Raw genomic sequence first — 72089 nt, forward strand, 5'->3', positions numbered from 1 at the left:
TTTGCATAGTAATGCCAAACATCGATGCAGCTCAATATGAGATCAAATCAATCACCATCCAAATGCTTCCATCATTTCATGGCTTTGATAATGAAGATCCATATAAGCATCTTGATGAGTTCCTTGAAATCTGTTCGACCATCCGGTTGAGAGGTTTTCCGGACAATGCACTCCATCTCCATCTTTTCCCATTCTCCCTAAAGGATAGGGCAAAATATTGGTTGAACTCCCTCGCTCCCAACTCTATTACTTCTTTGGCTCAATTGCAACAAGAATTTCTTAAGAAGTATTATCCGGTGAGTAAAACCAACCAAATGAGGCATTCCATTCGAAGCTTTTCTCAAGTTGATGGAGAACAACTCCACGAGACTTGGGAAAGGTTACAAGATCTTCTTCGGAAATGTCCTCATCATTTGATCCCAAAATGGCAATTAGTGCAAGCTTTCTATGCCGGCTTGACCAAAACCCATAGATTCATGGTTGATTCTTCTTGTGGTGGGATGGTCATGTCCAAGAATGCGGATGAGGCTTGGACCCTACTTGAGAATTTAAGCGAAAATTCACTTCAACATAATTCTCGTAGGGCTCCGACCTCAACCATTGCAAAGAACACCAACCCTTGTCAACCAAAATCAACAAGGGAGGAATCATCTCAAGTGGATGCCATCGCTCATAAATTCTACCAATTGATGGCACCACATCTTCCTCCTTCATTGTCTCAAAATTCGGCAAGTTCAGTTTGTGCTTCATGTACTAGTCCATTCCATCTCTCGGAAGATTGCCCCACACCGGAGCAATTTCCCAATCCCAACCAAGAGCAAGCTAATGCCATGTTCTCACGGCCCGGGAACAATCCATATTCCAACACCTACAATCCGGGTTGGCGAGATCATTCGAATTTCTCGTGGCGGCAACAAGCCCCACAAAATTCCCAATTCCAAAACCAAGGGCAGCAAAATCAGCCCTCTTCTCAACATCAAGGTAGATCATTTCAAGCCTCTTCAAGCTACCGTCCTCCTTACAATCCAAATGTTTCCAATCAACCTCCTGTGTGTCCAACTGACGAGATAGTAGCTGCAAACAAGCAAATGATGGAATCATTGAACAAACAAATCATGGATTCCAATAAGCAACTCTTGACATCTTTGCAGCCTACTCTCCAAATGGTTCACTCTCATACTCAATCCATAGCTAATCTTGAAAATCAAGTGGGCCAAATAGCTAACTCGGTGAATCAATTGCTTCAAAAGGACAAGGGCAAGCTTCCCTCTCAACCTTTTGAAAATCCTAGAGGAATACATGTGATTGATGAAACCCCTCCTTCGAGTGGGCCGACTCATGAACAAGTTCAAGCTATCACCACCCTTCGGAGTGGTAGAGTGGTTGACAATAAGGTCGATGGAGACAAAAGTGAGGAAGTTTCTCCTTTGAAAAATCCAAATCCAAGCTCTTCCAATCCACATTCTTGTCCAAATACCATTCACGGAAATCCCACACATGTCACCCCAAATGTGGAAACTACTTATAAGCCAAAAGCTCCGTTTCCTTAACGTCTTCAAGAGTCGACACATTTTGGGAACAAGAATTGTAAAATTCAAGATATGTGGGAAGTTTTCAAGCAAGTGAAGATTAACTTGCCCCTCTTGGATGCTATCAAGCAAATCCCTCCCTATGCAAAATTTCTCAAAGATTTGTGCACTCAAAAGTGCACTTCTAAAAATCATTTGCCAAAAAAGGTGAGGTTGACTGAAAATGTTAGTGCTATCATTCAGCACAGCACTCCTCCGAAGTATAAAGATCCGGGTGCCCCCACAATCTCTTGCGTCATTGGTGACAGAAAAATCGAGAGGGCCCTCCTTGACTTAGGAGCTAGTGTGAATTTAATTCCATATTCAGTCTACCTACAACTTGGTTTGGGAGATCTTAAGCCGACTTTCGTGGTTTTGCAACTTGCCGATAGACCAGTCAAGCATCCACGAGGCATTCTTGAGGATGTTATCATCAAAGTGGACAAATTCTACTTCCCGGTAGATTTTGTGGTTCTTGATACGGAACCGGTCCATGACCCAAAAAGGCACATTCCCGTGATCCTTGGTAGGCCATTTTTAGCCACGGCTAATGCATTAATTAATTGCCGAACTGGGGTGATGGACATTGCTTTTGGAAACATGCAAGTCAAACTCCACATCTTTCATGCAACTCAACATCCCTCCAATGAGGATGATTGTTTTCTTGTGGATGTCATTGATGAAGTGGTCGAAGAATCTCTCCCCTTCATTCTAAGCAAAGATCTTCTTGAAACTTGCATGTCCCATTTTGACTTCTCAAACTTTGATGTTGATCAAGCCATTCAAGAAGTCAATTCCTTGCTTGATATTAATGCTATCATGGATGTACCTCCTTGGAAAATTCCAAAAGAACCACTTCCCCAACTTTCCACTACTCCTCCGGTCCCATCATTGTTATCTCCGCCACAACTTGAGCTTAAGCCGCTCCCGGCCCATCTCAAGTATGTGTTCCTTGGTCCAAAGCAAACCCTTCCGGTCATCATTGCCTCGGATCTTCAAAAAGACCAAGAGACCAACCTTTTAGCGGTGCTCCAAGAGCATAAAGAAGCTATTGGTTGGACAGTGGCAGATTTGAAAGGAATTGACCCCTCCATTTGTATGCACCGCATTCATATGGAGGATGACGCAAAGCCTACTAGAGAGGTCCAGAGCCGGTTAAATCTAAATATGAAGGAAGTGGTCATGAAAGAGGTGATCAAATTGCTAGATGCGGGAATCATTTACCCTATCTCTGATAGCAAGTAGGTGAGCCCCACACAAGTTGTTCCCAAGAAATCTGGTCTCACCGTTGTTAAAAATTCAGCGGGTGAGCTCGTGCCACAACGGACTACCACCGGGTGGCGTGTGTGCATTGATTACCGGAAACTCAATTCGTCAACTAGGAAGGATCATTTTTCACTTCCATTCATAGATCAAATCCTAGAAAGGTTAGCCGGCCAAAGCTTCTATTGTTTTCTTGATGGTTATTCCGGCTATAACCAAGTGGCAATCGCCCCCCAAGATCAAGAGAAAAGAACATTCACATGTCCCTTTGGTACTTTTGCCTATCGACGCATGCCTTTTGGTCTATGCAATGCGCCGGCAACGTTCCAAAGGTGCATGATGTCCATATTCTCCGATATGGTTGAAAAGTTCTTGGAAGTTTTCATGGATGATTTTTTCGTATTTGGCTCCTCCTTTGACTCGTATCTCAAAAATTTATCTCTTGTGCTCCAAAGATGCAAAGTGACGAATCTCATTCTAAGTTGGGAGAAAAGCCACTTCATGGTCCAAGAAGGCATTGTTCTAGGACATGTCATTTCTAAACGGGGAATCGAGGTAGACAAGGCAAAAGTTGAGTTAATCTCTAATCTTCCTCCTCCGAATTCCGTCTGTCAAATCCGTTCTTTTCTTGGCCATGCCGAATTCTATCGTCGCTTCATCAAAGATTTTAGCAAAATCTCACGGCCCTTGTGTAATCTTTTAGCCAAGGATGTTCCGTTTAATTTTGATGACGCTTGCATGGAAGCTTTTATTAAACTTCGCACTCTCCTCTCATCCGCCCCAATCATGAAACCCCCTAATTGGTCTCTTCCCTTTGAGATCATGTGTGATGCATCCGACTATGCATTAGGGGCGGTTTTGGGCTAACGTGTGGATAAACTTCCACATGTCATTTATTATGCTAGCAAAACTCTCTGCGATGCCCAATTGAACTACACCACCACTGAAAAAGAATTGCTAGCTGTGGTGTACGCCTTGGATAAATTTCGCTCTTATCTTCTTGGCTCCAAGGTCATCGTCTTTTCGGATCATGCCGCTCTTAGGCATTTGTTAGCGAAAAAAGAGACAAAACCCCGTTTAATTTGATGGATCCTCTTACTTCAAGAGTTTGACATTGAAATCCGGGACAAAAAAGGGACCGACAATGTTGTCGCCGATCATCTCTCTCGCTTACTTAATGAGAAATCTTCAGAATTCACAGCCATCCGTGATTCCTTTCCGGATGTGCAACTTCTTCAAGTTTCACATTCTACTCTTCCATGGTTTGCGGATATTGTCAATTATCTTGCGGTTGGCAAAATTCCAGCTCATTGGTCCAAATAAGAGAGGGACCGGTTTTTCTCCCCAGTCAAGCATTTCTTTTGGGAAGATCCGGAACTATTCAAGTATTGCCCGAACCAAATCATCCGGTGATGTATTCCTGAAACCGAGGCCACAAGCATTCTAAATTTTTGCCATACTCTTGCTTGTGGAGGCCATTTCAGTGCCAAAAAGACCGCTAACAAAGTTCTTCAAAGCGGATTCTTTTGGCCTACCTTGTTTCGGGATGCATACAATTTTTGTAAATCGTGTGAATGATGTCAAAAACTTGGATCCATGTCCCGAAGAGACATGATGCCCCTCACCAACATTTTAATTGTTGAAATTTTTGATGTGTGGGGGATTGACTTCATGGGACCATTTCCATCTTCTTATGGCTATGAGTACATCCTTGTAGCGGTGGATTATGTGTCTAAATGGGTTGAAGCCGAGGCTACCAAAACCGATGGTCATAAAGTCGTGATCCAATTCATTCAGTCTCATATCTTTAGTCATTTTGGTACGCCCCGAGCAATCATTAATGATGGCAGATCTCATTTTTGAAATCGTTATCTCAAATCCGTCCTTGCTAAGTATTCCGTCATTCATAAGGTTGCTACACCTTACCACCCTCAAACGAGTGGTCAAGTAGAGATTTCTAACCGGGAAATTAAGCACATTTTGGAAAAAACGGTTAGACCGGACCGCAAAGATTGGTCATTAAGGCTAAACGATGCGCTTTGGGCTTACCGGATAGCTTATAAGACACCCATTGGCATGTCACCATATCGACTTGTCTTTGGCAAAGCATGTCATCTCCCGGTAGAATTAGAGCACCGTGCTTATTGGGCCATAAAAAGGTTAAATTTTGATCTCAAACAAGCCGGCTCTAATCGTGCATTGCAATTAAATGAACTTGAGGAATTGCGTAATGACGTGTATGAAAGCGCAAAAATCTACAAGGCAAAGACTAAAGCTTTTCATGACAAACACATCGTCAAGAAGTCTTTTGCCCCCGGACAAAAGGTTTGGCTTTTCAATTCCCGCTTGAAACTCTTTCCCGGTAAACTCTGGTCAAGATGGGATGGTCCATACATTGTCACTACTGTCTTTCCTCATGGAGTAATTGAACTTCATGATCCTGCAAAAGGATCACTCTTTAAGGTTAATGGCCAACGGCTTAAGCCTTGCATTGATGGCACAATCCCAACTCGAAAAGTTGAGGAAGTCCTTTTGACGGACCCAATTTATGAGGATTAGTGCCAACTCTAACTTCGTCTAACTATCGACATTAAATTTAGCAAAGCAAGGGAAGAAATTCTTTCGATGTTCCAAGCTTCCCTACCTTCTCAAATTGCTCGTGCCTTGAAATTTTCTAGGAAATGGTTTCGAAAAGCCAAAAATTTGATTTTTCTGAAATGGTCTTCAGTTGTGTTTCGCAATTTTAGACTGGCCTCTTAGACCTTCTCAGCTCTAATTTTCATTCCCGGAAATTTCCATCGCTTTCGAGCAATTTCGTAGGATCTTTCGACATGGCACTCACATGCATAGCCTCTCATCTTCAATGCATTGTTGAAATGTTCTTAATCTCATCCATGCATTGAAGAGATGTTCCAAAGCTTGAAAATTTTCTCAAAATTTCCTATGCATTGGATTGGAATGAATTTGCAAAGTTTAAAATTTTTCTCCAGAAATTTAATTCATCCATGCTCTGTGTGATGTTGTAAAAGTTGGAAATTTTTCCATGCAATTTACATTCATGCATGCATCATTAAAGAAAAAAATTTCCATGAAAAAAAAAAAAAAATTCCATGAGAAATTTCCATGAAAAATTTTCATTTTCCATGGCAAATTTCAATTTTCCATCCTTGCATTCGAATGAAATGATGGCGCACAGTTTAAAATTTTGTTGCAATGCATGGTTAATGAAAGCATCATGGCCGCAAATTTTAACCTCCAAAGTTTTCATTTTAATGCATGCATGCATTCAACTTCCATCAAGGTCCATGAGTTCATGCATTCTTTCATGAGTTCATGCATGCATTCCTTCCATCCATGCAATTACCATCCATCCATGCAGGCTCATCCATGCACTCATCTACCATCCATGCAAGTCCATCCTTGCAAGCTTCAATCCATGGATGGATGGTTCCATGCACTCATCTTCCATCCCTGCAAGCTCATCGATGGTTCCATGGTTTCAAGATCAAGCTCAAGCACAACCTCTTTTAAACCACAACATTCTGAGCCTACTGACCCACTTTCAAGCACTCAAACTCCAATTTGGAGTGCTCGAGCTTCCTTGCATTTTTCCCCGAACTCTCTGGCTTCATTTCGAGCAATCTAAACTCCAATTTGGAGTGCTCGACCTTGCTTGAAGTTTTAACCCCAAAGCTGCTGAGGCTACTGTCCCATCTTCGAGCACTCTACTTCCATGCTTAGAGTGCTCGACCACGTCTCTCAACCCATGCTCTTCTCTCTCTCAACCCCAGCATGCATCAACCCCTCTCCAACTCACCTTCCTCCTTGCTCAAATCAACTTACAACCCACACAACTCCTCTCGGCCACCTTCACTTCCCTCTCATCCCACCATGCAAACCCACGATCTCCATGCATGCAGCAAGCTCCTCAAACCATGCAAACCCACATCCTGCATGCACCTTCAACCACCTCCAAACCTCTCTCTCTCTCGGCAACTTCAAGCTCCATCAACCTACCAACCATAAACCATGCACCATGCACCATGAATCACCATACATGACACATCAACACCACCACCCTCTCGGCAAACTTCCCTCACCAACTCTCTATCTCTCCACCTCACAACCAACAGCACACAAACCAAATCCCACCATCCTTTTAACCCTCACAATACACACCTCCTCTGCATCTCACAACCAACCCACTTCCTCACTCATGCATGCCCATCAACCATGCATGACCATACAAACCCCTTCACTCTCACCACCCAACTTTCTTCCTCTCTCTCTCTTAACCCAAGCAACCTAACCACACACCATGCATGCATGCGACCATGCAGGTGCCACCACAAACCAATCTCGGCTACCACAAACTTCACCCTCTCGGTATTTTGCATGCACCATCAACTTCCACCACCTCAACCCACAAACTAACCTCTCGGCAACCCCTCATCATCCTCAACCATGCATGCCTTCCACGGCCATCTTCCTAACACAATCCCAACCATTCACATCAACACCATGCATGCCACCATCTTGCTTTCGGCATCTCCAACACAACACCATACCCAACCCCTCCTCAACCATGCATACACCCAAGCACACCATCATCAAACCAACCCACTCCATGCCACCCCTCACCTCAACACAAACACACCGCAGCCAACCATACCTCTCACAACCCTATCCAACCATCTTCCCTCATCTCCCCCATCCAACACCACCTTGCATGTAACTCATCCACACCAACCCAAACCAAACCATCTCTGCTGGTTTCTAGAGCACTCAAAGCCAAGCTCTCTCACCCAAGCCAACCGAGCCCACTGCCCCATTCTAGAGCACTCTAAGTCCAACTTTGAGTGCTCGAACCAAGCTTACCCCCCCCTCCTCTTTTAAAAACCAACTCACCCCAACCACAACCAACCTCTTGGCACCCAACCTTCCCTTATCTCTCACAAATCACCCCCATCACTTCACATCTCGGTTTCCCAACATCCCACCACCCTTCACACTCAACCAACGCCATACCATCATCCTCACTATCCCAAGTTCACCATCCTCTTCACCTCTAGGCAAATTCCATTCATCCCCACCACTTAATCCGACGCCCATAGGGCCTGTGGTTCTCCATTGTTAGGTGAGTTTCTTCCTTCTCTTCCTCTTTCACATTTTTGGTATAAATAGAGGATGGGCTTGCATGTAATGGAGATTTGTGATTGTTTGGGAGTAGTTATTGCAATTGCAGGGCCAAAAATTTTTGGGTTTCTTCATCCACCCCACTCATTTTCACCTTCTCTCTTTTGTGGTGCACGCCAGGTGCTCGCTGAAAGTCCTCAACCAAGTCCACCTCTCTAAATGTCTCATGTCGGTCCTTCTCGCCCTCCTAGACCCTCTGCGGGTGCCCGTGCTGTCAATCGTGAGCGACCATGTGATCCTTGGGATCGCAAACAACTCAACTACGAGCTTTCTTTTCCGCTCACGGATGCCTTTAACATTCTACCCACTACTTCGTGGGCTGTAGCCGAATTGACTAATCGGTGTCTGCAGCACATTTGAGCGCCCCTTACCAGGGTTGCCTACCCCCGTGTAGTGCGCCTCTTCTACCAGAATCTCCAATGCCCTGAAGAGCCACCCATTTCTCTCACTACATCCATTGATGGCACCACCTATGCTTTCACTATGACTGACATCATTCAGGTTTCTGGTTGCCCCATTGAGTGCCCCGATGACATTGTCAATCGTGAGAATCTCCCTTTATATGAGGAGTCGGATACATTAACTATGGAGCAGGTTGTCGCTGCCTTTGGCAATGTTGACGATCCTAATAGGCCCCGGTCTTTTATCCACAAAACTAATCTTCTAGAATGCCTCTGGTTCATTGACACTGTTTTTAAGCACAATGTCTGCCCTTTGGTGCATAGCACCGAGCGTAGGGGCCTCCTTTTGCAAGCCTTATATGCCATGGACCAAGGCCAATGGTTCTCCATCCCGGAGCTCATTTGGACCACATTTATGAAGTTTTGGCATGATGCTCATAATGCACGGGCTCCGCGAGTTGAAAATCAGAAATTGCCTTTGCCGTTTTTTATCACTTGGCTCATAAAGCACAAAGGTTTCATTGTTCCTCCCCATGAACCAAAAGGCGAAAGGATTAAAATTTTTACCAAGCGCCGGTGGATCAATGTTCTTAGCCATTCTAGTACCCCTCAGCCTGCTGCCCCCCTGTTCATCCAAGCTCCACCTCCTCCTCCTTCTGAGGATGCTTCCACGGCAGCAACCGCTGCAAGGGTAGAGCCTCCGGTCGACTCTTAGTAGGACCAGGCTTTTATCCGGGCTAACATTGCCGGTATTCATGAGCGGATGGATCGTTTTGAGAATTCTTTGTCCGCGTACACTCGGACTATGTGTGAGACTTCTTCACGTGCCGAAGAAGATCGTCGTCTTGCTGCTGAAGACCGCCGTGTCGTAGCTGAGGACCGTCGTTTGGCTTCCGCCGAACGGCGTAAGACTCAATCTCTCCTCCATTCCATCCTCGCCCATTTACCCTCTGGCCCGTAGCTTGTTGCGAGTCTGGACCTTATCTTTTTGTTTCATATGTAAATATTTCTCTTGTATCTTTTGTTTTCCTTTTGAACTTTCAGAATTTGCTATGTATAGGTTGCTCTAGTAGACATGATCTATGTACAGCTCTTTTGTAATCATGTAAACTTCTTTTTGAATGCAAATTCTCTCTTTTCTGTTAACTTTTTGTTCATTATTTTTTTTGTATTTATGCTTGTGCTACTAATGCTTTTTGTAGTTGTCTCTCTCTGTTTTTCATGATGCTCTCCAGGTTGCGCAGTCCAATTCAAGTTTGGGGGTTCTTCTCACCATGCCGTTTCCTCCCCCTGGGTATTTTTGTTCCTTTTTATACTCTTTGTCATTTTTGTCTTTAACTTACATTCATGTCCCACATTGAGGACACTGTGTCGTTCAAGTTTGGGGGTGCATAGTTTTGGTATCATATTTTTGTAAAGCAATGATAGTGTAACTTGGAACTTGTCGGAGACAAAGCATATGTTTAATACCTTGTGTATAGAAGCAATTGAGAAATTTTTGAAAATAAAGAAATTTGAATTTGAATTGATCATGCAAATACAATGTAGTCTGTATAAATGCCTCAATTAGATTCTTGCTGGATTTACACTCTTATAAGCTTCACAATGCACAGATGCACATTGGAAACTTAACTGTGAGGCATGCAACTTGATCAACCTTGACCTTGGCCTAGTTAATCTGATTCAATGAACCTGATAGATGAATATCTTTGGCATGATTTTGGACCTAAAAAAAAAAAAAAAAAAAAAAAAGAAAAAAAAAATGAGAAAGAAAGAAAATAATGACCAGTTGAAGTTCGTAGCCTTTCCAACTCGAGCTACTAAGCCCTATGGAGTGTCTCTACACTTAGCACCCTAAAGCCGTCTGGTTTGGGAGTTGTTGGCCTAACGCTTGCTACATGGGTTGGTTAGAAAGTTTAAAGGACTTAAACATTGCACGGTCATTCAAAAAAATGTGTGTAATAAACATGGTTTGTTGGAATTCGTAGCCTTTCCAACTTGAGCTATTAAGCCCTAGGAGTGTCTTTACACTTAACACCCTAAAGCCGTCTGGTTTGGGAATTGTTGGCCTAACGCTCGCTACATAGGTTGGTTAGAAAGCTTAAAGGATTTCAACACTGCACAACTATTTTATGTTTCACTTTTGAGTTATAATAAATTCTTAACAGGCAACAAAAGTTGGGTTGAAAATAAAATCATGCCTTAGGGACTTAATGTAAAGGGGAATTCATTGATTTGAAAACTTGTGCCTTGGAATTGGAAAAGAAAGTAAAAGCCGCATGTTGAGAATTCAATTCACTTTCACTGGAGTTTGAGTTATTTCCATTTAAGAGATGACAATTGAATTATTTATATGGACTATGATGTTGATGCATGCATGTTGAAATGTGTTTAGTATCAATGCTTCATATATGCAAGGTAGTCTTCCCAATGACCCCATCTCCAGCTCTTTTTCTGTTTCAAGTTATTTTTGAGCTATGTATATATCTCATTTTACCATGGATGATATTTTTGCAGTAGCATGCCCATGGTTGTCTTTTCATTAAGTGTTTTCATTCTAGTTTTGCTAAGGGACTAGCAAAATGTAAGTTTGGGGGTGTGATAAGCGCCGAATACTGTATATTCAAGCGCCCTAAATTACATTAACAAAGTCCATTAATTGATTATTTTATGTAGATTATCTCCATTTGCATGTTTTTGTACATTTTCAGGTTAAATTGCAAAAAGGAAGCAAAAATGATGCCTTGTGGAATTTTGAACAAAAAGGGTGCCAATTCTGAAATTCTGGCAGCAGTAGAATCTGACTTTTGTGGCCATTTTCGACCTAGTAAACTCAAGAACTGGACTTCCATCATAACATGAAAGATTTAGATCTCTGAATCAGATTTCCAAATCTTCAAGCGGTTCGTCATTCGGAGTTCGGAGCAGAGAGTTATGATCTTCTTAACAGAGGTGCGCAGAACTGCCTGGCAGCACTGAAGTACTGCCTTTCTCCCCATTTTCGACCAACCAGACTTGAGAATTGGGTCTTCATCAAAACATGAAGTTTTTAAAAATCTGAATCAGCTCTCCAAATCTTCAAACAGATCATCATTCGGAGTTCGGAGCACAAAGTTATGGTCATTCTTCCACAGTGGGTCAGAGATGGGCAAGAATTGCATGTTGCTCATTACACTAATTTAGAGTGCTCGAGACCACCCTTCGAGTGCTCGAAATTCTGGCAGATTGCACTCGGAAATGGCTCAATTTCAGCCACTTGCACATTGGTTTCCTCAATGCCATCTTCCCTCTTTATGAAGTGGTTGGAGGTGTTCCTTGGAGGGGAGAGAGCCTTGACTTGAGCTTGATAAGAGAGAGGGAGGACCACACAAAATGATTATCCTTCATATTCTACAAGATTAGAGGAGAGAGAAGAGAGCAAAAAAGGTGTTCTTGAAGCCTAAAGAAGGGAGCTCGAAAATGGCTTGTTCTTGTCCATCCATGCTTCTTTCTTCTTCTAGCTCACTCATGGGTAACTAAACTCCATTTAGGGAGGTGATGAAGCCTCCCCTTTTTTTCATGTTCTAGATTAGGTTCTATTTTGGGGATTATAATGTATAAACTTTGGTTTTTTCATAGTTTAAGAGCTTATTACTTCTTGTAATGAATATTCATGTTTAAATGATTGATGTGAGTTCTTTAGCTTGTCTTGATGATTCTTACATTAGTCTTATTGCTTTTATTTTCATAGTGACAATGAAGATATTAACTATGAATGGTTTTCAAGGCATGTTGATTTTGAAACTTGATATTCCATTGCTTAGGTACCTCCTTTGATGGACTATGCTTGATTCTTACCTTCATGTGCTTCATCATTTAATTGAATGTTTGATGGTCTTTTGCTTAAGTTAATGTATTTGATACTACACCCTAGTCTAGGTAGTCCAAATGTGTTGTCTTTTGATAGACCATTCTTGTTTTAATCTCATGAACTTTTTATTGGTTATGAAGCAACTATGTGTTGCTACATAATTCTTAATCATTACCTATATAGTGTTTATCCCCAATTTAGTCTTGATTTAGCATGTATTTAGGGCGTAGGTGGATTCACTTCCCTAGTTTCCCCTTTTATTATCTCTAACTCTCATTTACTAGCACTCTTGTTTTATGCACACTTCAATTACTAGCTTAGTGACAAACCAATCAACAACTCCTTATTACGCCTTATCATTCTAAAATGACTCTAGATACTTAGGTTGTCTTAAGACTAGCGCAGTCCCAGTGGTTCGACTTACCCAACCAATAGCCCTATTTTACAATGATTCATGCTATTGCGAAGGTTGATGTATAGTTGATCAACCGATCACCTACGGCCAAACATCAACAACACACTTCACAACAAGCATAACACTTCTTCACCATAACATCCACATATAATGTTCCCTTTCTGCTCAATTATCAACAAGATAGAAAATAAATGGCCACGACAAGGACCGATGCTTTGTAAGACAATAAAATAGGAATAGCCTCGACAAGGGCTCCACAATCAAATATCTCTAATAATCACATGCAAGATATTCACAATTTTGAAACTAGAACTTCGAAAAACTTACCTGAAGTCCTCTAGACTTATAATATTTTTAGTTTTCCCTCGGCAAGTCTTGAGTCCCTAGAATCTCACAAGAAAACTTAGAACACCATGTCATCAAAACCAACAAGAAAATATTCACAAGACACATATTCACAATTAAACTAAAGTTAATCTTTAAACCTCGGTTACAAAACCGTCTGCAATCCACGGCAACGGCGCCAAAAATTGATCGGGTCGATCCGATTATAATAATAATCAACCCTTTGTAATAGCACAAATCATTGTAAAATAGGGCTATTGTAGGGGTAAGTCGAACCACAAGGACTGCTAGTTTATGGCAACCACGGTCTTTAAAATCACTTTTAGTTTGATGAAGGAGGTGTAGAGTTTTGTTTGGTTTGTCACTTGGCACTTGGAGTTAAATTGCGTATAAACAATAAATTGAAGGAAATTAAAAAAAAGAGGAAAAACATGTAGAGAGGACTAGGGAAGTGAATCCGCCACCTACCTTATAAACATACTAGCTTATGATTAATTTGAGAAATAACCTAGATACATGGCAATGGTATGTGGAATTCAAGATTACCGCATTATCTTCAAGAAATTCATAGAATCAAGAATTAAGCATAATCCCTCAAAGTTCCACATGCTTGGGCTACCTAAATTAGAGTGTAGCTATGACATGCTCACTAAGTTAGGGACTATCAAACCCCTTAATAACTATGGTGATAGCATATGGAGTCAAGAATTAAGATTAATCCGTCAAAAGGAGGCCCTAAGCGATGGACTAACAAGCTCTCAAACAACATGCCATAAAACCCATTTCACAATCTCATTTCCATTATCACTATGAAAATGCAAGCCATACAATCATGAGAAATTATAATCTAAGACAAGATAATAGCTTCAACATAATCATTTATAGAGATTAAGCTCGAATATATCAAGTTTAGTGCTCTAGATTATGAAACTACCATATATATTTCATTCCCCAAATTAAAATCAAAATTAGAGCATGCTTACAAGATATGGCTTCATCACCTCCCTAGAAAGGACGTTAGTTACCCATAGGAACAAGGAATGAAGGAGTTGAGTTGCTCATCCTCTCCATTTTCGCACCTAGAGACCACCCATAATCCAAGCTCTCAAGAACAAATATTTCTCTCACTAGAAATATCCTTACAATGTGAGATCGCCCTTTACAACCTTACAAGCCTTCTATAAATCCAAGATATCTTCCCAACCACTCTAATTTCGTGGCTCACCATCCCTAGGAGATTGCAGAACCACACAATGGGTCAAAGGGGACAACTTGAGCAAAATCATGGAGTTAGTGGCCTGCACTCTGCAGATTGGTGGGCGCCCGCATGGTATCAAGGAGGCGCAGAGCTGCACACGACGGGGGCCCGCGAGGCACAGCGGGGCCCCGCATTTTCGCAATGTTTCTGCCTTGATCGGCGGGCGTCCATAGGTGCATGGCGGGCACCCGCAATGCCTCTGAGCACTACATTAAAAGAAGAGACTGATAATAATGAAGCATTATCAATCATTGATAATAAGGGAGAAGCTAAGGAATGGATACTTGATTCTACTTGTTCCTTTCAAGTGTGTCCTTATAAAGAATGGTTTGCTACCTACAAACCTGTAGGTGGTAAGGTATTTATAAGGAATAATGCCTCTTGCGATATTATGGGAATTGAAACAATTAAAATCAAGACAATAAATGGTTTGGTAAGAACCTTAACGAATGTACGCCATATTCCAAGTGTTAGAAGAAATGTGATCTCTGTGGGAGCATTGGATTCCAAAGGTTACTGGTGTGATGTGAAAAATGGATTGATGAACATTAGAAGAGGGTCACGTGTCATGCTTTTGGGAAGGAAGGTCAACAATATCTATATTCTGTTAGGAAATACTATGCTAGGTGGAGCAATTGAAAAGACGGAATGGAAGCCTGTTTCGAGATCTACTAGAATAAAGAATCAAGAACAGCAAGAGAAGGAAGAAGTCTTGACAATTGCAAGAGTACCGGCCTTTATTCCAAAAGCAAGAAGAGTTCAATTTGGTGATGCGAAAGTAGATTCCAAGTTTAATTATTTGAGCTTGGAATTTGCTAAGAATAGATGAGTATAGTGATGCAGCGAAGAACGACAAGAAGAAGAGTAATGAATTTGAGAAAAGGTGAAGATTATTAAAGTGTTTCTCAATTTCATCATAGTGATTTATTTGAGGTGGAGAAATCTTTATTCAATGTGGAGTGATCTTCATTCGAGGTGGAGCTGTAGAGGAGTGTGTGAAGACCAATTTCGAGCCAAGGTAGAGATTGTTGGGTTTGTGGCTCAAAATTGTTTACAGAAATTAATTTCCTTTTCCATTTTGGAATATTGAAATTAATTTATTTTTTTTTCCCGTTTTGGAATGTTGAAATTTGTTAAGGAAATTGTGTCCCATAAAGTTCCTATTTTAGAGTTGGGATTGATATGGTAACTCCTTCTAGGCGAGTTGGGGAATAATTGTCCAACAAGGATTTGGGTTTGAAGACTCTATAAATAGATATGGGTATGAGAAGAGTAAATTGAAAAGAGAAAAAGAGAGTTGAGATTGTGAGAGAGAGATAATAGTGTGTAATCAAGTTTTTGAAGTAAAGTTAGTCGTTCTTTGCCCGTGGACTAGGCAATTTGTCAAACCACGTAAATCTCGTTTTTATTTGTGTGTGATATTTTATCTGTTATATTTGCCAATTGTGTGTGTGAAACCCTAACAATTACAAGGCTAAAAATAAATAATGTCGTGCTATGTCGCTAGCTCCCCGTTTCAAAACCATCCATCACTTTTCAAACTGTTAACATAACCCATCCTTTGGTGACTCCGCGGCGACACGAGAGAAGGATTGGTTACTGTCCCTGACCCTTGGTACCTCCGCGGCGTCATTTGGGGCCTAGCTAGCTCAACCAGGCTAGGGTGATTTCCTTAATTCCCGCTAGGTTACATTAACGCCACGGACCTTTGGTACCTCCTCAGCGTTCGGGTTTTCACAAAACCACTTATCAAAAAAAATCTTTCCCAAAACCCCTTTTCATTTCAAAACAATTCTTTCCCATTTTTCCTTACCCAATGCTATGCATGAAATTTGTCATAAAATTATACAATTTTACTTCAACAACCTTGCATGCTTAATAAGGAAATTCACGCACAACATCTCATACTCACAATTAGTACAATTTTCAACAACATATTTAAATTAAGAACATAATCATTTAAGCATGCCTTTGTCATGTCTCTTCAACAAATCAATTATGCATACCATTTAAGCATGAAATTCACATAACTTATACAATTCAACATTAACAATTTACATGCTTAATAAAGAATTTTATACAAAACCTAGCATGCTTACACTTAGCACAATCTCAACAATCACACATCTAAATTAAAAATATAATCATTTAAGCATGTTTATATCATATTTCATCAACAATTAACATACACATCACTAAACATGAAATTTACATGGAATTATAACTCATACACATAACATCAAGACAACTTAGCATGAATTAATCACAATTTAACATGTTACACTACAAATTAAGAGAGAATAATTCACCAAGAACCAAGAAATTGTAGATTAAACACCCTTACCTGCAAGAATGAGAAAAACCCCCAAATTGAGCCCAAATTTTGAATTTCCTAGGGTTGGCCAAATGAGAAATTGCTTACATCAATGTGTAGATCTTGATGTGCTCTCCGTTTTGCCACAAATGACAGTAAAAAACTCCAAGGAATTAGAGATTAATTAAAGATTCAAGCTTTAATGTGAAAAGAAAAAAAAGGAACCAAGAATGAGAGGAAGAAGAGAGCATTACGGAAGAGAAGATGAAATGAGGCCAACATGGCCTCTTGGCCACAAATATGGTAGTGGTGGGTCCCACCACTAAAAGATTTTCTTTTTGATTTATTTTCCACCATAAAATTATATATATATGTTCCAATTATATCATGGCCACACAATTTAGCACTTAAACAATTTACTTAGGCACAAAATAATAATGCATGGTATGCAAATGACGCGAGATACAACTCTCGTACATAACAACTCTGGTAACAGGTCCCAACCGAGACTGTCCGGTCCGAAAAATGAAAAAATACAAAAATAATCACCATTGCATTTCCAAGAGTTCTAAACTCAAAGAAATGCCCTAACTGACTCTCGGACACACCCGGCATACTCCATGGTGTCCGGCACGTAAAACGAGAAAAGACAAAAATACCCTCAAAAAATTCAGAAATTCCAGAATATGAAAAATAGTAAAATTGGAAACATTACAATCTACCCTCCTTAAAGAGATTTCGTTCTCTAAATCTATCCTTCTTAAGAAGAAGGCCCACAACTACACACTTTCTTGATAAAACCTTACAAAACCCTAAGACCATGAACTCACCGACATTATTGCCTTTGACACTGGACGTCGCCAGGCAATCACGCACCACCGCCACAAAACCCAATGCGGTTACCCATCTCTCACCTCATCATAACACAAGACCCAACTAGAGCATACGCCTGACTCATAACAGACATCGGTCTACCTACACTACCACGAAAGGCTCTAAAGCCCGAAAGAAGAATGGTCACCAAACCACCAAATAAGACAACATCCAACCACAACTTATCCTTCAAATGACGCACTAAATCCCAATTTTATACATCTCTGTCAGACTAAGCGCTCGTTATCCAACATGTAACTACACGATCACATAACCGCACCAACAACTACTAATCACACTATACAACGATCACCATACTTATCAACCTCAAGATGACTACACAACGATTATCCCAACAACTGCATAAACATTAGTTACCAAATCAGTAAAACACACTATCTTGTACCCAAGACACAAATCCTCAAAACAAGATCTTCAATAATCAATGATCGTACCACAAACCTTTTATCGGACACTTGATCCTACCTAACACACCTCGTTACCCGTGACAACCACCTGAATCCACACTATCACACCGATACAATCCGTAATTCCGCACTCTCACTATTTATGACAAACTAAAACAATCATGGACCTTTAACCCGACATCGTGCTAAAGATGGACTGACTCAAAAGAAATGGTTGGCCAGGCTATTCTCATCATCGATCCGATCTCAACATAGACGTCGCTCCTGTCCTCAGGTCTAAACCTCAAACACAACCCCATACAGTTCTCAAAACAACCACGAGATCTACTCTCTAATCATTCTGTTGCTTTACATAACCTCAACAACTATATAGTCACATACCAGCTCTAAAAACCCCAATCATGCCTCAATCATACAACCTTTAACAAGCTAAAAACAATATGGCATCAAACGTCACAATCATCAATTAGCATAGGAGATCTTTAATCTTCTAAAAACACCCATACCAGATAGACAACTCCATGTCATCATTCAGTTCAATTCTTACCTCTTCAAAACACATAATACGACCGTCTCATACCCGAAACCTCAAAACCAAAGTCAACCATTCTTAGTATTCCTTAATAGAATCACACATTCACTTTCTCTAGCACAAAATTCTAAGGCAACATCGACACTTATCCTCAAGACACTGCTCGAATCAAACGCCTATAAAAACACCCGAGTACATGACACACATCAGATCACCTAATCATCCTCAAACTGCCATTCACGACACATTCCCTAGCCATCACCGTTAGTACTAAACACTGGAACATATAATCCCTATTCGTCAACTTGTGTCTCACATTCTGCCGGTCAAAACCACTCTCAGATCAAGCACTAAGAAAACCAAAGACTACACCTCCCTCCATGGAAGTGAGTCGACCCATTCAACCAAACCTTATTGGTGAACTCTAATAGCATAACAAACCACACACGGTTTAGCCCATCCGCGGACTTGCACAATTCCTAAATAAAGAGCAAGACTCATGACAACTGATGTCCTTGTTAAGACTAGAATAAATGGAAAGGGTAACGAATCCCGCTCTCACGAGTGACTAACGACTCGCACCTGAATGCTCCTTACACCCTGTCACACGTTACTTACCAATCGTTCAACCGTGGACACCCAATCTCGCCTGAGATAAAATGAACTCCCTACACACAAGGAGAAGAACCAACTGGAAACACATATCGGACTACGACCTAGATTCCAGGCAACCTCGCCACTAACGAACCGTCATATACTACTAACACGAAACCTCACATACGCTACACCGCGATACTCATGCCAACCAAACCAACCAGACAAGAGTACCAACGCCTACAACATACTAAGACTAAAAATCATCACTGCACGTTGGACACCATGTCCCATTCTACCCAGCAATCCCCAATAAGAACCTCTATACGACAATGTCATGCCAGCAAATCCTCAAGATGAAAATGAGCACAAAACTCGGAATACTCAAAGCCCAGCTATCTCCTTAAAACCACCAATGATGCAATCAATTACTACTTTCTTCCCGAATACTAGGGTCACCCTTAAACCGACTTATTCTCCAATACAAGAACCTTAAGTCCTAACACTTCCATAATCATCCTTCTCAAAATAACTGTATAAACTCCAATCCCTTGGAAACAACAACCATCCATTAACCAACCTCTCCTTCTAAAGTGACGTTAACTCGACATGAAAACACACATCACTCATGATACCCGACACCATAGTCAACAACCCGCTACAAGAATAAGAATCATGCGCGGCACGCTACAGAAACAGTCTCTAAGAAGGAAACAGATACCACACCCAAACGGTCAACCACATAAAAATAATGGACTATCATTGAAATCTAACTAGACACCCAAGTCATACATCCTAAACGACCTTCTTGATGAATTGACAGATCCCTCTGTTCCAACATTATCGTCATTACCATCACTATCCCCGTTACCCGTTAGACCAAACACCGATCAAAAGAAAACATGAATATAATGCTAGAATTAAGTGCAATTACATACCTTTGACTACGGGGGTCCCTCTGGTGACTTAACAGGAGAAACAACCAGATTGACTATACGACCCTAAGTCTCCCATCCCTGTGACTCTCCAATCTGAACACCAAACTGTGATACTGAAGGTCGAGTCGGTCCTTGCCCTGAACCTACCTCACCAATTGGAGCTCCACCTTTCTTGGGACAATCTTTCTTCCTATGATCAGGCTGACCACATTTAAAACAAACCCCAGAACTAGGCCGACTCCAAGGGCATTCTGTTTTTAGATGACCTGTCTGCTTGCATCTATAACAAATCCTCTCGACCTTAGGGGATATCTCTAGCGGTGACGTAAAAATAATGGAAAAATGAGATGAATCACCCTTTAGCATCTTTTGTACATAACTCTCGAACAACATCTCCACCTCTTTAACCTGACTCCACAAACCCCCATCTCCCTGTCTGTTCGTAACCTCCGTTCTCTCCGACTGTACCATCGACCACTGAGTCTCTATGACTACCGCACGTACAAAGTTTGTCATGGCCTCAAGCAAATTTTTAACCAAAGAATCCCAATCAAAGAGCTCGTCTTGCTTCCCACCATCATCTACCTCTCTACGTCTTTTCGGAGGCATAACACTAAAAATGATAAGAAGGGAGTCAAATACAACACAACCATGTGACCCAAACTCAAAACTTTGAAGACTCACACAACTCGAAACTGAAACACAACACTTAAGAACACACCAAACAACTCACCCCACAGAACCGTGCCCTTCCCAAGCATATACACCCATCACAAAATCGTATATAAAGCCACACACTGACCAGTTCTAAGTATACATGATGTACAACACCATCATCATAACTTAAGCCTATAATGGGTGATCAAGTCATAATTTCTTAGCATTGAAACACATAACAAAAAAACATGCTTTCACTTAACATATTCGCTTCATTTACATATACCGACATTTAGACACGTAAGCACATAGAAAATCGGCATGCTTTCAAAACTGTAAACATATAAGCATGTAATCACGTAAGCAAATAAACGAGTAAGCAAGTAAACAAGTAGGCATGCTTCTCAAACATTTAAACACTTTAACACATAATCATGCAATTCAACTTCCCCATGCAATCCCAAGTAGGCCTCTACCCGTCGTCCTAATGGTATTCGAACCATTACTCTGATACCAACTTTGTAACGACCTAAAATGATACCAGTCATAAAAAAAAAATAATAATAACATAAAAAAAAAAATTAGCATAACCTCTGCTAAAAAGGGTCCTACCACAAACTGTTAAAATGCATAAAAAAAATGTAATGGCCTCACTTGGCCTTAAACTAATCTATCTTGTCCCAATGCATAATGCAAATAATATAAAACATACCCAAAACTACAACATACATATAAAAAGAGTCTCGTTCCTCCAATTCCTTCAAAAACATGGAAGCGCCAGTCCACTACTTAGTCCTATACTCCTTTACAAGGAACATACTCTAATTACATCAATTTAACGTCAGTGAAATACAGCTGAAATCAAAAGTCCATAATTTACAACATTATACAAATTACACTAAAGTTTTGCAGAATAGTCAAATATAAATCTCCAATCCCGTCTAAACTTGTGGTGGATAGTCGTCCGCCACTTCCTTCCCGTGACCTAAAAAATGTTAAATATAAGGGGTGCGCAAATTGCTCAGTAGGTGATGCCTAAGACACACCTCTTGTGACCGCGTGAATCCAGGCAATGAATAAAAATAAAGGGAAACGGGGTCATGCTATACCGAGGAAGAATACGATACAATTGCAAGGCTAAAAATAAATAATGGCGTTCCATAAAATGCAATGTCGTGCTATGTTGCTCCCCGTTTCAAAACCATCCATCACTTTTCAAACCGTTAACATAACCCGTCCTTTGGTGACTCTGCGGCGTCATTTGGGGCCTAGCTAACTCAACCACGCTAGGGTGATCTCCCTAATTCCCTCTAGGTTACATTAATGCCATGGACCTTTGGTACCTTCTCGGTGTCCGGGTTTTCGCAAAATTACTTACCAAAAAAATTCTTTCCTAAAACCCCTTTTCATTTCAAAACAATTCTTTCCTATTTTTCCTTGCCCAATGTTATGTATGAAATGTGTCATAAAATTATACAATTCTACTTCAATAACCTTGTATGCTTAATAAGGAAATTCACACACAACATCTCATACTCACAATTAGTACAATTTTCAACAACAACATATTTAAATTAAGAACATAATCATTTAAGCATGCCTTTGTCATGTCCCTTCAACAAATCAATTATGCATACCATTTAAGCATGAAATTCACATAACTTATACAATTCAACATTAATAACTTACATGCTTAGTAAGGAAATTTATACAAAACCTAACATGTTTACACTTAGCACAATCTCAACAATCACACATGTAACGACCCACTCCACCACATGGTATGATATCGTCTGTTTTGGGCCTGAGCCCGCACGGTTTTACTTTTGGGCTTTACCCTAAAAGGTCTCATACCAATTGGAGTGACACATCTACATATAAGCATTTCACCTTTCCCTTTCCCAGGCGATGTGGGATTGTGCACCCGTAACTCGCCAGTTTGGTAGTTTGTTAGTGTTTCACACCCGCCTATGGCACACCCACCCACAGGGTCATCACAATCCACCCCCTTAGAGGCCCGACGTCCCCATCGGCACACTTCCGGTTGGGTCAAGCTCTGATACCATTTGTAATGACCCACTTCACCATATGGTATGATATTGTTTGCTTTGGGCCTGAGTCCGTACAATTTTGCTCTTGGGCTTTATCCCAAAAGGTCTCATACCAATTGAAGTGACACACCTACATATAAGCACTTCACCTTTCCATTTGCCAGGTAATGTGGGATTGTGCACCCGTAGCTTGCCAGTGTGGTAGCCTGTCACTGTCTCGCACCTGCCCATGGCACACCTGCCCACAAGGTCATCACACACATTTAAATTAAAAATATAATCATTTAAGCATGTCTATATCATATTTCATCAACAATCAACATACACATCACTAAACATGAAATTTACATGGAATTATAACTCATACACATAATACACATAACATCAAGACAACTTAGCAAGAATTAATCACAATTTAACATATTACACTACAAATTAAGAGAGAATAATTCACCAAGAACCAAGAGATTGTAGATTAAATACTCCTACCTCCAAGAATGAGAAAACCCCCAAATTGAGCCTAAATTTCAAATTTCCTAGGGTTAGCCAAATGAGAAATTGTTTACATCAATGTGTAGATCTTGATGTGCTCTCCGTTTTGCCGCAAACGGCACTAAAAAACTTCAAGGAATGAGAGATTAATTGAAGATTGAAACTTTAATGTGAAAAAGAAAAACAAAAAAAAGAAAAAGAAAAAGAAAAAAAGACCAAGAATGAGCGGAAGAAGATAGCATTACGGGAGAGAAGATGAAGTAAGTCCAAGCATGGCGTCTTGGCCGCAAATATGGTAGTGGTGGGTCCCACCATTAAAGGATTTTCTTTTTCATTTATTTTCCACCATAAAATTATATATATATGTTTCAATTATATCATGGTCACACAATTTAGCACTTAAACAATTTACTTAGGCACAAAATAGTAATGCATGGTGTGCAAATGACCCGAGACACAACTCTAATACACAACAACTCTGGTAACGGGTCACACCCGAGACTGTTTGGTCTGAAAGACCGAAAAATGCAAAAATGACCACCATTGCAATTCCAAGAGTTTTAAACTCAAAGAAATGTCCCAACTGACTTTCGGACACACCTGACACACTCCACGGTGTCCGACAAGCAAAATAAAAAAAGACAAAAATACCCTCGAAAAATTCAGAAAATTCCAGAAAATGAAAAATGGTAAATTTAGAAACATTACGAAGACATCATTTCATCAAGATATAAACAGAAATTTTCACAATCATATTGAGACTAGACACTTCAACATGCGCGAGCTCTGCATGAAAATAGAGAAAATCACAAACATCTGAAATAGTCGAATATCTTCTAAATCTAATCTCCTAAAGAATGAATAATGAAGTATAATGCACAGAACACTTCAGGGGGTAAGTAGTCTTTCCTTCCCAATCGTATGAAACCGTTGGAAAACTGAGTAATCCCATATAACATTCGACCCCTGAAAAATGGGCACAGCCATTGGCATGTTTTGGGGGCCAGACTTGCTATCAAGATTTGCTTGCTGGCACTAGAAGTATTATCAGAACTTGGTACCCTCTACAAGTGAATTCAGATTATGGTACTGAGCACAGCGTACCCTCTACAAGTGAATTCAGATTATGGTACTGAGCACAGCTCTTAGTCACGAGACGTCGACAAAATTCTCTTTTCAAACATGTCGTAAAGATGCAACAAAAACATGCCCAATTTTTCTCATCACTAAATCAAGGCATAGCACCCTCAGATATCAATAAGCAATCAGATATGCAAGTTCACCACACCACCTGTATTTCCACGCAAAAAAGGAGAGTATAATTAAGTTCTGACACTACTGCATAATCTTATACAACTAGAAAAATGGCAAGTTCTGCAACTTTTGTATTCATTTAAACATATTGAAGTCAAAATATAAGGATTACATCCATTATATGACAATTAGAGATTGTTATTGATACTACCCTTGACTCTCAATGGGATTAGTTCAGACAAACCTGAAGAAGGAAAGGAAAAACAAAACACTTTTTGACTACAAAATCCTGTGGCTCTTTATCATGTACCTCAAAACAATCATATCACCTTCTAAATTTAGTTTATTATTCTTCTTGTCTTCGTCATCATCAGCTTAACCATGTTCAACACCCAAATGTCATCAAGAAATACATCTCAATTGTCTAACCAAGATCTAGACTTTTCTTCATGGTTTCATAGACCATATATGTAATGCTTGCTGCAGGTACAACTTTCAGAAGATTTGGAAAAAGTCCTTTGTAGAAACCTCTAAAACCTTCATGCTGAAGTGTTCTCCGAAATACGTCAGCCATTCCCGTATAAGAAGTAGATGTATCAGCACGTTGAGCTTGCATTCTGGAAAGTGACGAGTAGCATTAACAACTAGCATGTACAAAGTAAAGCTAGATAATCCAAAGGAACAAGTAGAGCATAATAGTCTTATGTAGGACTTTACCTTGTTCTGATGACCTGCAATGGATAAACACACGTTGCTCCAAGCGCTCCCGAAATTGTCCCACAACCCAGTTGCACAAGAGGGCCAGGTTCTACAGAAATAAAAAAATCTTCAGAATGTGAATTTCATGATGCAGGCAAATATAAAGTAGCACTGAGCTAAAACCAAAAAAATAAATAAATAAATAATGAAACATTAATATTAAAACACAAGATAAAAGATATTATACCTCTGTCATGGAGATAATGTGTCCTTGAAAAATCTTTCAAGGTCTCATAGGCAGCAAGGTCAATGCCAGCATAAGGTATGATCCCAAGAAGAGATGGTATGAGCCCTCTATAGAAGGCCCGGGGTCCTTCGTGAACCCAAATGTCCTTTGACAATTTCCCTAACGTGGGAACCTTCCCACCTTCACCAACATAAGTCTGTAACCTAGTTTTCACAAGATCCATGGGATAGATTGCAGTTTGTGCCACCGCACCAGCCAAACCACCAGCAAGAAGTCGTCCACTCGTTCCTATATCAGCCTTGTCTTCCCCTTTAGCATCTCCAATGACATTCTTTAACATTTCATAAGTGTAAAACTTGATAGCACTTTCAGGAGCAACTTTCATAACGTTTAACCCATTGCCTCGGAAAAACCCCAAGAACCCACCTTCCTTCCATATGTTTTTAATTGCAGGACCAATACAAGCACGTGAAGTCTGAACTTGCAAAAGCACCTTAAGACGATCAAGAGGAGCAGTTGCAGTACGAGAAGCAGCACCCGCAACTGCCCCTGCAATTAAATACCTGCTTGCATTGACATGCTTACTGATGCCATGAGGAATAACAGCCTGTTCACCAATATCTACAAGGTATACCCTTTCCCAGTAATGGTATATGTTCTCAATGGTAGCCTCATGGGGATAGAGCAAAAGAAAATCTCTCCATTCTTCAAAAGTTATAATTCCATTATTATCCTTATCAACATGTTCCACAAAACTAGCCAGTTCATCATCATCAATTTCTATCCCTGCAAAAGATGAACTGCCATGGCTTATATAAGATGAAGACAACTCATGAGATGCAAATCATTGGCTGGGAAATGCTACCACTACCGCTTAAGGCATGAAAAATATATAAATATCTGCAAATTCACATAACAGGCATAAACATAGATTTTACTATATAATATAAATTCACTCCAACAGAAAACAAATCAGTAAAGGTTCATGAAGCAGTGTATCAAGACTATCATCAAGGTCTTCTCAGAATAAAATAAAATAAAATAAAATAAAAAATAAAAATAAAGACTATCATCAAGGACACTTGGAGCAACCCAACCCCATATTGAAGTCTCAAATATTCAGATTCCAGCAGAGTAATTGAGGATGACTATAGAAAATCAAAAGGGAGCACTCATTTAATCAAAAAATTCAAATAAAATGAAAACTTATTATTTGCAGGGCCCTATGCATCCAGAAAAAATCAAATACAATAACCAAATTTCACAACCAAAGTCATATGTTGATATTCAAAATAAATATAATTCAAACTTGTAAATGTTGCTATCCACGATAAAATATAATTCAAACTTGCAACATCAAATAAATTCAGGAACAATACATGGAGGAAAATGTAGAAAACAAAGCTAAAACTAAGTCTCCTTAGGAAAGCAATTGGTATAGATTGTTTGATCAAATACTTGTTATAGGATGCATGAAAGTAGACCTAGGATATTTTATCAGGTTAGACTTCCAGAAAACAACAAAGAAATGTTGATCTCTATACAATAAACATAAAATCTCACTCATCCTTGACTCTTCCTTTTATAAAGAAGAAAGAAACAAAATGTAAAAACTTATTGTTAAACAAAACATGTCTCCTGAATTTGAAAATTTTAGACTGAGACCCTCAAATTGAAATAGTCCAATATCCTGGTACATCTAGCAATCAACATAGTTGCCCCAGTGACAAGTACAACAATTATCAAATGCTCTATAAAAGTAATCTTACATTGTTCCAAAATTATAAAATTATCAACATTTAGCAAGCAGAACCAGCTACCAGACTACCAGACTTAGTCTAGGATCAAGAAGATTGCATGACCTTTTCTTTGGTTCAAACAATCATCCATCTTTGGTGTATGGCTACAGCGTCAGATTCCCACCCCCACCCATGTTTATTGAAGTACTACAGAAACCCATGTTCCATCCAAGATTTGAACCCTGAGAGTGGCTAGATCAAATTACCCTTCTTGTAAAGTTCCCCAATTCAATATCCATTGCATGCCTTCCTTGCAACTTCATTCCCCTAGTAAATGCATTATTGATTAACTGCCCCTCCTTTTTTTTTTACTTATTTAAAAAAATTCTGATATTTATCTTTGCCTGCCATTTTTTCTAATAAGCCATATACAGGAAGTATTACAAATCTGCTTTAAACACTTCTAGTGTCAAAGTGTCCACCATAGTTTAGTCAACAGAAACTAATTATCAGAAATGAAACAGACCCACAAGATTCTCCTTGATAAACTAACACAATTCGTCATTAGAACTAAAAATGTGTAAGAAGTTGATGTCTACTCCTGGTTCCCAGTCGCAGACAAGAACATGGGGCCGTATCAGGCATAATGTAACTAATCGGTTATTGCGGTCATAATTTTTTTTTTTTTTTTTTTCTCAATACTGCACATAAAAATCCAAAAAAATGTGATATGCAACTTTTTACGTCATAATCCAATAAATTTGAGTTTTTAATGAATTTTGAGATGTTCGTTAAACTGTTAAGATCATTTAACATAGCTAGTGAACTACACATGAATTCCAAGTCGTCGTCGTTAAAGAGTTAGTAAAATTTTAAAATCCAAACTATTATAATCAAAACTCAAATATATATCTATATATATATATATATATATATATATAATTGATTTATATAAAATTATATATTATGATTTATATAAAATTATCTATTATTATTTTTTGTAATACAAGTGGATTAAATTTATAGAACTTTTCAAAAAGAAAAAAAAAATGTAGAAAAAGAATAAACAAGATCTCCACGTGGAAAAAATATTATAAGAAATAATGAATTTGATGTAAGTTACAAGAAAACAAAAGTCCTGCAATTTATATAGTAATGAATTTTTTATATATTTATCTTCTAGAAAATATAATGAGCAGCTGGTAAAAAATAAAAAATAAATAAAAGAAAGAAAATGGGAAAGATAGCTGTAGACTAAAAGGGGAAAAAGAAAAAGGAGAAAAGAAAAAACAGCTGTAGCCAAAGTGACAAAATTAAGCTGTAGCTCAACGGTTACAGAAGACAAAAGGTCTCTTTGGACTTAAGAGACACCACTCTCTCTCTCTCTCTCTCTCTCTGAACAAACTCTAGCATAACCCAATTAAAAATAAATAAAAATAATGAAGAAGAAGAAATAAATAAGAGTCCATATAGTACAATAACGAAATAAGGAGGAAAACGAAAAAGAAGAAAAATAAATAAAAGCGATGCTCTCAACTCAAAACACATAAGTGCTTAAATTCATTTCATCATTCCATAAAATACAGTCACAAGCACCTCTAGAACTCATATGCAAATGAAATTAGCATAACTCCAATCAATCCCCGAATTTTCTGAACACTTCAAATAAGATTTAAAAATTGAAAAGAGAAACACAAACATGTAATAACTACAAGATAGTATATTCCTTTACAGAATTACATACCATAAAAAAATATTTCCTTTACAGAATTTACCATGAACATACAAACACGCATCAATGAACAGCGAACACCCGGGTTGCGAGCACTTCTAAAGTGGCAAAGCATCATGTTAAAGATGCACAGAACACTGTCCGTTTTCTTTCATTCAAACAAATTGATTAACCCAGCATGAGCTCCTGTTGGTTTTTAGAGCTCCATATTTCCACATAATGAATACAAAGCCCAGAGCAAGGAGGATTTTATTAGTCTAATACCTACTGTGGACCTGAATTAAACCCTCAAAGACATGGACTATTCTCTAAAATAATAAGCCAACAAGGTAACTATCAAACCTAGGCCATGTAAGGTCCAACAATGTGATTTAATAATCCAACTTAGATTCCTATGTTCACTAAAGTCTCAACTTACCTTAACTATATGTGATTAGCTTGACGGACTTATCAGCGTGTTCTTCATGTTCTTTATCTTCATCATCTTCTTTTGTTGTAAACAAACAAACTCAATACATTCTGTTCAATCTTACAACCCTAGTTTTGTTTAAGAAATTGCCAACACACGACTCTATCCCATATGTAATAAAGCTTACTAAGCCTTCACACAAGTTCGTTGTGTAAAAAAATAAATCGAAATATTTAACATACACTATATTTAGATCTGATTTATTCTACAAAGTCAAGTTAATTTTTAAATCTACAGTTTTACCTGCCATTCAATTGTTCTCTTTCTTTTTATATATCAAGTCAACATCGTAACCAGTTCTAGATTTTGAAATCATACTCAAATCAAAGCAACCAATGTTGTACTGAGAAATCCTCTGCACATTGTCCATGTTACAGAATGATTTAAACACTGATATGTGGAATGGTTGCGTGGGTGTGTGTTGGCAGGGGAGCAGGGGAGAAATGAAAAATAAAAAGGAAGTAACATCCTTCCCTTCTATAAGCTGTAGTACTGATAAAAATAAAAATAAAGGGGACGCACTTTTGGTAAAAACTATAGCAATCCCATTCGCATTCATGAAGAAATGATTATCACGGTTTATGGATGCCCCTGCTAGAAAAGGATGTCATGATATTCGTGGTAAACTTGACATTCATACGATCAGTAAAATTAATTCCGAAAAATATAATATAATAGATTTTCGAAAGGAAAGGAGAAACTAATATATAATTTTTATGACACGGGATATATATGATGGAACTACAATTATAATATAAACATCAACCTCTTATTGGATTACCTTCATTATGGATAAAATTACGAAACACATTCAAAATAAAAATCCATGGTATATCATGTATGCTATTGATGAAGATATAGATTGACTTGAACCTAAAATGGGGTATAGGTGATAATTAAAGGTTTGTCACAAGGATATAAAAAAAGTATGACTAAAACTAAATATGAGAATATAAGTCTGGTAAAATTAGAAATACAAATAAGGAGATGATGAAGATCAAGGATCGGGAGAAACCAAAAGGAAAACAGTTTTGTTAGCTAAACTCAACTGTTCATAGAGAGGAAGATTGAACATGATGCCGTTGATATAATTAGAACAGGGCTGGTTATAGATAGAAGAGTGCATCAGCCTTCAGGTATATTATATATGACTATATGAGTGTTAATTCTAAAATTCAAATGTAAAGTCTATAAAGCAGTTATAACTAACTATGGGAAAGAATGTTAAACAGTTAAAAAAACAAAATGTTTACAAAATAAGCCTAGTTGAAGTTAGGATGGCTAATATATGGATGCTACTGAAATGTGGATGTTGAGATGAAACAAAAAGAGTCTATTTATTACCATCAAAATCCAATTTCCTTTATATGTTCCAAAACTTCCAACTTTCCACTTCTTACTGTTCAAATTGCACTGCAAGAACCTATATCAAAAATATTGCAAGAATATTATTCAAGAAGATTGAAGCCTTGAAGCTAATAATTATCTGACTTGAGTAGTTAGTAGCCATATGGAGACCAAATTGAGAGACTATGGCTGCTAAACTGAAGTAGAACGAAAACCATGCGCCAATACGACAATACTATGTATTGCATTTCCTTCAAAAGTACCTAAAACTTGCAGCTTTTTCATTGGTTAGATGTTCAGAAAATATATTTTAAGCTACAGAGGGTAAACTGTATTCCATCACGCATCACCTTGAAATGACATTGATTCTTCTAAAGAGGAAGTTTACAGGTTCAAAACAACACATTTGCATAGCATGGTCAAACTATCAATCCAATTAAAGCAATTGCATCTAACATCACAAGAGTATTAGTAGAGCACATAAGGGAAATTATACCAGCCTTAACAAGCGCATCCCAAAGCTCCTCAGGCACAATGCAGCCATTGTGTTCGACATCAATGGCTTGGAAAATCCTATAAAGCTCCAGCTCCTTATCGTCCATATACCTCCTAAACTCCTGGTAATCGACCCGGCCATCCCTATTGGCATCACAAACCCTCAACAGATCCTTGGCATACTTATACTCCGCCGGAATTTGCATCGCGGAGAGACCCGCCTCAATCTGAGTATAGTCCAAGTACCCAACATTGGCAGTGTCAAAAAAATTGAAGAGACTCCGAATTCTAGTGTCCCTCTCTTCCTTAGTTTCTTGCAATGCCGAGAGAACATGGTCCATCGACACCGGACCCGCCTTCTTCACCGGATTGCAGCAGCCGGGACGCTCCCGGCGGTGGTCCTCGGCGGCCACGTTCCCAAAATTCGCGTGCTTGACGGTGGCCTGCCCTGCCCCTGACATCAAAACTCTATCAATTTCCAAGAGTTACAAGCATTGAAGACACCAAAGCCTTCCGATCTAAAAATTTTCGAACAAATACTCTTCACACCCGAATAATTATGACACCCAATGAGATATATAAACAACTTGTGCATATACATACGACCCCCATAAATCAGGCACAGAAAAGTGTGAGAAGACCCAAAAACTTGATGGGTTTCAGATAGCTTCAAGAGAGAGAAGATCCAAACAAAACTTGACCCAGATTGGTGGAGGACAATCTGGTGAAGACCTTTTTGTGGGTCAAAAAGGAGATTCAATTTTCTTCACGAAGATGTAGAAATTCGAAGCTTTTAGAGTCGTTTCATGACCTAAAAAATATCAATATTTGGGAGAAATTTGAGTAGAAGGAGACGACAATGGCCGGTTTCAGACAACGAAATGGGCGTGTGTGGCGTCAATCTGGGGAGGTGAGAATAGAAGATATTGGGCAACAAATTTGACACGTGAAATTGGGAGATGAGAGAGAGAGAGGGAGAGAGGAGAGAAAGAGAGAGTGGAGAGAGATGTGGTTGCGACATGAGAGGTATCAATGAATGATTCAAGGAAGGAGATGGAAAGAATAACATACACGTGTACGGTTGTTGATTTTTTTCTCTTTTCCTATTAGAATGCGTCACGTTTAATGGTCCACTTATGAGGATGCTATATTGGTAAAAATATCAATGGACCTACCCTGTCATATGTCACGCGAGGTTGTAATTTTTTTTTTTATTATTTTTCTTTATCTGAAAAAAAAATAAATTAAAATAAAAAAATAAGTAATTTGGTTGTTAAGTCAAGGTTTTTATTTTTATTTTTTACTTTTGGGTTTCTAAATCTCAGCATAAAAAAAAACCCTCACATGTCCCATTTTGGGCCATATAAGAACCAATGTGATTACACCTAGTTAGAAATGTGGTCAACGGAATGTTTGGCAATATACATAAGGGATTTGGATCCGTTTTGAGGTAAAAAAAAAATTTACCGAAGTTAAATTGTACCCTTTTATATTAAAAAAAAAAAATCACCATACTCTAACAATGTTAGTTATCTTTCCCTCATCTGTACCCAAAAAAGATCCTCCCTCTCTCTTTTCCCGCTTATTCCTAATATAGAATATTTGGCGTAAAAAATGAATGTTCTTTGCCATGGAATTAAGATGGACAAAAATGTGATTGGAAGACATGCAACATTTATTGGCAATAGTAATACTTGGAAAACAATATATATATATATATATATATATATATATATATATACAAGTATGGATATTGATAGTGTTAGAAAAATACAATCAAAAGCCCTATATATAGAAAAGATGAGAGACAACGTCGGTCAGGTTAAAAGAGAAATAGAGACCATCGCGACTTGTTTAAGATAAGAATAAAGACGAGAGATGGAGGATTTTTTTTTTTAAATGATGAGGAGAGATAACAACGTTAAACGTAGTTAGAGTATGATAAATTTTTCTTAATTCAAAATGGTGCAGTTTTTAAATTTTGGTAAAATTTTTTTATCTCAAAATGGTGCAATTTTCAAATTTTCTTTAAATTAGTTGACGTGGATTAATACCAGCCATAGATAAATTTTAAATGTTACGTATCAATTTGTTGCAAATTCAACTTAGAACAACTTAAAGAATATTTAACTCAGAGGATCCAAGTCCATATATAGGTGTGTCACTCTAACTGATACGAGGCTCACGACTCACTCTATCATATGCTATGGTATTGTCTATTTTGGGTCTAAGCCCACACAGTTTGCTCTTAATCGTTATCCCAAAAGGGTCTCGTACCATTTGGAGATAACACTACCACTACATATAAATATTTCACATTTCCCTAGCCAATTGAAGTGATATTATGCACTTATAATTTATTTAGTGTGGTAGCCTATCGGCGTCTAAGCACCGGCCCATTAGAGAGCTAACACATTCCAATAAGATTTATTTACTTATTTATTTTTTTTAAAGGTAGTATCACTCTTTTTATTGGAATGCTACTTATGCTACGCATGTATATGCTACGCAAGGTCACCCTTTTCTGTACTTGTGACAAGGCTGTAATTTGGTTGTGGGAATGAATGCCCGTGCTTTAAGGATTTTATGTCATGATATGTTAAATTAAAGTTCCTTTTTATTTTATTTTTGAACTCTTTGACATTTTATTTTGAAAGACATAAATATACAACTTGATTACTAGTATAATTTTAACTTGATTATAGTTGTAAGTGGTTAAGTTAAGGATTTAACTTAATAGGATTAATATAAATTCAATACATTTAAATCAAGTTTATCAGCAATGTCAACCTAAATAAATAATGTGGTAAATTAAGGAAATAGCCTAATGACAAAGACTGTACCAATGCATATAGATCGGGGGACTGCATTTACCTGATTGTGGATTATGAGGTCCAACACCACCATCATTGAAAAATAAATAAAAAAAGTGTTGAACCATGACCGGCATCATGAGTTTACATTGTAGCAAGACTCGTCGTATTACAAATCTCTCTTACCTATCAATATGTAAAAATGTCAGTAACATCATCTCATGTGATTTATTTTATCAACCACAAATTTGAAATCGTTTTTGAAATATACAAAAAGTTAAAATTTAAAAAATCAACATTCAATAAATAGAGTTCATGACTCTTGCCTGATTGAATATTTTATTTTATTTTATTTTTTGTAAGCTTAACTCCAAATTTGAATCAACATCTAACAATTTGATTGTTTTTAATACATTCATTATTCCATTTATAATTTTTTTCTTCCCTTATTAGAAAGAAAAGACGAATATGAATATAATATCTTTTTATTATAATTAAAAAGATAACAATGACAACATCCTTTTTGAGTTGAAAAATAGATTTGACACCCTGACGATGCACATAAACACTAGTTGAGAATGATATTCTTCCTTTTTTTCATTTTGCATGGTGTGATAAAATTTTTATAGATAGTTTTAAAGTAGTACCATTGAATTGATAGTGCCAAGCCAGATTTTATTGGTTTTAAAGTTTAGTTATTACAAGCAATCCGAATTGATAGGTCAACTAATTCTTTTTTTGATGGATGAAAGAATTTAATTCTTGCTTTTGTGCTTTATAACTCTTCCACTCTGCCTTCAAATTACTTGAAACTGAGTCACTAGTCAATCAATATAAGGTCCATCTGGCAAAATATATATATATATATATATATATATATATATATATATAAGGTCAATTTTGGTATGAAAAACTCTTTTCAATCAGAATTGGCTTGGTGGGATCCACATGGAATTTGTCTTTATTATTCGTCAGCCTTAAAAAAAAAAAAAAAAAAAAAAAAAAACAAGTCTTTTTAGCATTCACTTTTGTTTTTGTGATTTTTACGCAGATGTTGAAAGAGAGAGAATAGAATAATATCAAAGATTAGTCTTAAAATTCAATATAAGCAAATGATGACATAGTCTAAATTAAGGTTTTTCACTTTTTCAAATATTATGAGGTTGTCTGGATAGTCTAAGTGGATTAGTGTTTCATGTGAATTTTGACAAGTCAGACTCTGATTCTTTATATTTGTTAATCTGACATTTAATATTTTTTATTTAACTCGCAATGTGTAAATTTTACGTAGCAAGCCTAGATTAGTTGACTCGTGATCTAAATAGAATAAAATGTGAAGGTATATTATTCTTCTATCCAACGCATTTATAAGCTAAAGTATTCTCATTTCAAACTGATTAGGTGACTAAAAGAGAGCAAGAATGATCCTTCCGTTAGATTCTCAATGCATTGATGACAAAGACAATACAGTTTTAAAAATGGAAGCTTGAAAATGTTTTTATTAATGTTGAAAACAAGTTACACTAGTTAAAGATCACAACTTGGAGAACAAAGGTGCTAAGCAACTAGATTACAACTAGCTAAAATTATTGAAGTAAAGCAATGGAGCTAAAGTTGGTAAGGAATTAAAGATCTAGATAGACATGAAATATAAAAGCTATGAAGCTAAAAACTATAAAGCTAAGGAAGATAGATATTAAAGGGCGTGTGGAATAATAGTGTCAGACCCCTTTACTTGTAAGATTTGGTTAAGTATTAATGATCTAGCGTAAAAATGGGAGTTTGTCCCATATCGAATTCGGATGAAAAGTAAATGGATAAATATGCAGCACTACTTAATAACTTAAGTTTTTGAATAAATAGACAAACTTTAATCTGTTATAATTAATATCAAAACCCGACCAAGTCCTTAATCTGGTATCACGCCAAACACTTGTCTCGGAAGATGTCAGAGTCTCTACCCTAATAGATACTTAGACAGAATGACTAATAACTTAAATATTTGAATAAATAGACAAACGTAACCGGCTTTATTTTGCCATTTTGAATTTTCTTCACCAACCATGCAGAACTTTGACCCATTCCTAGGCTGTCACACTCGCACCTTCTAGGTTCTAAGAACTGAAATCATATAGGTAGGTGAAATCTTTTTACTCGCGACTCTGGTTTCTTAATTTCAAACGTGACCAGGCTGTCATTTTTGTTTTAAGCTTCCTTTGAGTTTCTAGACGTGACTGTTTGAGTCCGTGATCTTAGAATTCACATTTAGTCTTTGCTTTGACTCGGACAAAAATCTTTGTCGAGTGCCTATGACCTAAGAAGGTGTTAAATTTATCTCGACCCCAACTTGTCCAATGGTTAATCTTCACCATGCACGCCTTCAGCTTGAACCTTTTCTTGTTCACTCCTAATTCGTCTTCTTGACTTGGTTAAGAGGTTTCACTGGCCTTGCCCATGACTTCAATTTCAATCCAAAATTCCTTCTCCATCATGGTCAAAACTTCTGACCATGGTTAAAAGTAGAGGTCACAAGACTCCTGACCATGATTAGAAATTAAATTCCTTCTCAATCATGGTCGAGACTCCCGACCATGACTAAAAAATTCATGCCCTTGAACACCTTTGTTTTAAACCAATATTGATCGATAATCATGACTATAAGTTGGTCGTAGGCTCAACCTTTATCTTGGTTACGATAACCTAGGATTTTCATTCTCAATCACGTCTTTGGTTGGGAAGCCAGATTGATCTCGCCCATCATGATTAGGAATTCATTTTTACCTCTATGGTCGAAGTTCATAGCCACGACCATGGGCTGGTCTAAAATCTAGACCTCGAATGTCTCCATAAACTGATTTGCAACACTAAATGGTTTAGATTTTGTTAAAAAAAAAAAATGGTTTAGATTACTTGTTAGAATTGAAAAAAAAACACACACACACACACACACACACAGAAAAACTACAAAATAATCAGAATATCCGAATGCTTAGTTGACTACAACATTTTTGAACAAATCGAAAATAGCATACAAGACCCGAAAATGCCTTATATGTATATATAGTATTTTATTTTCCAAATAAACACTAAAAAACTCATGCAACAATAGACTTGTACAATACTTGTGTACATGTCTGTAATATATATACAAACGTATATAAGCATATCGCACAAACTGCGTCTATATACACACATTAACATGTAAAACAAATAATACATGTGCACATAAAGGTATATATATTACACACTGCATAGTCATATAAACTCGCTGTAAAAAATCTATATAACCACCCACCTACACATGAGCCAATATGAAATACATATATTCAGCTATATATTATATACACGAGTGTGTGTGACTATTGAGCATTTAAACTGCAAAAACTAGTAAATTATATTTATACTGAAAAATGAAAGCAATCCAGTAGAAAAAAATTTCATATATAAAAAATATTTCCCAATGTATAATATTTTACATCGAAACAGATGAGCGTGAAGTAAAGGGAAAATACGATTAAGCTAAACAATTTCACTAAAAGCATAATATTTGCACTAAATTGTGTGTGTGTGTGTTTAAATACTTGAGCGTGAGTCCGCAACGACCATAATGAATCAAAAAGGCCTCAGACCTCATGGATGCACAAAGTAGGCATCAATCACGACAAGTTGATATTATGATTTTGAACATCCAAAAGAAGTCAAGCAGCCTGATTAATCAGAACTAAAATCAATTTGAACATGATCCACAAAGCCCCACAAACCTTAATCCCTCCTAAGATTACCTGATTGAGGTCCATCAACCCACTTGAACTCAAGAACCATGCAGCCACATAATGCAAAACAACTCAACCAACACTTGTATAGTTCTAAGTAATGGATTCGATTCGATTATACGAATTTAGAGAAGAATATGAACTACTTATGGAGGTAATAAAAGGTTTAATTTGTTACTACAGAGATATGTAAAAAGTTTGTATATACATTACAAAATTAAACATGTTGCAACCAGCCCACATCAAATTGATTGGTAGCCTTCCTCTCGTTCACTCTTTCTTCGAAAAGCAACAGCAGCAGCTACAGCTATTGCCGCACCAAAAATTGCTATACCCCAAACAGAACGAGGTAATGTCATCTTTTCATGCTCCTGCAAGAACCAAGCAACATCAGAGGCTGTTTGTTCGATATTATTCACTCATTTCTTACCCTTCATTATAATTTATCTTCTTCTTTTTCTTTTTCTTGTTTTCGGTTCCTGGTGTATACATATTATGCTTTGGATCTATCCATTCCTATACTTGCAAATCTATCCAAATGTTATATGCTTCTGAACCCTTCAAAGTTCAATCATTATCATCTCTTCAGTTTCTAGAAAAGAGTTCTTTTTACCCTAGATTCATCAGTGCATTTGCAAGATGTTTCAAATATCATTGTGTTCGATAAAGTGTGACCAACTAAAATAATAATTATAAATGAAGGCTAAAAGAAAATCTCACTTCAACCAGAGCAGGCAGGAAAGGATTGGGCTGTGGTACTTTGTCTGCAACCAATACGTAGAACAGCCCCATAACTCCTGTGTGCCTTTTAGCACTGCTATAATTTGATTCCAGAACTAGAGTCTCCCCATCAGATATCTTGACAGAGCCGGGTTGAGGATAACAAGTGGACATTCCTACAATATAACCAGCCTCATTTCCTGCTTCTTTTCCTTCTCCATAAGTTGGTGTCGAATGGCATATTACCCGTCCATCCTAACTCAATATTAGTCAATATTCAATAATTACATGAAGACAAATATATCAAACTAAGCCCCACAAACCAAGAAATTTTACCACAACAACAACAACAACAACAAAAAAAAAAAAAAAAAAAAAATCACACACACAGACACACAAATGACACCATTCTCCACCCATGTACAACATTGAGCCTACACTCTTAGATGCGTTGAAAGGGTGGAGGACAATTAGTTACATGCTTTAGCAAAGAAATATACTCAAGGAACTCTTAATTTGTGGTACAAAAAAGGCAAACAAGTATTCATAAACAAATTAGCTTCATCTAAATCAAGGGTGCAAAGAAGCACCTTTCAAAGGAGAGAGATACATAAAAAATCTCACACAGTCATGCAGCTCCACGAGGGGTTAGCCACTTTTTCATTCTTACAATAATACTCTTTTGCGGTAAATTTTTGTGTATAAATGATCGCCATTTTGTCATGATTTTATCAAAGGTAATTAATTATTCATGATAACGAAACATTAGCCAACTTATTAGCCATGTATATTGTTGCGCACCATGTAAAGATAGGAAAAGAAAAAAACTAACAACATTTTCCATCTTCTATAATTTATATTGAGAAATTAATCAAATCATCATATCTTCATGCAGGAATGGAATATTACTCTTGCATCAAGCGTCAGACACAATCTTTGACAGGATGATTGTATATCTTTAAAAGGAAAAAAAAAAAAAAAAAATCTAATTACTGGTTCAGTTATTGAGACAGGAGATACATGTTAAAGTGTTTTTGCTGGTGAGACCTATCCTTTCATGATACATCTCAGTAGAAAAAATGACTAAGATCATCAAAGAGGGCAGCTAAGGATATCTGACCAATCTAGCTGATGAGAGTAAAATGAGTAGACGACATGGGATACAAACTGGAAATAAGGAGTTAGAAAAATCACCTCTCCATAAAGAGTAGAACCAATTCCCCCAGTATGTTGGTGTGCAACACTGTAGATGACATTACCACCAGTTGGCATAGAGAGGCTTACCCTTTTGGTGTCAATGCAACCATCATTAGCCTCATCAGTGGCAGTGCAAGCATCAACTTCATACTCCACCTATATTAAGCAAGTTCATTCGAATCATTGTCCAAAAAGATAAATAAATTAATATAAAAAGATAAAGAGACAAACTTATTATATCACTCTAACAAATATAAGCTAATATTAATTCCACTCATTGTTTTTTGAAAATGATGAATGGAATTTTCTCCTAAATCATTCTCATACAAACTAATTTAACATGTATTGGCATTGTTTTACAATTAACCAAATCTCCATGAATGCAATCAAGACCTTTGCAAAATCTAACCTTCAGTCCAAAATTCTACCATTTTTTACACTTACGTGGTACATCTAAACTATTGTACTTGCACTTAAAGAAAAAAGGAATTCAGGGCTATTATATCTGCTTTGATTCAGGAAGATCTTTTAGTGTTATAATTTCAAAAACTGAAGGCAGCATAGTTTTACAAGCCTTTATATTGATATCTAGATGCATATACTAAAACTACTTGCATATATCAAATAATTTAGACCAAAATTAATGACTTCAAGCCATAGGAGAAAAATTCACTCACCTGGCAATAATGACTTATAATTCCGTCATCTAGCTTCTTCCATATGTCAGTTACATCAAATATATATATTTTAATAGGCACAATGAAATTATCCCAGTCAACCCACTTCACTGTATATCTCATGTATAGACCTCTCTTGGCACTCTCAAAGCCTTCTCTCACCCTGCATTGTGTTTGATCATAGCAACATCTCAAGCCTCCTTTATAACCTGGCTTCAAAGGTCTACCATTTTTATCCTCTGTAACATTATAAAGATCACACCTGCATTCGGTGCATCCCAATCTATCTTCCACACCCCGCGTATCAATTGCATGGACATTCATCAACCATTTCTCCTCATATCCATCAGGAATTTCTGCCGGATTACCAGATTCTATTCCATAGGGATCTGGCACATGTGTGGCTGTTCTTCGTGTTTCAGATCCAAGGCCAAAATACTGGCTAAGACCACGATCACATACACCAGTGTTCCTTACGAAAATAAAATCAGATTGATTGAATGACTCAAACCCCATACTGTCATTGTACTTTGGAATTTCTACACTTTTACGCTGATAGTATCTCACAACAAGCCAGTGGTGGAGATAAGTTTCGTGAAGGGGAATGGGATTTCCTGCCTCATCAACGACTTCAGCATTGAAATTCTTGATGGCAATATGACCTCTTGGAAAGTCAATGTCATGGTAGAACTTGTTTGCCACTGATCCTGGTTTCAGTACAAACTTTGGAGATAGAAAGAGAGAGGATTTTACCCCATTTTCAATACTAATACGAGCTTGTGAAGTTTGAACGCTTAAACCCAATAGGAGAATTAGTAAGGAAAGCAACCAACCTCCACAACAATGTGCCATATTTTCTGTGGATGTCAAAAATTTCTGGTTAGATAACAAAATTGCTTGAACACAAGTACATAGAAATAACCCCTCACATGCGAAATTATAGAAGATCTCCTTTAAGATAAATCAATTCATTCGAATTGAGAAGCTCTACAGGAGAGGAGGACCAAAATAAATACATATATAGAAATTTTCTTTCATAATGGCAATATAAATATGTAGAAATGGCAAAATCTTGGACCGGGAAGGGTGACTATGAGGGCAATCACTTTGTACAAAAAGTGACAAAGGTAACACCCTTAGAGGGACCACAATGGATCAATAGCAAAAGATGGCACAAATAAATAAATAAATAATAAAAAACATAAAGAAGCCCATTTCCTCCTAACCAAGCAAATCTATAGGGGATGTCTAAGACCTAAGGCCAAACCAAAAAAGAAAAACAGAAAGGAAGATCATTAAAGATTTAAATACAAAATTAAATGAAAAGAAAAAGGGGAAAAAAATCCCATTTCCACATAAACAAAGCAAATCTACAGGGGATGACTAAGAACTAAGACCAAACCAAAAAAAGAAAATCAGAAAGGGAGATCCTCAAAGATTCAAATACTAATTAAATGAAGAGACTATAATATTGGTAGACCTGAAGGAGATTTCCAACTAACCGTTAACATTTAGACATACAGATAACTCACCCTTTTCAAAGAAATTGATTGACAAAAGAAAAGAACCTTATAGTAATTGGTTCTGCAATTTTGCTATAACTAAAATTTTTAGAAAGCACATGGATTATTTGCAAAACCCACAAAGCTAGAACCAAAATTTATAATAAATCATATCCATTTCTAGTGTTCTAATTCAAGCAGTTCAAGTGTAAAGCAAGGACAGTCACTGCGGGGCTTTAGGGACAGACAAATTGATATAATTATTGCATCACACTTCAATAGCTTGAACTGGGTGGATTAATTTGAATTTAATGATTAAAACAGGAATTATATAGACAACAAGAATTCAAGAAACAACACAAGAACATACCATAGAACAGATGAAACCCAAGAAAGAGAGTGATAGCAAGAACTTACTAATCCAGAATAGAAGGGACTGAACATAGGCAGATCAACAGTTTGAAAAAGTGAGTGACAAAACCCAAATAACTGTTTTAGCTTTTAGTATATAAATTTTAGCTTTTGGGATATAAATACAATCACGTGGTAGATAAAAGTCATAGTATGGGTTCCGTGTGTTTACGCGTTTCCCACGATGATGGGCGCTGCTTGCTTCAGTGGTGGAATTTTGAGACTCAGTAGAAAACGATAAAATGAAATGAAAGGAATTGAAAAAGAAGACTATGGGAAATTTCTATAAAAACAAAAAGAAAAATAGACAATGGATGAGACTAAGCCATGACGTGGTCTAAACACTCCCAAGGGTTGTGTGTGTGTTGTCACTGTTGCGGCGGATAGAACATATCTTTACCAATTGGGTGAAGTGCACAAAACACCTCTAAAATATGTTTACAGTGCATATCACATTCCTTTACGTGCAAAAAACACCCTTTAAGTTTCAATTTGGTGCATTTAGGTCCTTATGACACATTTAAAATCTAAATTGATCAAATTACCTTTATTGAATAATTTTATAAAATATATAAAAATAAATTTTTTTGTAAAAAGACCAAAAAGTACAATGCTTTACTCTTCTCATATCTTCGGCAGGGATACGAATCCTCTCCATAATCATCTCTCTCCTGCTTTGTCCAAATCTAAATCTAGGTGCTTTTTCCAAATCTAAATCAAAGGATTAATATTAAGACAGGTCTTTACTTACCTAAACTACACCATTTTTGGAACCAAACAGACCAAACAAACATTTGTACTTCTTTTCTCTCCCTCCTCCTCTTACTTTCTCTCTTTACACTCTGAAACTTTTCTTGCTGATAAACCACACCAGGAGGCAATGGTTGAGCAAAGAGGTTCAAATGGAGTTCTGAGGATTAGAATTAATCAACCCAAAATTGGGACCTTTACAATTTGGTGGAGTTGATGTGAACCAATTATTTGTTGTCATTGTTATTTAAAGAAATTTCTGAACAACTGTTTTGAGGCCGAACAAGGAAATCCACTGAAGAAGAGACTGGTCTTGGCCTGATTCAGACAACAAACTCTCTCAATCTTCCAATCCAGACACCTCCAACCTATAAGGAATTGGTAGGAGATCCACCCCCAATTCGTCCTTCAGACCACCAGCTGAGAAACACTTCGTCACAGATCCCGGACCAGTTTCCGGCGACATCGAAGTCGGCCATATTTGCTAGGGGTTGTTATCAGAAACCACCGCCACACTCGCTATGTACTCTGTAGAACCAGACCCACAACCGTCACCGGCTCTTTCGCGGCCAAACGATGAAGAAAACGTTGACATCGAAGTTGACGGGCTTGGTTTTCCTGGGTAGACAGTAGCAACTTTCGTTGGTAGGGTGTAGAGCGAGTGTGTAGAGAGAAAAAGTATGATGAGGATGAGAAGAGAGAAAAAGTATGAGGAGGATGAGAAGAGAGAAAAGAAGCACAAATGTCCGTTTGGTCCCAAAATGATGTAGTACGGATAAGTGAACTGCTTATGATGAGGATGATTGCTAATTGGTTGTGGCAGACCTCATGATTTGCATTGAAGAGGATGATTGCATTGAAGAAGATGATTGTAGGGGCATTTTGGGAAGAAAAAAAGGGCAAAATAGGTATTACAGTAATAATTTATGTTAGATTTCTGACAGAGGGGTAATTTTGCACAATTTCAAAAGATTAGGGGTATTTATTGCACACTTTTTCAAATAGGGAGTAAAAGTGCTACGAAAAGTATACTTCATGGGTGTTTTTTGCACTTTCCCCTTTACCAATTTCCTAAATTAAAATAAATTTCACTTACCTCCCCTTAAGTTCATCAATATCTCACATTGACCCTTTCATGTTTTATTATTTTACTTACCTCCCTTAAGGGTTTAGTTTATGTAACAGATTCCTTCTTTCCTGATCAATTCGATCAGGCACTCGCCATCTATTTTCATTGTTCAACTCTTTGACAACACGAAAAAACCATTGTTCAACTCTTTGACAATATGAAAAAACCAAAAGCTCTGCCCTCCCTCTCTATCACCATTTTGCCATTTTAATGTCTGAAATGACAGCAAACATTTCACGAGCAAAACAGTAAAAAAAGTCAATCAGAGGGGAAATAAGTGGGATTAAGAAATATAGAAAAGTTTATGTGGGATAATGACAAATCTCAAGAGAGATAAGTGGGGTTTTTAAAATATTGAAATTGAAACCGGATCTGTTGAGGCTTGAAACTAAACCAAATCGTATCATGAAAGACTAGTTCGGTTCAGTTCCTAACCTTGGTTTTTTTCTTTTTTGACCTTCAAAAAAATAAAAAATAAAAATCAATAGCTCATTGTCAAATATCAACCACATAGATTTGCTTATCAAAGCAAAAAAAAAAAAAAAGTTTATATAACAAATGGACAATGATGTGATTTTGAAAATACTTGCAAGCGCACGAATATATTGGAGTATAGATTTGCAAAATAAGGTCGTATCCACAGGAATTGCATTGAAAATTTAAGAAAAACTAATTTGAATCCGAATTAATTCAACTCTAACCGAGTTACTCGAAATTGATCTTGTTGAATTTCTACTAAGCATGCAACTAAATGATAGTAATTAAAGCGAAAATAAATGTGAGAAATATCAAGGTATCGGATTCCACTACCATTAAACATGCAAATGTCTAATTAACTATTTTTCAATTCCCAATCAAGAGTAGCAATTTAGAAATTAATCTAATATTTTCTCAAGATCTATCATTGTGCATACATAAAAATTATTTAATTGTTGATTTTCCTTCGCTTCAGAGTTGTAAAATCTAAGTATCTTATGTATCCAAATGAAGAAAAACATAAGATTGAAGTTTTACTTGTAGAATTTATAGAATCAAGTTTAGATTAATTAATTTTCATTCCTAACTATCAAAATTACATGATAATAATGGTGAAAAGAAATCAAATAAATAATCATGGGAGACAAAATCATAAACATTCAAAGCATGAAATAGGAATTGATAAATAGAATAACAAAAATTTATTTCATAATGGGCTTTCTTCTCAACCGTAGTTGAGAAGTTAGTTACTCATAGTGAAGGAAAATTCAAAGGAAATAAATACAATAGAACCCGAATTTCCCCAGCTTGAGAGCTTCTTCTTGTCTTATTTCCTCCCTCTTTTATCCTCTTCCTTAAAATCCCTTCTTGTCTTATTTCCTCCCTCTTTTCACCTCTTCCATAAAATCCCAACATTGCTATTTATGGAGTTGGACGAGATGATGGATAAATGAATTTGTTGGAGACTTGAAATTTGAATTCCTTTGAATTTTAAATTTTAAATTTGTAACTCCTTTTTTTATCTCCAAATCTTTTTCAATTTTATATTCAACTCATTTTCTATCTTCTTATCTCTCATTTGAACTTTTCTATCTCTTCACCTTCCTTTGAATTATTTCCATTTCTCCTATTTGAACTTTGAGACAAATTTGAATATAACCAGATTTTTTGCAATAAACCATTAAAAACTAGAATTACACAAACGCACATTTATTAAATAAAATAATTAAAGAGTAGTGAAACTCACATGGAAGACTTGCAGCGAATTGCCTAACCGAATGATTTTTAATTGGTTATTTATGCTATGTAATGATCCGAACCCAGGGGTCTAAATTGCTAATTAGGTCCTTACCCGAACCTAATGCCATCTAAGGGCAAAAGTGTCAATTACAATCTCAAAGTACCTTCAGTGCATTACTTGTAATCTATGAAGACATGCTAGGGTCATCGGATAGTTAGGAAGTGGATGAAGAAAGAACAAAAAACAAAATGGAAGCTACCAGTACTCGGTCGACGCATGAAGCACACACGTCGATCGAGATGGGACTTTCGGTCAATGTGAAGTTCTCACACGTCAACCGATAGGGACTTCAATAGTAACTTTTGCTACTGCCTAAAATTTTTCCATTGGCAAATGCTAGGTGTCGACCAAAACTGCCCAAGTTTTGGCTTTAAGTCCTGTTTGTGCATCTTAATCACTTGGCACCCTGTTTGGCTCAAATGTAAGCTTGGATAAGATATAAAACCTGCCCCAAAACATTCATTTAAGTAAGATTAAAAATGAAACGGTATCCATACATCATCCCATACATCATAGTGAACTAGATATATCATTCTTACATTAAAATGGTTCAAATTACATCAATGAATGGCTCAAAAGTCCTAAGGTGACTCGGAGATCAAAATGAGACCTCAAAAGATGGAAATTAGGTCTCAAATTTATCTCTACTCAAAATACATATAATTAGGGATCACTTGCAAACTTAACAAAAATAATACACCATTGGTTACAAGTTCCATATACGTAAAAAAGGTACACGCATACATGGTCTAATCTCTAAGTCCAACAAAAGAAGTCTTCAAGCATCAAAGATGAGGTTGAGGGCCATCCATCGCCTCCTTTTCATTTCTTGAAAAATATTAATAAAGGAATGAGCATAACGACTCAATAGAGATTGCCTAAGTGACATCTTCTCAAGCAAGGTAAGTAATACATATTTTACACAACAAGAATTGGAAATAGGATAACGGGGTCATGCTATGGATTTCACAAAACGTCATTTAACTCATCAAGTGATCATTATACTAATCTAATGAAATGTAATGCATTACGAAACCGCATACCACACACACACTCTCACATATCCACACACCCACACCGAAAACGTACTAATTAGCCGGACTTTGGGTACATCCTTTGTCTTTAGGGGAATTTGCTATCATCCCTGGTAGAGAGTACCTCCCAACTACCGTTTGGGGCCCGAGTTGTTAAATTACTTACGGGTACCTTCCGTGTCTTATTAACCAATTAGCACTGCTGTTAAAGGGATACCTCCCCAATGCCGAGTTTGAGAAAATGTGATATCCCCCAATTTCAAAACAAATGTTGATCAAGTCTTTGCCCAAAAACCAGGGGACTTCAAACAATTAATAAGAAATGAACACAGAATACAAATGAAATAAATAATAAAATAAATAGTATCGCTAAAAAGGAAAAAAAATAATTAGATAATCCTCTGATACCAATCTAAGAATAAGTCCAATAAATCGCAAATGTAATAATCCTCAAGAACACAACTCAGTAATCCGCATCATGGACCTTTAATATAAATATCCCAAAATTGAAATAATAAAGACGAATGTCTAAATCATGAATAATAAAGACATGAAGTAGAATCCTATGTCAACGATACTGGAAGAGTGATGAAAAGTAGTCTTTACTCTGCACGAGCAACCTTTAAGCCTGCCACTGACGAGGACCTGAAAAATATAACAAATGTGGGTTAGCAAGTCTATTCTACAACAACCTAAAACAGAGACCCGATGAACGATACTTCCCTAGCTAACTCATGCAATATCTACATAGTCGATACACACATACACACACACACACACACACACTAAAGACTCGCACTTGACTAAGGGCAGACTAAACTAGATAGTGCACACAAGGTGGTCATGAGTCCTCCTTCTACCAAGGCACAAACATCCCTAATAACTGATCATAAGCAATATACGCCTTAGTCTTAATCACTGATCATAAGACATCAATCTCGTATCATGGCACACCTAATAATAAATACCTAACCATATCCTAACAATGACACAACCACGTAAAGACTACCGTAACCATATTCTAACAATGGTATAACCACACATAAAATATTGTAACCATATCCTGATAATAGCACAATAAAACATCATAGCCATTCCTGACAATGGCATAAATAAACAGGGATTCAACTTAATAGCAGGTCCATCTATATCAATATAATATTAAAACCATATCTTGACAATGGTCCCACATAACAATAGAGATATATCACATATTAAATCATCTGCTTTCACAATCTTCTTTTGCTAATGCTGCAGTTTTTCAGGTATTGGACCTTGCATCTAGTACTATTTTTTATTAGAATAAGCTGTAATAAGATGTTTTTATTTGTCTTTCTAGCTCTGATTTTTTGTTCTTATTGGAAATGGTTATTTTACATTTTTTTCTCTTGCATAATAGGGTTTTGCCCCTAATATAATCATGTACTTCAATGATTTATCTTTTAATACAAAACTGACTTGAAACTAGGCTGATATAAATAAGGGGGATACTGGTGACCATGGAGTTATATATGTTGGGATTTTGGCAGAATTTCATTGGTTGAATGATACGATTATGGTGGTCAATTGTATGGCTGTGTGGATGGCTTAATGCGTAAGCTAAGGGTTTGATAAGGCAATATGCAAACTTTAAGGAAAGTAATTGATAAGGAATGAATTGCTTTGTGCCAACGACAAGTAAGGTATCCAAAAGCGGCAACTTTGGCCTATAATTTTTTTTCTTTCCTAGTTGGGACTCACACACACTGCCTTCACCGATGTTCAAACCCCTGACCTCCCTTTGAAAAGTAGTAGCCTTGTACCGTTAGCCCACAGGCCTGTTGGTAACTTTGGTCGACAAATTAGGCATAACATAAAGCAAAAGAAAAGATCCCAGTGTGATCCTATGAGGAAATCATACGGTGATCCCAGGGAGATCTCGGTGAGATCCTTCAGAGATCCCATAGAGACATTATGATCAAGAAAAGGTAGAGTCAGAATAAGTTATATTGGTTTTTTATGTGAAGAATTTTTTTTATTTGTACAATCTTCAAGAGAGATAATTGAAGTGTGTCTTTGGATAGGTTTTCTTCTTTATGTAAACCATATAATTATTGGAGCATTTTAGAGCATTTTGTGAGCTTTTCTTCGTTTGGTGGGTGACGTTTTGTTGTGAGAAGAGGGATTATTGTCTGGAAGAACCAAAATGTTCTTCAATTTGTAATCTTCTTCTATATAGTGAAACACATCATCATCGCCTGTGGACGTAACCCTATTTGTGAGGGTGAACCACATATAAATCTTGTCTTGTGGTGTGTTTCTTTTCATCTTTATTCATATCTTTATGTTATTAGGATTTGCCATCATTATGTGTATATTTGTTTGGGTCACTTCTGTCCAACAAATTAGTATCAGAACTTCCATTGTGTCCAACAAGTGGTATCAGAGCCTAGGTTGCAAACTATGGTCTTTTGGGATGGCTTCCAAATCCATGAGATATGAAGTTAAGAAATTTGATGGAAAGAATAACGTTGGGATGTGACAAGTTGAGGTGAAGGATATTCTTGTTAATGAAGATTTGATAAAAACCTTAGATGATAATCCTGATCCAACGTAGAAAGATGAATGGGAAAAGCTTTCTATCGAAGCTTATTTCACGATCCGATTGTGTTTGTCAAAAGAGATCAAGCATAATGTGATGACAGAGACATCGGAGATTTGGGAGAAGCTTAAAAAATTATATTTGGAAAATTTGTTTATAAATCAGATCAATCTCAAGAAAGAGTTCTACCATTTCAGCATAAATGAAGGTTCTATGATGCAAGACCACCTCAATGAATTTAATAGGCTTCTCTCGGAACTATTAAATATGGAGGTAAAAATGGATGACAAAGACAAAGTCTCGGTTCTCTTGGCTTCTTTTCCCATGAGGTATGATCACTTGGTGACTACTATGTTATATGGGAAGAAGACTGTAGTCTTAGATGAGGTTAAATCAACACTTTTCTCTTATGAGAATCGGAGGAAAGTGTCGGAGATTGATAGAGATGGAGAGGCCACAGTCTTAGCTACAAGGGGGAAGATAAAAAACTGAGGCTCAAATTCAAATAGCTCTAGGTCCAAATCAAGGAATTACAAGGACAAAAAATATTACTACTGTTATGAGTTAGGGCACATCATCATGAACTATCCCAAACTTAAGGCAAATAATGTGAATGGCAAAGAGAAGGTTCAAGAAATAGATTATGTGGTAGCTACTACAACGAGTGATTCAGAATATGATGATTATGTTCTCATGGTAACTTCGTGTTCAGGTTTGTCATTTAATGACAGTTGGATTCTTGATTCAGGTTGTTCTGTTCATATGTGTCCCACTATGGATTTTTTCTCCTCCTACAAAGAGGTGAAATGTGGTTCTAATTTGACGGCGGATGAAAAAGCCTTCAAAATTTTAGGAATTGGAACAATCAAGATCAAGATGCATGATAGGTTGGTGAGAATATTATCAGGTGTGTGACATGTATCGGGTCTGAAAAAGAGCCTTATTTCAGTAAATGTGCTAGACTCCAAAGGTTATAAGGTTGTAACAGAGGGTGGAGTTATGAGGGTCGTGATAGTTTCTCTTATGGTGCTACAGGGAATCAAGGTGGGAAACTTTGTTATTCTCCAAGGGAATACAGTAACATGTGGAGCTATTATGGGGTCTTTTACAGTGAGTAGAATCTGCATTTGGGTTTTAGAAAGGAGGAGTTACAGAAAAAAGTGACGATCTTAGTTCTCAAAAGGGTTGTGAAGGGCTGCACAACGTTATCAGAGAATATAATCCGTTTTCAGATGGCAATCGAAATTGCAGCAGTCCTTACAGGGAGGCAGACCCATTAGGACAGATGTGGTGGTGAGTCTGGTGACTTGTAACAATCTTGGTGGCAATAACATAGTTCATTTGAGTGCCATTAAGATGCATGGGAAACAAATAGTTGATCACATTAGAGATGCTAGGGAAAGTCAGGGACGTCCTATTTTCCACAAGGGTGAGAAGATGACTTTTCATTACCAACCAGCGGTTTGTGGGTTGTTGGCGAAAGTTGCTAGAAGAGATGTCAAATTTAGAGCTTTCGAGGGTGCTTTTGATAAGCATTTAGAGTTTGACAAAAATACTGGAGGCATGCTTGTGGTTGAGCAAGACGTGTTTGGGTTAAAGAAGGAGATCCTGAGGGTTAGGTTTGAGGAAGACTCAAACTTAACTAAAATTCTTCATTAATTTGATTTTTTCGATGCCGATGATGATGACGTTTTTTATGATTATTAATCACATTGTGGTGGAGAAAAACTCTTTGGTGTGGTACCTTATCATTCGTGTCAAGGTAGAGAAATTTTGCCTAGGTGGAGATTGTTGGGATTTTGGCAGAATTTCATTGGTTGAATGATACAATTATGGTGGTCAATTGAATGGCCGTGTGTAGGGCGGACCTAGAACTTTAGGTAGGGGCAAAGTTAAAATTTTGTAATAATTTCAGGGGGGCATTAGCAATATTTTAGGGGTATATATTGAAAAAAAGAAAAAATAGCATGGTATATTAGTAAAAAATTAAAAATTCAGGGGGGGGGGGGGGTGGGCCAATTGCCCCCCTCACATGCTGCTAGGTTCGTCCTTGGCCGTGTGGATGGCTTAATTTGCAAGCTAAGGGTTTGATAAGGCAATAATTAAACTTTAAAGAAAGTAATTGATAAGGAATGAATTGTTTTGTGCCAACAACAAGTAAGGTATCCAAAGGCGGCACCTTTGGCCTATAAATTAGGTATAACACACAGCAAAAGAAGAGATCTGTAATAACCCAGATTCGGGGGTCCGAATCGCTAACCGGGTCCTTATCCGAACCTGAGGTCATCTAAGGGCATTACTACCATTACCAACGTCAAAACACAACCAATACAACATTTCAAGTCCCCTAGGACCCCATTGCATCATTAAATACGTTGGAAATGGTTACAAAGAAAGAAGAAACAAGTAGTAGAGGAGAACAAAAACCGATCGTCCGAAGTGACCAATTCGGCTGTCCGAAGTGGCTGCTTCGGTCATCCGAAATGGTCCAACTGGTCTGCCAGTTGTGACCCTTTCACAAGGTTGGCTACTGGAATTGGCAAAAATACAACCGGTTGACCGAAATGGTCATTTTAGTCGTCTAAAATGACTTTTTGTTGCTGAAATGCTGTGAAACCTAAGGAAGAATAACGGCCTCACTTGGGGCCTTAAAATGGTTAAACTTGTCCCAATGCACGACAAAATAATACATACAATGTTCCAAATCATATACATCAATAAAACATTAGAAGTAACTCATTTCCCATCCCATCCATTCCATATAGCAACATAGATCATACATTAATTAATGGTCGTTACAAAATGATTAAGTTATAAAAATACAACTAAAGGATCATGGTTACAATTATAAGGCCATAATTTACAAGTTTAAATATCCCAATTTTAATGCTTTATAAAAGAATAGAGTCCTAAATTCAAAGGAACAAAACAGCCTTCTAAACCACCTATGCTTGTGGTGGAACGTCATCCACCATTTTCATTCCGTGTCCTGAAAATGATAAAGAAGGGGTGAGCACAACGACTTAGTAGGATGTGCCTAAGACACACCTCTTAATGACCCCGTGAATTCAAACAAAGTATAGAATAAAGCAATGCGGAATCATGCCATTTGAGAAAATACAACAACAACAACAAAAACAACAACAATAATATAGGCCATCCAACCATAAATGCAAGATGCCATGCCTATGGGATACAATGATATGCTGATGTTACTTCCCATATTCAAAACATTTTTATTTTTTCATTCCAAGCCATGAATGCAACCCGACCCATAACAGCTCTATGGCATCACGAGAGAAGGATTGGCTAACTATCCCTGCTCACAAGGTAACTCCAGGGCGTCATTTAGGGCCTAGGTAGCTCAACCACGCTAGGGTCTCTCCTTAGTTCCCTCTAGGTCGCATTAACGCCACGGACCACTAGGTAGCTACTAGGCGCCTGAGTTTTTCACAAACCATTTCAAATCTTTTCCCCAAAACAAATTTCATTTCTTTTCAAATCATTTTACCCATTTCTTGCCCAATGTCATGCATGAATGCTTCATGCTTTCAATACCATGCCAACATAAAACTTTTATACATTTCATCCAAATTCAACAATATAGCATGCTTTGACATAATAACAATCCGACACTTTAAACATACAAGGCAAAAAATAAATTTACTTAAACATGCTTCCTTACAAAAATTTCAAATAAATAATTATTCATCAACATAATTAACACGTAATCTCATATATTACATTTCACTTATACCTAACCTTAAAAACCTTAACCAAAAATCTTAATTTAAGCATGCTATATTCAAATTAAATAGATATAACTCACAAAGACCAAAGAATATGGGTATTAGGGACCCCTACCTCAAATAGAAGAACAAATCAAGAAAAACCTCCAAATTTCACAATCATCAAGGTGCTCTAAATCGGACTTTGCTCCAATCAAAATGAAGCTCTCGTCGCGCTTGTTGACTTTGCTTTCAGTGGCAAAGTCAAATTCTAAGTAGAATGGTGTAGATTTTGCTTTGAAGTGATGAAAGGAAAAAAAAAAACGAAGAAAAAAAGAGAGAGGAGAGAATGGTGTAGGAAGATGGAAGAAGCAAATGGTCAGCATGTGACCTTATGTAATGACTAAATGATTAGTGGGTCCTACTGTACACACAAATTTTGTTCTCTGCAAATAAAGACAAAATATGGGCAAAATAATACTTTATTAAAATAGAAATATTTGGAGTACAATCCTTTGTGATATCTTTTACAAAAAGAATGGTCCTCTGATTCGATCTCCTTTTTGTTGTTGGTTGGATCCAAGGGCTGCACGAGCTTGTTCTTGAATCACCGTGAAATTTGATGAAGAACGACATGTCGTTGGATGTGCTTGTTGTTGATCACCGTGGGATTTGATGAAGAACGACACGTTGTTGGATGTGCTTGATGTTCTTCGTTTTTGGGTTTAGATTGTGTCTCTGACTTCTGAGTCTCTAGATTTCTGAGTCTCTGGACTTCTGAATTCTAAATCTCTGGACTTTGAATTTGTGTACCCTTCCTCCTTCCTTCAGGCCTCTATTTATAGGCTTCTTGGATTAATAGGATGATGACACGTGTCATCTCTTGATAAGGATAAAATCATAACTGGGCCGGGCTGGTTATATTGTGATAATTATCCTTAAAAATAATTATTCCAAATCTATTTTATTAGGAATAATTACCTTTATATTTAACCATCTGGGCTGGCTAATTAAATAATTTAACTGGACCAAACTTGGGCTAATAACTTAATTAGACATTAGGCCCATATTTAATCGGTCCATTTGTCAAAACCAAAGCCCACTAAAATTTTAGTGTCTACAAATTGCCCCCACTTCGAGTCCCAAGAGTGACAGGACTTGTTTCCTTTTTTAAGTGGGACTTGAAGTATCTAACTTTCCTTTTTTTTTTTTTTTTTTTTGGCTTTCCAATCCAACTTTAGATTAGAATTTTACTTTCCAATTGATACAAATCCCTTGCCTATATATACCACCCAAGTCCTAGGGTTTGACATCAATTCTAATAGCGTCTGAAGACTTGTTAGATTGCAATCTTTGAAGCTTATGTTGGATTGTGGCATCTGCTTGAACACATAGGTATGATAGTTCTTTCTTCTTTCTTTCCTTTTATTTATTTATTTTTTTTTATTTTTATTTTTTTCACAAACTTTTTTTTACTAGTCCATAAGGACCCATTGTTCCTTCGGAATGTAACTAGTCCGTAAGGACCCATTGTTCCTTCGGAACGCAACTAGTCCGTAAGGACCCATTGTTCCTTCAGAATGCATTTAGTCCGTAAGGACCCATTGTTCCTTCAGAACGCAACTAGAGAACGACATTATAGAGAAAGGAATTACTTTGGAGGTCAAAACTTCTCTTGTTGGCTGCTTTGCACTGAAACTGCTTCACTTTGATTCTCTGTACCATCACTTGCAAGAGTGGTCTCGCATATCATCCTGTGAGCTCTCCAACCTTGGCTACAATCAGAATAATGAGATAAGATCAATTTCAAATGTTTTGATTTTACGCTCTGCACTTCATGAGCCAATAAAGGCGCCAGAACATTTTTCACTCTTGGGTCATAGGATGTGTGCTAAAGGAACTAAATGGGGAAATTCCTTCAAGATTCCTGATTTATCCTATACTGATGGATATTGGGAATGGTCAGAGAACATTATGGGTCGCCATGCTAAATTCCTTAAAGAAAAAAGACTATATGGTGCAATATTTGCTTCTTTATTCACATATGATCGCCCTGGGCCTGTTTTGAAAGCTTTCCTTGAATCTTGGTGCTCTTCTACCAACACCCTCCATTATTCAATAGGCGAATTGTCAATTTCTCTTCGTGAATTGTATGTTATAGGAGGTCTTCCTTTTTCTGGCAAATAATACGAAGAAGTTATCCCTTCTGTAAAAGAGTTATCAGATTCAGACAAAGACGGTAAACCTTTCCTTCCTCCTTACTATCGGCACTTATTTTCTACCTTCCACCATCTTTGTAAACAGCACACAATGGAGCAGGCTATGAAGATTTCTGATTGGGTAAATTTTTGGTTTAAAGGCCCGATAAAGTATGAAAAATCTAAAAGAAAAGCGTTAAAGAACAAAACCCAACGTCCCAAACAGACTCATAAGTATCCTTCTGGAGTGATCACCACCGTTCATACTTGGACTTTGCAAGTGGGTGAAGTATTCACCGGCCTTGGAATAGAACAGGGGATGAAAAGGAAAACTTATTTAGCTACCTTTGTAGCTTGTTGGTTATGCAAATTCGTTCTGCCTTCTAGCCCTGAAAATATGATTTGCCCTGGAGTTTTCAAAGTTGCCAGTATGATTGTGGATGGTGATGGGTTTTATCTTTCTGTTCCGGTCCTGGTCAACATTTACAAAGGCTTGAACGATATTGTTTCTTCCCCTACCCCATGGAATTCAATAGTGCCATTTCCCATTCACTATGTGTATGGATGGCTAGCCGAATATTTCAACACGCACTTTATTTCTCTAGAGCACAACTATGTTCCTCAAATGATACAGTTTGAAGGGGAAGGGTTAGCAAAGCACTTCGATGAATCAGAAGCCCAAAATTTGTTCAGATTTTATAAAGGTGTCAATTTATCACATTTGTCTAAAATATTCGAGCCAGAGCGACTATTTATGGATGATAACCAGCAAAAATTCTCAATCTTTGAATATTTTGCCTCCCTTCGGCCCAGTTATTTGACATTGTGCCAAGGTAACCATTTCATCATTGAGCCTTACAGTCCGCATAGGTTTAGTAGACAATATCACTTTCCTCATGATGTCCCAGGGAGGTTGAAGAGGGACATTCGTACTGGTAAATTAGAAGAAGTTATGAAACTATGGAGATTGTCCACCTGTTTCCATACTGGGCGTAAAGTATTACTTCCTTCGAGCTCCAATCTTGAGAAATTCGGGGTCACGAAAGCATATGCTGAATGGTGGGCCAAAGTCTATGTTGACCCATTTACACAGGAAGAAACTACCTCAAAGCAACCTAAACGGATGATTTCCCCACTAGAGAAACCAACTAAAATCAGGAAGGTTTTAATTAAGGGGTTGAAGTCAAACCTCCCATCTAAGCCAATGCTAAAGGCAACCATCAAATCTCATAATAATTGTGATGTCGTTGGAGGGTCCAGTAGTTATCACCAGACAGCAGGAGATGTCCCACCATTAATCAATAACCTTCGCCGTCGTCAATTATCAATGGATTCAAATGAGGATGTGAAAGCTTGTGATGAGGATCGTAACTGGAAGCATGTCACTGATAAGTTGAGACTTGATCCAGTACAGGAATGTGTTGCCACCTCTCTTGATCAATTTTTTAATAAAGTACCTAGCAGTTCACAACCTATATAGGTAATTTAAAAAAAAAAAAATTTTGTTCTTTTTTTTTTTTTTTTTACCATCACTTTCTGTTCTTAATAGACAACAGGCAACAAGGGATTTCTCGGGGAAGATGTCGTCTTTGTTGCTAACCCAACATACAGTGACGAATCTATTTATGGACCTTCTGCCTTAGCGTTGGCAACTACAATAGGAAAAGGTACGGAGGTTTCACTACAAAGAAGCAGAGCTATTCCACACTCGGATGTTTTAGGGGTTGCTAAAGTGACTAGTCAACCTATGGAGGCGGTTGAAAAGGTTGGTATAGATCATATGGCTAACGCTTACTTGCCTATAAGAGAACAGGGTCCACCCTTACATCATATTGCCCCTTCCGAAATGTCAATTTTCAATGCTGAAGAGGTCGTTCTTGATGTTCATCGCCGTGCTACTTTATTCTTTATTGATTTCATAAAAGGTATCATTCGTGATACTCCTACCGACAAAATATCATTTCGAGCACCTAAACTTCAAACACTTTATGAGGGACTTGCAAAACTCCCTGGAGACCATTCAGCTTTGAAGAGGCGAATTGACTCGTATACGAATAATGTGGCCAATTATGTTGCTACATCTTCTTCCAATGCTTGTATGATGACTTCAGACTCTCAATCCTAATGATTGGCTAGTATTGATACACTGCTCACTAATGCTAGGTCTATAGAAGATGAGGATGCTAAGCGTATACAATCGCTTTGGTCTAGTTTGAGTGAAGCCGAAGTTAAAGAAGCCAAGTTAGTGAAGGAGTTGCAACAAGTCAGGGAAGAGACTCAGGGGCTTAAAGTCCTCATATCAACATCGGATGCACAGTTATCTCAGAAGAAGGAAGTTGTCACCAAACTTTGGGAAGATCGAAAATCAGTGGAAGAAGCTAACGTCATCTTTAATAATGATCTTGAAGTAGTGAAGCAACTAGAAGAGATATTACGGCAAGAACGTGACGAAATTATAGCTATGGAATTTTAATATCGATCATCATCCTTTTTTTTTTGTTTTTTTTTGTTTTTATTTTTTATTTTTTTATTTTTTAAAAAACCCAAAACAATAAAACAACTTGATTTATTATTTCTATTTGTTTAACAAAGATGTTGTCATTGTTTATTGGTTTCGCCGTTCACAGTTTATACTCTTGCGGGCCAGGAGTATGCAAATTTTTTTTTTTTTTTTGGCTGTACACAGTTTTAGCTCATGCGGGCCAGGAGCATAGTGCAGTTGAAGCTCATACGATCAGGAGCATTGCCTTCATGGGTAATAGCGCTTCAGGAACTTGCCATTAATGGGCCCCACTCTTACTCCTTCTTCATCAATAATGAGATATGCGCCGTTAGTATAAACTTCACGAACAACATATGGTCCATCCCATTTGAATACAAATTTATTTCCCTTGTGATTCATGACAATTGGTCTACGAATAGCTAATACTAAGTCTCGAACTTGAAATGACCGAGGTCGAACTTTCTTATTGAATGCTTTAGAAAGTCGAGAACACTCTAGCTGTTGTTGAGCTTCTAATCTCTTTCCATCCAATGCTTCCAGTTCTTGAAGACGTAAGATGGCATTTTCTTCACTTGTAAGACCTTCTTGTATGGCTATCCTTAACGAAAGGATCTGTTATTCCAATGGAAGAACCGTTTCCACACCATAGACAAGAGAATACGGAGTTGCTTGAGTAGGTGTACGATGCATAGTGCTGTATGCCCAGAATGCTTTTTCCATTCGCTCATGCCAATTTCTCTTTGTCTGGTTGACTACTTTCTTCAATAACTCACAAAGAGTTTTATTGAATGCTTCCGCAAGACTATTTACAGGGGCATTGTACATGGAGGATTTACGTTCTTTGAAGCCAAACTTCTCGCAAAGGTCGGTTACCCAACTGTTTTTGAAATTTATCCCATATCAGTGATGATGTACCGAGGGACACCATATCGATAAATAATGTTAGACTTGATGAAATCAACCACTGTTTCCTTTTTCACATGTTTATAGGGTGCAGTTTCCGCCCATTTAGAAAAATAATTAGTGGCAGACAAGATATATAAGTGGCCTTTTGAAGACTTGTCTGGAGGACCAACTACATCTAATCCCCATGCATCAAATGGCCATGACGTCACAGTAGGGTGCAATGGTTCCGGTGGTTGGTGTATGAAGTTAGCATAGAATTGATAGGCTTGACACCTTTTCGCATACTCCATGCAGTCCTTGACCATGGTGGGCCAATAATAACCCATTCTTTTGACACAAAAGTGAAGCTTTGGAGAGGATTGATGGGCTCCACAAATCCCAAAATGTGCCTCCTTCATTGCATGGGTTGCCTCGTTATTTGCAAGGCAGCGAAGGAAAAGACCCTCATATGAATGTCTATACAACGTATCATTGTAATAGATGAAACGAAGTGCTCGTCTTCGTATTTCAGTCTTGTGGTGTAGGTCTTCGGGAAGATTTCCATGTTCTAGATAATCAATGATAGGGAGCCTCCAATCTTCTTCCTCTTGTGTCCAACAAGAAACCAAATTACTTTCTTCAAATTTATCTTCCAAGACTTGTGACAAGACCCATCGTTGACATACAGGAACATCAACCAGGTCCTCATCAGTTAATGCCAATGTGGTAGCTAAATTTGCCAAAGCATCTGCTATCCGATTTTCTTTCCTCAGAATGTGTTCTAGCATGATGCTATCAAACTGTTCCAACAAATGAGAGGCATAACGATGGTACGGCACTAGATCATCTTTCTTAACTTCATATTCTTTTAGAAGTTGGTTAATCACCAACTTAGAGTCTCCATATATTTCGAGATCAATGATCTTCATCTCATTTGCCATTTGAAGGCTGATGATCAGGGCTTGATATTCAGCTACATTATTTGAGCAGTTTTCAGCGAGTGCAAAAGAGTATGGAATAACATATCTTTTTGGAGAGACAAACACTACTCCTGCTCCGGCCCCGTCTGCTCGTGCTGCCTTATCGAAAAACATCATCCATGGAGGGAGGATGTCTACAAGGAAGACTTCTTCATCAGGAAAATCTTTAGAAATTTCCCAATCGGCTAGAATAGGATGGTCAACTAGGAAATCTGTCAGGACTTGTCCTTTCACTGCCTTTTGTGGCTCATAAACAATTCCAAATTCGTTGAACAAAATTGACCACCTCGCCAAGTGTCCGGAAAGGACCGGTTTAGACATGACATATTTGAGAGGATAAGTCCTTGCAACAAGATGTATTGTATGAGCCAAGAAATAATGCCTCAATTTCTTAGAGGCAAAGACAAGTGCGAGGCATATTTTTTCAATTGGAGGATAATTTCGCTCTGTTGGGGTGAGTCTGCGACTTAAGTAATACAATGTATTTTCTTTATGTTCTTCATTATTCTAAGCAAGTAAGGCACCCAACGATTCTTCTTGTGTAGCAATGTAAAGTATGAGTGGCTTTCTAGGTACAGGTGCTCCTAATACCGGAGAATTGAGAAGGTACTTTTTGATGCTATCAAAAGCATTTTGGCAAGATTGGTCCCAGATGAATGGGGCATCTTTCTTCATGAGTCGGTTAAAAGGCTGACAACGGCCAGCCAAATTTGAGATGAACCTACGAATGAACGCAAGTTGACCTTGTAAACTTCGAAGCTCGTGTAAATTCTTTGGTGGTGGCATCTTTTAAATGGCCTCCACTTTATTAGGATCAATCTCAATACCACGATGATGTACAACGTATCCCAGGAATTTCCCTGAAGTCACACCAAATGCACATTTAAGAGGATTCATCTTGAGTTGAAATTTTCGGAGGCGATTAAAAACTGTACATAGATCCTGTAAATGATTCCTTCGTTCTTTTGTCTTAACCACCAAGTCATCAATATAGCATTCAACAATTTTGTGGAGTATGTCATAGAAGATCCTTTGCATGGCGCGCTGGTATGTTGCTCCTGCATTTTTGAGTCCGAAAGGCATAACTTTGTAACAATATATGCCTTTAGGAGTGCGAAAGGCAGTTCGTTCCTCATCTTTCGGAGTCATTCTTATCTGATTGTACCCTGAGTAACAATTCATGAACGAGAGAGCTTCATGCCCTGTGGTTGCATCTACAGTGAGTTTGGGGAATGGAAGAGGAAAATCATCTTTTGGGCATGCCTCATTTAAATCACGAAAATCCACACAAATTTGAATCTGTCCATTTTTCTTCTTCATTGAAACAATGCTCGAAATCCATGTTGGATATTTGACCTCAGGAATGAACCCTACTTCAATCAATTTGTTGAGTTCTTCCTTTATCCTCAGAACTAGCTTTGGACAGAAGAAACGTTGAGACTGCTTAATCGGACGTGTCCCATGTTTGACAGCAAGATTGTGCACTGCAATTTTAGGATTAAGATCGGGCATCTCTTTGTATGTCCAAGCGAAGACATCCTTGTACTCAGACAACAATTGAAAGTAATTATTTTCTTCTGAGGGGCTTAGGAATGCACTAATGAAAACTGGTCTGGGTTAATCATCAGTCCCTAAGTTGATTTCTTTGAGTTGATCAACGGTAACCTACCCCCCATCTTATAGTGTTGGTGGAGCTTTCTCGATGTCATATGGTTGTTCAAAGTTAGGTTCCTCTTCAATAGTGATGTGGAATGAAGTAACACAAAATGATTCGCCAATGTCTTCTATTTTATCCACTTCTTTTGCTTGATTAGTGAATACAACGGTTCGCCTTCGAGCTTTTAATATAACATCATTGGTGACATCTACCTCCGTCTTACGTTTCATTCGCGAGGGCACTAGGCTCTGAACTTCACTATTATTCACCACGTCGATGTTAGTTTTCTTTGACTTTCCACTCTTGCTGCTTCTTAGCGGTGCATCATTAATAGTAGCAATTCGATTAAATACTGACTTTCAAGATTGAGGTTGTGGAGATTTTCTTCCTTGGTTATGAAAGCTCATTCTGTTAAAAACAGAGGTATGAGGCTAACTGTTGACATGAGAACTTGAGACATTTGACTTTTGGCTTGACAACCTGTTGAATACAGATGCTCGATTACATGGAGCTCCTATACGGTCGAAGAATGATTTTTGATGCATAATCTGTTTGTCTTGTTCATCTTTGACTTCTTTAAACCCAACGTAAAAAGTGTTTGACTTCTTATCCTTTTTTTTGATGTGAATTCGAAGTGACTCAGAAGGTACGAAACCGATACCAGACTTAGGTGTAATGATTTTATGCCCTTGATCTTTCAACTTCTTCTGTGTCTCATTGAGGCCATGCATTTTCTCACCGGTGACCTCTGAATTCAGTTTTCCAAGGTTTGCAGGATTTGTAAAATCATATTCCGACTTAGCCATGAGTTGGTATGCTTTAGGATCGAATCCTTCATCAGTCCTTTGTTTTGGAAGTGATCCATGATTGACCAGAGATTGAGAAAGCAGCATGAACCCTTTTAACGGAGGCTTGGAAGGAGAAGACTTTTGAATCTTGGTGAGAGGAAGAGTTAACTCTCCTTTCAGCTTTTGCATATCTTCTTTCTCTTTGGTTTGTGACATCTTCAATTTAAATTCCTTGGTTTCAAGTATCTCAATGATAGGTGACTGCCCTTCTTGTCGTTGAGATTTTGGAACATACTTTAAAATAGGTTTCGTTCGATGTGCTTTTATCGAGACCCCTCTTGTTTTAGCTACCTTTACAATGTCTATCATTGAAACCATCTAATGGATCACTTAACGTTTCTTTTGTTTTTGTAGATTGAACCTCTTGTGTAGATGGATGGCTTAGGATGGGCACTTCTGAAGGTGTATCATGATCGATATAGAACTTGGCATCGGCAAAATGAGATTTTGCTTCTGTAAATGGTTTATGGTCTGCTACAACTGTTTGTACGCCATTCTTGTAGAATTTGAAGCACTGATGAAGAGTTGATGGAATGACACCGTTACTATGTATCTAAGGCCTTCTTAACAACAAATTGTAGGACGTCTTTGCATCAATAACGTGGAATAAGGTTTCAGCTTAGAGCTCGCCAATAATTAGTTTTGCCCGAATCATGCCAATAGCTCTCTGTCTACTATGGTTAAAACCTTGAGTAATCAAACGGCTACGAGATAACTCGTCGACTGTGATGCCGAGATTTTTCATCGTAAATTTTGGTATGAGATTCACCGCTGATCCACCATCAACAAGAATTCGAATAACTCATTGTTCTTTTATATAACCGGAGACGAAAAGAGGACAATTTTGTGGCTTCGAACCCAACTGAAGATCTTCGTCAGTGAAAATAATTGGTGCATAACATAAATCCAGCATACCTCCGACTACTTCATCATCATCGGACTTTTCTATAACGACCCAAATCCTCATTAAATCCGGATCATTAAACGGGTACTTACCCGACCTAAAAACTTCCGAGGGTAATACGGTCATTTCTCACTAAATTTAAATATCAAGGTCCAAAAAGGACAAGATGGTAATTTACCACAATTCACTAAATTGAGACTCAAAGGGTATAATAGTCCTTTACTTATACCACATAATAAATAAAATAAGGTCCGGGGCAATATAGTCTTTTGGGTGGTTGAAATATAATTATTTCATTTTGGTGGGTCATAAAATAATTACGTGTAATATCACTTGGGTGCCAAAGTGAAATTTTAAGAACTTAAATAGCAATTACATAAGAGACAGAAACTGGTCGACGTATATACATTATACGTCAACTGGTTTGGGTTATGAACAGTGGGGAACCCACTGCTGAGATACCGGTTGACATATGGAATTTTTATGTTGACTGGTTTGGAACGTGTGCAACAAAAACTCACTGTGAAGATACCGGTCGACGTATGGGAAGCCACATGTCGACTGGTTTGGAGAGTGTGCATCAATAACCCACTGACAAGATATCGGTCGACGTATGGGAAGCTACGCGTCGACCGGTTTTGGGAAATTCTCACTTCCACTTCCCACTGTCCAATGAAAACCCACATACACCAACCTTTGGTAATTAACCACCCACACCATTACATTCACGTACATAATTAAATACATTCAACACCTAATACAATATCAACCACCACGTTGTTAACGTAATTTGCCACACGTTACTTAAAATACACAAACTGATTTAGAGTGAGTAAAACTTAATTACAATTTCTCAATAGCCATATACAAAATGAACCTCAATACACCACACGTTGCAAAAAAATAATACATCTTGCATTCATACTTTACAAAAATTAGGTCTATTTACAAAAGATAACAAAAGAGACATTTCTCTACTCCAAGCTAAGGCTGAGGTGGATTACCGTCAGCTACTTCTTTTCTATGTCCTGAAAAAAAATGATAATTACAATAGGGTGAGTGAATCGCTCAGTAGGTAGCACTTAAGACACGTCTCTTGTGTCCTCGTGAATCCAAAACAAAGCATAGGACAATGGGAATGGGGATCATATAATGTCGGGACAATACAACATGCTAACCAAATTCAAATATAATCAATGCAATGCATGCCGATGTCATTTCCCATTTTCAACATTCGAAACCATCACTTTCAAACTGTTAATGTAACCCCCTTAGCGCCGAGTGAAGGATTGGCTATTTTCCCTAGTCCATTGGTAACTCCGCAACGTCATCGTGGGGCCCAGATAGCTTAACCACGCTAGGGCAACCTTCTTAGTTCCCTCTAGGTTACATTAACCTACCGGCCCGTTGGTGACTCCGCAGCGACCGGGTTTAATCAAAACCATTTCATCAAAACTTCTTTCCCAAAGTCCCCTTTTTCATATCAAAACAATTTCTCCCATTTATGCCTAATGCTAGTGTATAGATGTATCAATGCCATGCCCATGCTCATCATTTCACAATTGGCCTAAGTTTAATTAAAAAAGCATAGTTCACAAGAATTTCTAAGGAAACTAATAACATGCTCTCAAACAACAAGAATCTAGCAAGATGAACACATATAGTCAATTCTTACACATGCTCTTCACATAGAACAATTAACACACATAGTCACTTAATCAACATATATGCATACATATCAACAATTCTCTAGGTATCAAATAATTAATTAAATTAATCAACAAATAGAGGGAATTAGCTCACTAAGGTATAAGATTTCATGGATTAAGGGCCCTACCTCTTAATTGCGCAAAACCCTCAAAATGGGTCTAGATTTTCGAAGGCCAAGGGGAGACTCAAAGCTAAAATTGCTGGTATGAACGCGTAGAACTCGCTGTGCTCTTCGTTTTGCCTCAAACGGCACTCCAAAACTCCAAGGATTGAAGATGGAATCAAGCTTCAAAGATTTGAAGTAAAATGAAAAAGAAAAAGCAAGAACAAGAGTGAGAGAGAGGAACTTATGGGAGAGAGAAATGAGAAGGCAGAATTGTGGTCTCTAGACCACTTTTGACATGGTAGTGGGCCACACGAATTTTATTTCTTTTCTCTTTATCTTTTACTTGAAATTTTACACCATATAAAATGCATCACCATTTAAATGTCACACCTTCATATAAATTAAAATGCACCAAATGAAATTGGACCCAACCACAATCCCACACTCTTAACGTGAAAAGACAGAAATACCCTTACTTCGATGAAATTCCAGAAAAATGGAAAGTACCGAAAATCGGAAACGTCACAATCTACCCTCCTTAAAGAGATTTCGTCCTCGAAATCTACCATCCTTAAAAGAAGGAGGCTCACAACCACAATCTTTTCGAGAACACCTCACAAAATCCCGAGACTAAGAACTCAACAACCATATGGCCTTTGACACCAGCATCAACAGGCAATCACATACTGCCGCCAGAAAACTCAATGATTACCACCCCATGAGGGAACTCATCACTCACAACATCAAGCACAAAACCCACTGAATCCTATACTCGACTTAAGACTAACACTGGTCTCTTCTACACTGCTGCATAATACTTCGGAGCTCGAAGAAGAATGGTCACAAGACCTCGAAACATGAGAGTATCCTATCACACTCATCCTTCTAAAGGGCAACTCAGACCCCAAATGAGGAACCTCATCCAACACACAATCAGATTCAAACTTAATCTACATGTCATTGTCCAACCAATACTCGTCATCCAACATACTGCTATACTCCAACAGAATCATACAATGACCACCAACCACACTAACCGATAATTATAATATTGGTCAACCTCAAGATAACAAAATGATGAATCCCCCAACAATTATTCAATTATGAGTCACTAAAACAATAAAGTGTACTACCCTATATTATGAACACAAGTCCTTAAAACGAGATTCTCTATAATCAATGATTGTACTACTAACTTGCTATCAAACACTCAATACCACCTAACACCTTTCGTCACCCAAGACAAATCCTGTAAATCCACATTGTCATACCAACACAACGCATAGTACCATACTCTCACTATCACCAACAAATCAGAACTTTCATTGACCTTTGACCCGACAACGTGTTGAAGAGGGATTGATTCAGGAGAAATGGTTGGCCAGGCCATTCTCATCCTCAATCCAATCTTAACACAGATATCGTTCCTGTCCCCAAGTCTAAACCTCAAACACAACTCTACATAGTTCTCAAAACAACCACGAGATTCACTCTCTAATCAATCCTTCACTCCAAATAACCTCAACAATTATAGAATCACGTACTAGCACCAAGAATCTCAATCATTTTTCAATCACATAACCCATAACAACTAAGAGTAATATGACATTAAATACATTAATCATCGACTAGCTCATAAGATCCCTGTTATCTCCATAGCACCATACCACACAAACAACTCCCTAAGATCATTCAATCAATTATTACTTCTTCGAAACACATAATATGACTGTCTCATACCTGTAACCTCAAAATCAAAGTCAATCATTTCTATTATCCCTCAATAGAACACACATTCACTTTCTCCAATCACAAAATTCTAAAGCAATAACAGCACTTATCCTCAAAACACTGCTCGAATCAGACACCTACAAAATCATTCGAGTACCTGAGTCACATCACATTACGTCACTTATTCATCCTCAACCTTTACTTTATGACAACATCCTTGTCCCCACTGCAATTAACAACACTAAAAACACAGTCTCCATTCAACCAAAACCTCTACCAAAACCTCTACCGACGAACCCCAACAACATAACAAACCACCCCTAAACCTGTCCACTCATGGACGTGCACAACTCCTAATTGAAGAACAAGACTCACGACAATCACCATCCTTACCAGGACTAGAATAAACGGAAAGGGTAACAAGCCCCGCTCTCTCAAGAGACTAATGACTCAAGCCTGAATGTACCCGACCACCAGTTACACGTTATCCATCAATTGTCCAACCATGGACACCCAATCTCTTCTGAGACAAAATGAATTCCTTACACACAAGGAGTAAACCCAACTGGAACACATACGGAACTACGAACACAATTCTAGACAACCTTGCCACAAACAAACCGTCACACCCTATCAACAAACACCTCGCATAAGATACTCCAAAACGCCCATGCTAACCTAAACCAATCAGAGGAAAGCACCAGCACCCTTAACAAACTAACACTAGGAACCATCACTGTACATTGGACACTGTGTCCCATCTTACTTGATAATCCCCCAATGTAAAACTTTATGAATTATAACAACACTTGATTATCTGTTCCACCTCTACCTTGTGAAGTCGACACTGCCTCAATCATTGTGCATGTAAGACCTGTAACCTCAATCACAACTGTCCACTGGCTCCTCAAAAGAAAAAGGTGCCCATCCGGGAACACCACTCTCACTAGTTCTAAAAATTTAAGCCATCCACAACTGCCTCAACTGGCGCACAATCCCCTCACATACCTGTTAGCATAGAACATCACTCATAATTTTCAACCTACATTCGTATCATACCTTGAACCATTATGCTCGTCAATGCCAAACTTCACGTCATAACACCCTCTCTGTCATTCATTTAAGACAACAGTTTAAGCCTATCACCCCATCAAACCATCAAGCCACTACCAAGCAATTCTTCTTTCAATAACCTTAATATAACACCGTCACAACAATAAAATGAGCACTACTCTCAATACTTCCTACAACGACCATTATTTACTATTTGTAAAGAACATCCATACGGCAATGCCATGCCGACAAAACCTTAAAATAAAATGAGCATAAAAATCCAAAATGTTCAACACCTAATTGTCTCCTTATATCCGTAAAAAATGCAATCAATCACCACTTTCTTCCTCAATACTAGGATCATCCCTAAACTGACTTACTCTTCAATACAAGAACCTTAAGTTCTAACACCTCATGATCATCCTTCCATAGATAACTGTACAAACTCTAATCCCTTGGAAACAACAAGTTTCCACTACCAACCGCTCCTTCAGAAGTGGTGCTAACTCGACATGAAAACACACATCATTCATGATACCTGACACTATAGTCAACAACCTGCTACAAGAAAAGGAATCATACGTGGCACACTATAGAAACAGTCCCTAAGAGGAAAACAAACACTACACTAAATGGTCAATCACATAAACTATAATAGACGACGACTACAAAACAATGGTCTCACGTTGGTATCTAACTGGATACTTAAGTCATACCTACAACTGATCCATCCAACCAAACAAAAGGGGATACAACTGTTACACCCCCGACACTATCATTACCTAGCTAATCGGTACAATTACTATCCAACACAATGGAATGTCCACATCGATTTCATTTGAGTTGTGTGCCCGTAGCTCGCTCAGTGTGGTAGCCTTCTGGTGCCACCTGCACACGCTCACACATACCCGCCCACAAGGCCACAAAACAAATAAATCAAATAGAACAGGCCACCAAGCCCAAGAGGTCACTCCTCATCCTGGCTCAACACAATCTGTGACCAATACTCTATGGTCAACAAACAACATCACACTTAGTTTCTGCCTTCTTCACTGGAAATCATAACAAAAGGTGCAACCTACTTATCCCGTTGCCAACTCAAGATCAACCTCAACTTTTACTCCCAAAATAGCAATCTAAGAGACAACTCGCAATCTTAAACATTAATGAACTTCTAAGTAAAAAAATTTCAAATACAAACCTTATTCAACCCGTACAATACCTGAACCTTACAAGTCATACACTACATACCACCTCACATCTTGTGACATCACATCAACTTTGCGTACGTGGAAAGAATCCCATGACTCACACACCCTACTCTACTAATCCATCATCCCAAGAGGCCATTCACTACATCGAGGAAACACAACACAAACCCTCGCCCGTGTAAGAAAATGAGGACTTCCATCCAGGAAGGCACCTAAGATCAAACCTTTTCACCGTTACTAGTCTCTATGAAGAAGACTCCCAATGGAATGACATGTTCAGGTCAAACCGGACTCATAAGATTGTGCTATTCACATCACCCTTGCTCATAATGCTGATACCTACCCCAGTCATAAGGGATAACTTGCAGAATTAATACAACATAAAAATGCGCCTGCTAAACAATTACATATTAAAAACATAGCACCTACTCATGGGTCATTTAAATTAGTGCTGCACATATATAACATATAAGCATGTGATCACATAAGTAAATTAACATGTAGGCAATTAAACAGGTAAGAAAGTAAACAAGTAGGCGTGTTGGTCAACATTTAAACACTTTAACATGTACCACATAGGCAAGTAAACAATTTAACATGCTTCTTCAAATATCAAAACACGTAGGCAATTTAGCATGCTTCTTAAACTTCCCATGTTATCCTACATTGGCCTCTACTCGTCGTCCTAGGGTTTTTGAACCATTGCTCTGATACCATTCTGTAACGACCTAAATCCTCATTGAATCCGGATCATTAAACGGGTCCTTACCCGACCCAAAAACTTTCGAGGGTAATACGGTCATTTCACGCTAAATTTAAATATCAAGGTCCAAAAAGGACAAGATGGTAATTTGCCACAATTCACTAAATTGAGACTCAAAGGGTATAATAGTCCTTTACTTATACCACATAATAAATAAAATAAGGTCCAGGGCAATATAGTCTTTTGGGTGGTTGAAATATAATTATTCCATTTTGGTGGGTCATAAAATAATTACGTGTAATATCACTTGGGTGCCAAAGTGAAATTTTAAGAACTTAAATAGCAATTACATAAGAGACAGAAACCGGTCGACGTATATACATTATACGTTGATTGGTTTGGGTTATGAACAGTAAGAAACCCACTGCCGAGATACCGGTCGACGTATGGAATTTTTACGTTGACTGGTTTGGAACGTGTGCAACAAAAACTCACTGTGAAGATACCGGTCAACGTATGGGAAGCCACACGTCGACTGGTTTGGAGAGTGTACATCAATAACCCACTGACAAGATACTGGTCGATGTATGGGAAGCTACGTGCCGACCGGTTCCGGGAAATTCTCACTTCCACTTCCCACTGTCCAATGAAAACCCACATACACCAACCTTTGGTAATTAACCACCCACACCATTACATTCATGTACATAATTAAATATATTTCAACACCTAATACAATATCAACCACCACGTTGTTAACGTAATTTGCCACACGTTACTTAAAATACAGAAACTGATTTAGAGTGAGTAAAACTTAATTACAATTTCTCAACAGCCATATACAAAATGAACCTCAATACACCACACGTTGCAACAAAATAATATATCTTGAGTTCGTACTTTACAAAAATTAGGTTTATTTACAAAAGATAACAAAAGAGACATTTCTTTACTCCAAGCTAAGGCTGTGGTGGATTACCGTCAGCTACTTCTTTTCTATGTCCTGAAAAAAAATGATAATTACAATAGGGTGAGCGAATCGCTCAGTAGGTAGCACTTAAGACACGTCTTTTGTGTCCTTGTGAATCCAAAACAAAGCATATGACAATGGGAATGAGGATCAAATAATGTCGGGACAATACAACATGCTAACCAAATTCAAATACAATCAATGCAATGCCATGGAATGCAATGCATGCCGATGTCATTTCCCATTTTCAACATTCAAAACCATCACTTTCAAATTGTTAATGTAACCCCCTTTGGTACCCCCTTAGCACCGAGAGAAGGATTGGCTATTGTCCTTAGTCCATTGGTGACTCCGCAGCGTCATCGTGGGGCCCAGATAGCTCAACCACGCTAGGGCAACCTCCCTAGTTCCCTCTAGGTTACATTAACCTACCGGCCCGTTGGTGACTCCGCAGCGACCGGGTTTAATCAAAACCATTTCATCAAAACTACAATCACCAAAGTCCTCTTTTTCATTTCAAAACAATTTCTCCCATTTATGCCCAATGCTAGTGCATAGATGTATTAATGCCATGCCCATGCTCATCATTTCACAATTAGCCCAAGTTTAATTAACAAAGCATAGTTCACAAGAATTTCTAAGGAAACTAATAACATGCTCTCAAACAACAAGAATCTAGGAAGATGAACACATATAGTCAATTCTTACACATGCTCTTCACATAGAACAATTAAAACACCTAGTCACTTAATCAACATATATGCATACATATCAACAATTCTTTAGGTATCAAATAATTAATCAAATTAATCAACAAATAGAGGGAATTAGCTCACTAAGGTATAAGATTTCATGGATTAAGGGCCCTTACCTCTTAATTGCACATAACCCTCAAAACGGGTCTAGATTTTCCATGGCCAAGGGGAGACTCAAAGCTGAAATTGCTGGTATGAAAGCGTAGAACTCACCATGCTCTTCGTTTTGCCTCAAGCAGCACTCTAAAACTCCAAGGATTGAAGATGGAATCAAACTTCAAAGATTTGAAGTAAAATGAAAAAGAAAAAGAAAGAACAAGAGTGAGAGAGAGGAACTTACAGGAGAGAGAAATGAGAAGGCAGAATTGTGGTCTCTAGACCACTTTTGATATGGTGGTGGGCCCCACGAATTTTATTTCTTTTCTCTTTATCTTTTACTTGAAATTTTACACCATATAAAATGCATCACCATTTAAATGTCACACCTTCATATAAATTAAAATGCACCAAATGAAATTGGACCCAACCACAATCCCACACGCTTAACGTGAAAAGACAGAAATACCCTTACTTCGACGAAATTCCAAAAAAATGGAAAGTGACAAAAATCGGAAACGTCACATTTT

General features: G+C 37.8%; 2 protein-coding genes across 3 annotated transcripts; both read right to left on the bottom strand.

The window, feature by feature from the left end:
- Window positions 1-24532: 24532 nt before the first annotated feature.
- LOC132286522 (calcium-dependent mitochondrial ATP-magnesium/phosphate carrier protein 2-like) lies at window positions 24533-32162 on the bottom strand. The gene is made up of 4 exons (XM_059788876.1): window positions 31159-32162; window positions 25376-26161; window positions 25147-25237; window positions 24533-25046 (listed from the first exon to the last, which is right to left on the bottom strand). Exons 1-4 carry the CDS (start codon window positions 31616-31618, stop codon window positions 24854-24856), a joined length of 1530 nt encoding a protein of 509 aa, XP_059644859.1. The 5' UTR covers window positions 31619-32162; the 3' UTR covers window positions 24533-24853.
- Window positions 32163-37867: 5705 nt separating this feature from the next.
- LOC132285286 (uncharacterized) lies at window positions 37868-42503 on the bottom strand. 2 transcript variants are annotated; one of them, XM_059787452.1, is made up of 5 exons: window positions 42257-42503; window positions 40338-41194; window positions 39658-39816; window positions 38464-38718; window positions 37868-38114 (listed from the first exon to the last, which is right to left on the bottom strand). In XM_059787452.1, the coding sequence occupies exons 2-5, from the start codon at window positions 41187-41189 to the stop codon at window positions 37986-37988; spliced, it is 1395 nt and encodes a 464-aa protein (XP_059643435.1). In that variant the 5' UTR covers window positions 41190-41194; window positions 42257-42503; the 3' UTR covers window positions 37868-37985. The 2 variants fall into 2 exon arrangements, with proteins under 2 accessions (XP_059643435.1, XP_059643436.1); XM_059787453.1 differs by having other exon boundaries at window positions 42210-42503.
- Between the last annotated feature and the right edge of the window lie 29586 nt (window positions 42504-72089).

This window comes from Cornus florida, unplaced genomic scaffold (assembly GCF_030987335.1).
Source record: "Cornus florida cultivar Cherokee Brave unplaced genomic scaffold, ASM3098733v1 CherokeeBrave_3.0.0_Hap2_Chr11, whole genome shotgun sequence".
Classification (NCBI taxonomy): domain Eukaryota; kingdom Viridiplantae; phylum Streptophyta; class Magnoliopsida; order Cornales; family Cornaceae; genus Cornus; species Cornus florida.

Bases quoted from the DNA above. Each gene is read 5' to 3' on its own strand.
- LOC132285286 (XM_059787452.1), bottom strand. From the start codon at position 41,189: ATGGCACATTGTTGTGGAGGTTGGTTGCTTTCCTTACTAATTCTCCTA. The intron at 39,817-40,337 runs GTGAGTGAATTT...TGCTTAATATAG, and splicing joins TTATAAGTCATTATTGCCAG to GTGGAGTATGAAGTTGATGC. The intron at 38,115-38,463 runs GTGAGATTTTCT...TGGTTCTTGCAG, and splicing joins TCCTGCCTGCTCTGGTTGAA to GAGCATGAAAAGATGACATT.
- LOC132286522 (XM_059788876.1), bottom strand. From the start codon at position 31,618: ATGTCAGGGGCAGGGCAGGCCACCGTCAAGCACGCGAATTTTGGGAAC. The intron at 25,238-25,375 runs GTATAATATCTT...TTATTTCTGTAG, and splicing joins ACATTATCTCCATGACAGAG to AACCTGGCCCTCTTGTGCAA. The intron at 25,047-25,146 runs GTAAAGTCCTAC...GTCACTTTCCAG, and splicing joins TTGCAGGTCATCAGAACAAG to AATGCAAGCTCAACGTGCTG.